Genomic DNA, 72,089 nt, shown 5'->3' with positions numbered 1-72,089 from the left:
TTTATGTGTCCTTTTAGGATTAATGCCCACTTGCCTGAGGACGTGACAGCTCCATGCTGTCGGTGCCCGCAGGTAGCCGACAGCATGGAGCTGTCATCCCAGGATGCGGGCAGTCACCCCCGGCATTGCGATCGCAATAAAGTAAATAAAACTGTCAAAAAAGTTAGTTATTCAGCTGCCCTGATGGATCGGATCCATCAGGGCAGCTGAAAATATTCACCCGGCTTGTCTGTGGTGTCCTCCGAAGATTGGGTCCTCCCGGCCTTCCGCCGCCGGCCTTCCGGCATGCGCAGAAGCCTGGGGGCCCCCGGTAAATTTGAAATCTCCTGGCTCCCGGCTCGTGAAGGTAGCCGGGAACCAGGAGGTGTTACCGGGGACCGCTGTGAGCGGTCCCCGATCACGAAAAACTTAAAAAAGTTTTAAAAAGTGGCAGTTTCACCTCCCCTCATGGATCGGATCCATGAGGGGAGGTGAAAATACTCACCTAAGTCCTCCCCGATGTCCCGGGACCCGAAGTCCCCGTCTGCGCATGCGAGCCAGATGTCAATCATCGGGCGCGTGCACAGAGGGGCTTGAGCCCCGGAAAATTTAAAATCCCTCTGCTCCTGGCTGCCATGTGTAGCCAGGAGCAGAGAGATTATACTGGGGCCATGATCACTGTTACCCAATGGATAGCAGTGATCATGTAAAGTAAAAAAAAGTGGAAAAAGTAAAAAAAAAAAAAGTGTAAAAGTAAAAAAAAAAGTTTAAAAGAGTCTAAAAAAAGTTAAAAAAGCTTGCGTTTCATCTCCCCCACGGATCATATCCGTGAGGGAGGATGAAATGACGTACTTAAGGCCCGCGGAATTATCCGCGGACCTTACTCCAGCTTCAGCGCACGCGCCCGTCGCCACAATGGCAGGCACATGCGCAAAAGCTGTGGATTGCCAGGATAATTTAAAATCTCCCTGCTCCTGGCTACAAAACTTAGCCGAGAGTTTGGAGATTTCACAAAGAGCCGCGGTGAGCGGTTCCTGATCACGTGTTCGCCGTTATACAATGGATAATGGAGGTCACGTAAAAGTACAAAAAAGGTGAAGGTTCATCTCCCCTCACCGATGCGATCGGTGAGAGGAGATAAAACTTTTTACCGGAGGCTCCATATTTGGGGTATCCATTTTGGGGTGAACGTCTTCATTCCTATGTACACTGTACAAAAAAAACAGTTTTTAAATTGACAAAATTGCCAAAAAAAATGAAAATCGTAATTTTTTCCTTCTGCTTTGCTTAGATTTATTCAAATACTGTGGGGTCAAAATACACAATACACCCCCAGATGAATTCATTAAGGGGTCTAGTTTTTAAAATGGGGTCATTTGTGGGGGTTCTCTATCGTTTTGGAAGCTCAATGGCTCTACAAGTGGGCAATGGGGCCTGGAATTTATTCCGTTGTACCCTGAAATCCAACGGGTGCTCCTTCCATTATAGGCCTAGCCATGTGTCCTTTAAGTAGATTAGGGCCACAAGGGGTATGGTTCTGAACACAGGACAAACAGGGGTATCCATTTTGGGGTGAAAGTCTTCATTCCTATGTGTGCTGTACAAAAAAAAACAGTTTTTAAATTGATACAACTGCCAAAAAAATGAAAATTGTAATTTTTTTTCTACTGCTTTGCTTAGATTTATTCAAAAATTGTAGGGTAAAAATACACAGTACACCCCTAGATGAATTCGTTAAGGGGTCTAGTTTTCAAAATGGGGTCATTTGTGGGGGTTCTCTGTCATTTTGGTCACTCAAGGGCTCTACAAGTGGGCAATGGGGCCTAAATCACCTTCATGCTAAATTTCTGTTCTGAAAGCCACCGACTACTCCTTTCATTTTGGGCCCCGTTGTGCATCCAGACAAAAGATTAGGGCCACAATGGGTATGTCTCTGAACACAGGACAAACAGGGATATCCATTTTGGGGTGCAAGTCTTCATTTATGTGTGTGCTGTACAAAAAAAGCAGTTTTTAAAACGACAGAATTGCCAAAAAAACGAAAATCACATTTTTTTCCTTTTGCTTTGCTTGAATTCATTCAAAAACTGTGGGCTCAAAATGGGCAGTACATCCCTAGATAAATTCGTTAAGGGGTCTAGTTTTCAAAATGGGGTCATTTGTGGGGGTTCTCTTTGGTTTTGGCCGCTCAAGAGCTCTACAAAGGTGCTATGGGGCCTAAAACGCCTTCAAGCTAAATTTATGTTCTGAAAGACACCGACTACTCCTTTCATTTTCGGTCCCGTTGTGCATCCAGACATAAGATTAGGGCCACAATAGGTATGTTTCTGAACACGGGAGAAACGGGGGTATCCATTTTGGGGTTTAAATCCTAATTTTCATGGGCACTATAGGAAAAAAATCTGTCTTTAAAATGACATATTTGCAAAAGTATGAAATTTTATTTTTTCTCCTCTAAATTGAATTAATTCCTGAAAAAAACTGGTGGGGTCAAAATACTCATGACACCCTTCAGTGAATACATTAAGGGGTGTAGTTTTTAAAATGGGTTCATTTGGGGGGGTATCTATTATTCTGACACTCATGAGCCTTTGCAAACTTGGCTTGGTGCAGGAAAACAAAGTGTTCCTCAAAATGCTGAAAAGTAATGTTAAATTTGTACGTCCTATAAATGGTTAAAAAATACACAAAAGTTTTTCAAGTGTGCATTCAGAATAAAGTAAACAGATGGAAATATATATCTTATCAAAAATTTGTACAGTATGTTTGGACATATTTGAGATATTACAGTTGAAAATGTGAAAAAATGACAGTTTAAAATTTTTTTTTCCAATATTGGTACTTTTAATAAATATACACAAATTATATCGGTCTCTTTTTACAACCAAAATGAAGTACAACATGTGGCGAAAAAACAATGTCAGAATCACTTGGATATATAAAGCCTTTACGGAGTTATGCTACGTTGAACGACGCATGTCAGATTTCCAAAATTTGGCTCCGCCACTAAGGCGCAAACAGGCTTCGTCGCTAAGGGGTTAATGGGAAATCCCAGCTTACAAGAAAGCAGTGAGTGCGATGCATTTCGGAGCTGATAATGGCTCCTTTTTTAAACACAAATTTGTTCACTCGGTTTTAATTGTATTTATACCCCCCAAAAAATTTTTTGAGGGAGTTTTCTCCTTTTTTTTGTATGTGCGGCTCTCCACTTGTGGATTGTATGGAAGGTTAAGAAGAACTCTCAAAGACGTGTCCCCCCAGGAACCATTTTTTTTTCACTTCCAGAGCACTGTCCGTTTCTTCCTTGAAATATTATGGGGTAGCTAGAATGTCTGATGCAGATAGCATCCCTTTGATTTTAAATGTGTCTCTTGGGTGCAAAAGACTTCTGTAGATAAACTTTTTACATTATCCCACATAAAAGAGTGTTTCTGAGGGCTATTAAGCCCTTTAACTTTTAATGATACAATACTAGTCACTATAACAAAAATTGGGTATAGGAGCATACATACGTAGGCTCTATAGTTCATAGTTATGTAGAGATATCCTTCCAAGAGCGTACTTTTTACATGTCGGTCAGACCATTGAACATACCTGGTATAAAATGAGAAGACGAAGAGAAAGAAAATAGAGAAACATAACAAAACTGTCCTTTGGAATCCCTCGGAAGACAGGTCTCACAGCAATAATGTCAAATTCTAAGTCTGCATCAGTAAGATTATGTGAGGACGCTTATCACGCATTAGTCTCACAAGCTATCATGTATGTGCTCAGGCAGATAGTGTCTCTTATGTATTAGACTATGCTAAGCCCAAATAAGGGGAAAAAGGGGTAGAGAGGGATAAGAATATACAGTCCTTCTTTCCCACTTTAGGGGCTGAATTATCTGGTCTCTTCAAGAAAATTGGTGCCATTTATCCATCTTTCTCTCGCTCTGTGAGCTTGTGGTTAGGAGGGTCAAGTTACCATACAAGACTCCGTACCAAATAGAACAAGTATCACCTGTTACCACACCTTCCTACTCCCAACTCTTGTATTTTACAAGCACACTTTATGGGATCAGTTGTATGCAACTCTGACCCATCTTGCCTTACCTTGCCTTATATTTGTCTTTCCTACTCCTATGTAAATTTCCTGATGAACCATTTATGTACGGGGAAACGCGTCGAAGAGTAAAAACACGACTAGACACTAGTAGGAAATATTAGCATTATAAATTTGGCCATCTTGAATAAGAGGTTTAAATTAAGACCTTGGAGACTTTTTAGCTAACTGCATAATTAGACATAATTACTATACCTGGGCACGATCAGACACTATTCGTACAAAGAACAGTGTATACTGCTGTATCCAATCTGCTGTACGTCCCTAGTTAATTTGTAACCAACATTCACCTGCATGGGGTTACCTGTAGAATCAATGCGGTTAGTCTAAGAGAGAACAACCCTGACCAACTCTACCTTACAAGGTTGAACATCTGCGGGTCTCTCTCAGAACATTAGCTATACGTCGAGTATCTGTTTTCTATGTGTTGTATGTTTAGGTGTGCCCTATGGTGGTTTTTGTTTTTTAATATTTTAAATAAAAGTTATATTTTATTTTTAGTCTATCCTGTGAAGGGCTTTCTGGAATAAATAGACTATTGCCCCTGTGAAATAAATGGGGTAGAGACATCTAGTAAGGCATTACTAGATTCTGACGCTTTATACCTGGTTCCCTAAGGGACTTAATTATAAATTGGGCTTTCTATACATTTCTTGAATAACTGCATTTTTAATCATATATTTGCATTAATTATATGTATATGTGTTCAGCAGGTTTTCATGTGACATGGGGTGGGTGTGGTTTCTGCTGTGTGCACCATTGCCAATATACACATAATTACATAAACAATTTTTACATCCAGTTTTCTGTCCATAAACATCAGACTCAAATCAGGGGCAAAATGAGTGAATGTACACCGAGGATCTGTGCGGGTCTAAAACTTATTGGTTTCTACACGTCGGTTGTAAGTGATTTTATTGGTGCAACTCCCGTGTGTTTCACCCTATTTTTCAATAAAGAAGACATTTTTATTTTTGTGCTGGAATGTCATTTTGTATGTTTTCCATAATACTACTGGGAGACATGGAGGAGGCCGGAAGGTGGTCTGCTCTTCCTGCTTGGGCCTATCCTTCCCGAGACACTCCCCTTACCAACTAGCTACCAAAGTGTGCATGAGCCCAGACCCAGGAATAACCGCGTGTGTCTGGAGAAATATAGAAACCACCAGAGAGCAAGAAAGCCAGTGAGTGACTGACAGGAGAGAGAGAGAGTTACCGGGAGAGTGAGTTCCTGCAGATAACCTTGACTGTAGATGTACAATTACCCCGTGAATCCTCCCTGGAATCCTCAAGGACTGCTTTACTGTTATTTGTTAACATCATTTAAGTAAACAGACAAAACCGAATGTTCCCAGTTCTTGTTCAGAAAAGACACTCTGTGTGCGTGGACTATTTTATTCCATCTGAAAGATTCACCGCAGAGGATAGTACATTGGCGTCACGAGTGACAAACAGGACTACAGGTAACCAAGGTTGCTAATATGTGATCTCCCCCTGTTGGTAACGAGATTGGGTCCCGAGCTACCCTTAGATAGGAGATGGTAGAGTACCGTGACAAGGCATTTCTCTACTCCACTGTCTCATCGGCTAAGGGCCTGCTCCTCGGACACTGTAAATGGAACAAAAATCTGCAATTGCACCATTGTGTTTTGGATTTTGTTTTTATGGCATCCACCATGCACTATAAATGACTTGTTAGCCTTATTCTGTGAATTCTTACAATCACAGTGATGCAGGCTTATATGCTTACATTGGCTTTTTATATTATGTCCTGCTTTAGCACTTTTTATTTTCCAAAAATTTTTTTAGTCACCATATTTTGGAAGTCATACACATTTTATTTTCCCATCAACAATTGTTTCCTACAGAGCGAGCTGCAGTTTTCAATAGTGCATACATTTTAATCTTTTCTATTCAGTTTTTTCAGGAGGTAGGAAGAACAAAAAAACAGCAATTTTGGCATTTTATATTGGGATTTCTTGACTGACGCCTACAGCTTCTGCTTTGAATGTTTGGATATTGATACCTGGCAAGCTAATTCAGATGTAATGGGGTTGAGTGAGATTCTTCACCCCCCCCCCCCTCATGGAGTAAGTGTGGCTTTTAATCACCTTATTCATTTCAGTTTTGTGTTTACTCTTCTTACATCTTTGAGCACTTGTAAATATATTTTTTTCTTTTTTATGCACATGTGTGCCTTGAGTATCCTTAGGACAGTTGGTTGGCTCACACGATGCTCCATGCCAGTCTGTCTATAGAATATTCATGAAAACGGCTAGCATGGCTATCAACACATGGAAATGGGGAAAAAAAAGGCTTGGACGACCAGTTCTTGGTCAGGGTGATCTCAATTTTGTCCTGATTGTTAATGGCCTCTCCTGATACCTGAAAAGACATATGATTAGTTTTTTTCATGCCACATAATTCAACATAACAATTTGAACAACTATTACTCATATAATAACATTTCAGTACCAAAGAGACAGAATTATAACGGACAGCCATAACTGAAGTGAGTGTGGCCTAAGACTATATATCTGTAGCAAAATGCCCTGATATGTTATAGCATAAATGCTGCGGATTGTTTTTCCACGACCTGTGAATAGGTTTTATGTAAATTATATTAGCTCTATCTTATCTATATTGGCTCTGTGGAATTCAACATTGCAAATTCCTGTTGGGGAATAGGTCCGTGTGTGAACATAGGGGTAGGGAGGCTGCCAGTTTATTTTCACTTAAGGCAGCAGAAAGGCTACAATACAGGCACACCTGGTTAAAGGTAAATCCTGCAATTGGAGCATTTAACTAAATGTGGAGCAATGCAAGTAATGCAAGTACACAGGGAACTTGTCCACGGACACCCGTCTGTGTACTGTCCAATATGCAAACAAATTTGCTGTACATTCACAGACATGTTATGAGGTTTTTCATGTGTACCATCGGTGCTGTCTGTGGAATTAGATGGACAAAACATGGCCAGAAAATACAGAAATATTTGCCGTATGCTTCCAATGTTTAGGGCAATAATCCGGCCGTGGGGAACGAAGTAAACACTTTCAATAGCATTGCTATAGAAAGTGCAACCCCCCTGTCCATGAGCGGAGAATCATAGCGATTCTCCGCTCGCGACCGGCAAATCGCAGCATGCTGCGAATTACTGTGGTTCTCCGCGGTAAGCCTATCTGTCAGATAGGCTCACCGCAGAGATCCGTCTACTGGCTCCTGCTCCCCGGCGGCGGCTCCCATGGCGGATCTCCGATATCACAACGCCCGTGGACAGGCAGCCTTACTCTGTGGAAAGTCTGTAACAAATCCCACCATACACATAAGCTTTCTTTGAAAAAAAAATGTATATGCAGCTGAATACATTGCATTAATTTACTGTATACCTGTTAGTGGGATACTGCTGTCTACTACTCTGTTCCATGCTGTTTACAAATAAAGGTATATAGACATATATCAGCCCCAACGGAGAACAAAAGGAGACTCTTTTGTCTTGTGTTGAGTGAGTGGAGTTCTATGGATATGCTTGGGCTCTGTTCCTACCTGCATCGTGGTTCCATCATACATTAAAACAACAATGCATTATCCGATAAGTTGCACATTTGACGGATCCCACAGGCATATGATGACCTGATAGGTTCTACTAAGGTGTCTGATTTTCCAAAGATAGAATAGTACTGTATGTTTGGATGTTCTTCCCATAAAATGTGATGGAATCTGTGGCTCCTGACTGTAATGTGAACAGAGTCCTATAATATATGCCACAAGATCATTAACATAGTGTGAAAAGAGCCTGAAAAGGCAATACATGGCAAATAGGGCGGAATCAATGAAGCTTGTGCCAGATTGCCATTTATTGCACCTTTAATGCCCTTTTCATTAGCACCACCTTGGTGCCCTTTTGCCAATTATTGCCTCTTTAGTACCCTTTTGTCACAAAAGGGCACTAAAGAGGCAATGAATAGTAATTAGGCAGAAAGGGGGCACTAAAGCAGTAATGAATGGCAAATGATCCCTAAGAAGGTACTGAATTCTGCGCCCATTTGCCATTTATTGCACTCTTTAGGTTTCTTTAGCACCTGGGTGCCCCTATTTAATTGATTAACCCCTCCTGCTGAAAGGGCTGTATCTGATTGGCTGAGCACTCAGCCAATCATAGGCAGCGCTAGGCCATTCATTGAATTCAATGAATGGACGATCGCTGCCTGTGCTTGGCTGACAAATCACAGGCAGCCCTCAGCTGTTATTCAAGGAATGGCTGAGCCCTGCCTGTGATTGGCTAAGCACTCAGCCAATCAGTCACAGCCCTTTCAGCAGGTGGGGATTTTAAATCCCCGCTGCTGAAAGAGCTTCAGAGAAGTGCAGGGAGACAAGCGGCTAGACACGCCTGAGCCCCGACAGAGGTGAGTATATTTTTTTTGTATTTTTTGCACATGCTAGGGCTTAAATTTAAAGCCCTTCCCCGAAAATCACTGCAGGGGTTGCCGGCAGCCCATTGCTTTCAATGGGGTCACCGGCAGTATCGGCGGCCCCATTGAAAGCAATGGGGACAGACCTTCATTCCTGCATGTTTTGGCACGTATGTGGACGCCCGGTTTTCTGCACACCTATGTACACACATAAGCACTCAGTGTGTTGTGGTCCTTTGTTACACATGAAGATAGTTACTTTTCTTTATTGTATCTTCTAGCTAGTAATTAACTATTTTAAATGTTCTATATATCTACAGTTGTCAGTATTGCCAAGAATTTCCATTTTTCTATTATTACAGAGTAAGCATTTTACTGGACATTTTACTGTAAGAATATATTTGCACAAGAAGGAAATCTATTTAAAACCAATTAAAAATAATTTCATATGAATACTTCTATATTGTTTATTACTAGAGATGAGCGAACGTACTCGGTAAGGCCGATTTCGCAATCGAGCACCGCGTTTTTCGAGTACTTCACTACTCGGGTGAAAAGTACTTGGGGGCGCTGTGGGGCGTGGCGTGGTGAAGCGGGGGGTAGCAGCGCGGAACAGGGGGGAGCTCTCTCTCTCTCCCTCTCCCCCCCACTCCCCTCTGCAACCCCCCGCTCACCCACAGCGACCCCGAGTACTTTTCACCCGAGTAGTGAAGTACTCGAAAATCGCGGTGCTCGATTGCGAAATCGGCCTTACCGAGTACGTTCGCTCATCTCTATTTATTACTTGTAATGGGTGAATTGGTGTTTCAATTAGGTCAGCAGTCAGTCCTTGACAAATACCAAATGTGCCAAATGGAGAGCGGTAACATTTATTTTGTAGAGTCACAAATAATGTGTTTAACTTTGAAATCTGATTTTAAGTGTCTGGCAAATATAAACCTGATTATATGGAAACATAAAGATAAAGTCTCTCCCTCCATATCCCCAGCCTTTGCATAATGCTTTGTTCTTGATAACATAAATATTTAGTTTTCCCTAATTAATGACTAAGATGTCAATAACTTAATCAATGACCAGTCTTTTTTTTGTAACAATAACTTTTATAAAATTTTAACATTTTGACAAGAAAGTATATATCAGGTAAAACATAGTGTGATAGCAATATAATCAAATAGTATACCAAATTGGGTAAATGACAATTCCATATGTGTTGTTCTGAATGATAAGAACTCTTAGTTTATGCATGCACTTCTACATCCAAGAATCTGAAAAAAAAAAAAAAAACAACTCCCAGGCCTCTATTAGAGGATGTGAGGTTAAGAAAGACACCTACCACCCATAGGCCTGAGAAAAATAATTTATTATAATATGCAAGCCTTGCACCAAAAACAATTTCCACCTATTTCTGTACCTACCTTTATGGAAAAATATGGTGTTTTTTTGACTAACGCCTACAGCTTCTGCTTTGAATGTTTGGATATTGATACCTGGCGAGCTAAATCAGATGTAATTGGGTTGAGTGAGATTCACTACCCCCCCCCCCCTCATGGAGTAAGTGTGGATTTTAATCACCTTATTCATTTCAGTTTTGTGTTTACTCTTCTTACATCTTTGAGCAATTGGAAATATATATTTTTTCTTTTTTATGCATGTGTGTCCTTTGAGTATCCCTAGGACAGTTGGTTGGCTCACACGATGCTCCATGCCAGTCTGTCTATAGAATATTCATGAAAACGGCTAGCATGGCTATCAACAGATGGGGATAGAAAAAAAGGCTTGGACGACCAGCTCTTGGTCAGGGTGATCTCAATTCTGTCCTGATTGTTAATGGCATCTTCTGATACCTGAAAAGACATATGATTAGTGTTTTCCATGCCACATAATTCAGCATAACAACTTGAACAACTATCACTCATATAATAACATTTCAGTACCAAAAATAGTTTTCATTTATACATTTTTTAGACATTTAAATATAGCAAAAGTGAGTACTTGCAATATTAAGTTTGTCAACTTTCCCAAATCTTCAACATGTCAGTATGAAATAATCATACTATTCTTACTGAGAATCTGATACACAAGCCTTCCAAACAAACTCTATGTAAAACAACATATCCAGTGAAAAATTTTGATACATGAGATGTGGGGAGATGGAGGGTGGGGGGAAGGAGGTAATACCACTGTTTTTTATATTACTATCTCTCAAAGTTTCTCTTGTTCCAATTCTCAATGTTTTAAAGGTTCTACTTCAGCTTATTTCCTGGGTTTGATGCTCCGTATGTGAGAGATGGTATTTGCCTACCCTACTAGTTACTTTGGTATATTGTGTAGTGAAAATTTCATATGACTTGAGCTGCGTATTGCTGCCAGGGTTGTGATTGGTTAGTCCAACTCATGATTTCTTCAAATCTATAGATTTGTTTAATCTTGTCTTTTCAAAGAGCTACCATTAGAGAGTCTGTGTTTCCCCAGAAGAGAGGGATCAAAGTTTATGCTGCTTCAATTAGATATGCAGCTAACTTATCTCTCAGGGGATTAAAGGAGGTGCTGGGTCTACTTAAGAAAATTACATCTGGTGATTGTATCACCTTTTTTTTAAAGATGAGTTTCATTTTCTTTTCAATATCTGACCAGAATGTTTTAATCTTAGGGCATGTGCACCATATATGTAGATATGAGGCCTTGTCTTCCTGGCATCTCCAACACCTGTCCAACTCAGGAACATGCGCAGAAATCCATGGAGGGATGTACCATCCTGGCCAATGTTGTGTCTAGCCTCAAATATATTATCAGTGAATGCTAGCTTTCCAGAATGTAAATAATTAAAAATATATGTAGATCCAGGATATAAAAAGCCCCAAACAAATCACTCTGCAGGGTATGTAGGTACAGTATCAATTCTTGACATATTGAAGGATACATACTGTCACAAAAACATTTAAAAAGTATACAAGTGAAAACTCCCAATCTCAGAGAGTACATTTAAATATACCCAACTGTAACCTGTGTAGACAATATTATCCATGGTACACACAAAATAAATTTTAAAGGTTGCCTGACACTAAACTTAGTTATTAAACTATGGGCATGATGTTATAGTGCTTCTAAATACCTTTCTGTACCATGTCAAAAAAGAAAGCAGCACACAGGAGTCTTCAGTAAAATCCTGGCATCCAGGATGCTTTCTTTATTAGAACTCCACACAATGATCAGCAGCGACATTTCGACCACGTCAGCTTGACAAAGACCACGGACGTGGTTGAAACGTTGCTGCTGATCATTGTGTGGAGTTCCAATAAAGAAAACATCCTGGATGCGAAGATTTTACTGAAGACTCCTGTGTGCTGCTCTCTCCTTGTACATTGCGGTATGGATTTTTGAAGTCCAGTGCCATTAATGAGCGTGTACTCCCAAGGCTCCCCTGCGTACAGGTTTGTTGCTGTGCTGCTGGCAATCTTTTCTTTTGGTCTAAATACCTTTCTGTCACAGTTGAAGTAATTTGTTTTACTATTGGAGAACAGTGACAGCCTGGGATTAAGAAGCAACTTTGACACACAAACCCCACCAGTCCACAAACAATATTGTTGTCCCAGCTACATTGCGTAAGTAGTGGCACACAATGCATGTTAAGACAAATTTTGTTTTCCTGTTGGAACTAGAGAATAATAGATGACTGAGAGTGGTACCTACTAGATATATTCAATAAATCAGGGCTTCTCAAATTTTTTTTAAACAGGCCTCACTAGCAAATTCATTGTGATGTCAGGGCCTCACCAGTTAAAACGTGCTACCGCACAGTGCCAAGTACTACCCTGCAATGGCCACACTACCCCCAGCAGCACTAGCCAGATACCACCACACATTGCACAGTTCCCCATACCAGTACAACATATCTCCCAGCAGCGGCCAGCACACAGTGCTGCACAAAATACCTTATCAGCAGTATAAGGTTCATCATAGGTGGATATGTCCATCATAGTTGATCAGTCATTGTGTTAGAGAAAATTCTAAGTACAGCACCAATCAGGCCCACCCCAATGTCCCGCTGTCGACGGTAAAGAAGAAAACACCACACACGGAAGTCTGGTATAGCTCCTCACACGGGAAAAAACAACTGCGCCCTTTATTACAGATTACATGGAATCTTATACCCTTTGGTATCATCACCAGGAATGGGTGATGGGCTCATTGGCTCAAATTCACAGCATAACCATATATGGGAAGTCCGGATTTCCGGCCTGAGACAGTGAAAGTTATATATGTAGCTGAACAGTCGTTATCTAGATATGGCGCTTCTGGGAAAACAGCCAAGTACGCGGCCTTGTGTCTGGTTCTTCTTTGCTGGGTTTGATACATTTTATTTTCGCCTTGCAAGGCCTTTGGAATATCTGATGTAAGGCGACATATAAGTTTTTCTCATTTTAGCATTGAATAGAACTTGCATACAGGTATAAAAGCATAAAGAACATATGGCAATATATACATATACCCTCACAAACCCCCCTAAAAACTTATATGGAGATCAAGCACCAGGCCTTGCACTCTTCCTCGGTCGCCTCTCCCTTGTGTCAGGTTTTTTCCCACTGCCCGTAAGTCCCTACTCCTAGGAGGGGGGATCCCTACCTCACCTCAGAAGGAGGCCATGGATTCCCTGGGCTTATTTCCGGGCATCCATACCCTCTATCTGTACAAGTTAACACCCCACAGGGTGTGCCCTCGCTCGAACCTAAGGTCTTCTGCACTATCCCTAGGCAAATGGGAATTCCACTGACAATTCATCTTAGGAGATCGGGGCAGGCGCAGTACTAGTACATTTCTCCATTCTTCTGGTAACGTACGTGGTTGGCATTATCGGAACTGGCTCTTCATCTTTTTCAAACAAGGGAAATGTTGGTGTCATATTATCCAGTCCCTTACTCATACTCTTTTTGATCAAAGGGATAATACACGTACAGGAAGTTACATACCCCACCTCTTTCTGCTAAAATCATATCCAGGGCCACTCTATTTTGGAACGCCATGGATGCAGTGGGCCCTAACTGGTCAGCTAACCCTTGCAAAATCATCCCTGGTGTAGTTTACAAACCTCTGCTGATTGTAATAGATATAATTCATCCAATCTACATTATTATTAACAGTGACAATAGCAAATAAGGACTCAAAACCTGCTTTAACCTGATCTCTAGAATTAAATTCATCTGGCACCCCCCTTGGCACTCCTATTGCATCTATGTGTACATGTGGATCAAAGTTACCACCTGGAGCGTCAACTTCTCTCTTAGCACGATGTGGTGTTGGATTCTCACCCTCAGTGTACTCTTCATATTGCACATTTAATTGTATTAATTTGTTCTGTAACAGGGGGCTAGTGTACAGTAGTCAAAGGTGTGTGTTAGAGGAATTGTACCACATTATAGCATGTAAAGGATATACAGGATCATGAGTTTTTGCAGTGCGAAGTGTGGATCCAAGTGGGCTTTCCTTCGAGCTTGACTGCAGTTGGGGTGGTAAGCAACATCTGGTAAGGACATTCAAACAGGGTTTCTCTCTCAAACTTTTTCACATAGACCCTGTCACCTGGTTTCAGATTGTGACACTCATCTGTAGGACCTGGGAGAAAAGCAGAGACTGCAGAATGCATTATTGACAATGCCTTGGAGAGGCCTATGACAAAATTAACAAGAAAATCATTCCCCAAACTCATCTACTGTGGCATGTATCCTCCGGAGAAAAAGAAAAACTAATGGAAGACACTCAATTCAAAATTTGCCCATTTCCTTCATTGCCTTTTGTATCTACTTTCCCACTACTCCGCGGATGGTAGGGTGTGTGAAAAGCCTGGGATATACCCAAAGCAGACATGATGTGTTGCATTATTTCACCTGTGAAGTGTGTACCTTTGTTTGACTCAATCACTTCCGGTGCCCCATATCTGCAGATTACCTCATTCATGAGCTTCTGAGCGGTTACCTGCTTATTTACTTTGGTAACAGAGTAGGTCTCCAACCTGAAAAACATCAACAACAACAAGCACATATTCATACTTCCCAACAAGTGGTAGCTGAATGTAGCCAATTTGCAATCCCTGAAATGGGTAGAGTGGTCTAGGCAAGTGTTATGTGGCAAATTTACTTCTGCCCTGTTGCTTTACGGAAAAGATCATGCAAAATTGGACAAATGATGCAGCAGCTACAGAAAACCCAGGAGCCACCCGTCCTTGTTCAAGCACCGACATCATTGCTGCTTTGAGAGGTGCGTCTTTCCGTGCGTCAGTTGGGCCATCATGGGGCACAGGGATCGTGGTGGGCAAGTGCTGTTGACTGTTCACCATACGCCGTCCCTTTTTAGTCCATTTTTCCTTTTCTTCCTTGCTGGCTTGTAACTGTAAAGTCCTTAGTATATCAAAGTCCAAAGTTTTTATCAAAGTCCAAAGTTTTGTCAAAGTCCACATTTTTATCAAAGTCCAAAGTTTTGTCAAAGTCCAAATTTGTATCGAAGTCCAAAGTTTTTATCAAATTCTTCTTTTCTTCTTTCTTCCAAAGTACAAATGGGTTAGCGCTCCTGAACAATAAACACCGTTGGTGCTAGTATCTACGTGTGTTAGAAGAAAAAAACACACTTACCCGGTGTATGGCAGAGACCTATGCACAGATCACTGCCACCACCCGATATCCAGGAAAGCCTGTAAATAGTTGCTGCTGGTAAATCCCTCAGAATCCCTCAGGGCTAGACTGCGGGAGAGCTCCTGCGGATCCTCCGTCCCCCTGGCCAGGGAGCCGCTAAAGTGTAGTCTTTGTATTTGAAAAATAGGATGCCGCGCTCCTAAGGATATACACGTCCCAGACAGCTGTACATTTACTTCACCTCGTTTATTGATACGTACTACGCGTTTCGTCCTGTAGACTTCCTCAGGTACATAATCTAACATATAAAACACTCCTATATATACACATATAATGGTTATTACCTTAGCTGATCAGCTGGGCTCGTGAATCTCGTTCCCCTCCGGCGTCCGGCGGCGTCCCGCCCTGCATCCTGCATCACTAGTGACGCAGGCACACATGACCTAGACGTCGCTGCCTTTGGGCGCCGCCCCTAATGCGGGGAGGAGTAGGATCGGGTCGTGCCACAGCTTCTGTGAGTGAACGTTACCATGGTTACCATTGTACACAGCTAAGATCGTACCGCAGCCTCTGTGGATAAGCATGGCCATGGTTACTATTATATATTGTGCACCACCGTGTCTCTAGCCTACACGGTGTGCTTTATATTATGCTGTTGCACAGCTCAGATCGTACCGCAGCCTCTGTGAATAAGCATGGCCATGGTTACTATTATGTATTGTGCACCACCGTGTCTCTAGCCTACACGGTGTGCTTTATATTATGCTGTTGCAGTGCATATGTCTGCCATAAAAACACATGCATCCTACTTTATAAAAACTTTGCACATATGCATATAAAATATCCTTATATAAAATTTACCCATATAAAATTATGTTCGTATACAATATGAAATATAAATATTATTAAAAATCGTATATACCACTAATAAAATGAAATATATATACTTATATACAACTAAACACATACATTTTCCCAAATATGCATATAAATTATGGATCATAATGCATGGATGAATTTTCTCTTTATACTTATGAAATCCACACAAACCTCTATATGTGTATGTATTATATATCACTCTATATATATTTTTACCTTATGTCTAATCATAATTTTTACTTTTTCCTCTACCTTTTTCTATATGTTTTTTTATATTTTTTTATAATTTTTTATGTGTGCTTTTTTTATTCATTTATTTATTTATTTATTTTTTATTATTATTATTGTTATTTTATTATAATTTTTCTAAAATCTCATTGAGTCCTTTGGGGATCAATGTTCCTATCCTGTATATCCAGAACATCTCCTTCTCTCTAAGTTTATGAGTGGAGATGTTCTGGATAGACTCAATGGGTGTAACCCGCAATCCTGTTGAGTCTTTAGCATGAATTATGGAGAAATGTCTGGAAATACTATGTTTTGTGTAGCCCTTGTGAATATTACTGCGATGTTGATTCAAACGCTCTCTCAGTGTGTTGATTGTTCTGCCGACATATCTGAGCTTACACGGACATTCTAGCATATAAATGACTCCCTTAACGTTGCATGACATTCTTTGTTTTATCCTAATTTTTTCGCCATTCGTCAATTCAATGATTTTAGCCCCATGATTTATATTGAGGCAACACTTACAACGTTTTTCCCTACATTTATATATCCCTCCTTTCTCCCCTTGATCTCTAATAGAATCCATTGTTTTGTATATTCTATTTTCCTTTTTTGGGCACGATGGTGCAATGAGATTTTTCAGAGTTTTATTTCGCCTGAATATACAAGGAGGTCTATCAGGAAGGTTACTCTCCAAGAAAGGATCTTCTTTCAAAATGGCCCAGTTTTTCTTGAGGATATTACTGATTCTACTCGCCTGTGTACTATATTTGGTCACAAAAGATGTGCGAAACTTATCCATTTTTATTTTCACCTCAATTTCTTTTTCCTTTACTTGACTCATATTGGATTGACTTGTATTGGACTTCTCTTTTTGACCCAAAGCTTGTTCATAAGCTGCCTCTATTAACTTCTTGGGATAACCCTTTTCCAGAAACCGTTTTTTAAGGATTTTTGACTGTGTTTCATAATCGATTATTCTCGTACAATTCCTTTTTACCCTCTGATATTGACCAAATGGTATATTGTTTTTCCAGTTTTTTTGATGGCAACTATAGTAATTTAAGTAACTGTTAGAATCTACTGTTTTAAAGTGTGTCTTAGATATAATTTTATTGATGTTACTATCGCCTTCCAGTTCTAGATCTAAATAAATAGCCTTTTTTACATCGATGTTATATGTAAATTTAAAGTGGAATTCGTTCGGGGTGAGATCTTCAATATAATTTCTCAAATCCTCTTCCTTACCGTTCCATATGATGATCAGATCATCGATAAATCGTTTGTTTCTTCTTTCTTCCAAGGCTTCAGGGCCGCTGCCTTTGCTGTGTGGTCTGTGATGGCGTTGCCTCTTGTTTCTCTGGTGTAGGAATTGGTGTGAGCTTTCCACTTTGTCAGGTAGAAGTAGGGTCTCCATGAGACTGCACCGCTGCACCATTCTTAATTGGCTGTCCTTGCTGAGGTAAAAAACTGTCTGGCCTTCCATGTTGGGCCGTAATCATGAGCTATGCCAAATGCATACCGGGAGTCAGTGTAAATGTTTGCCGTCTTACCTTCTACCACTCTACACGCCTCAGTGAGGGCCTTTTTAGTTCCGCTTCCTGTGCTGCGACATGCGGAGGCATTCTGCTTTTAGGACATCTTGTTGTGTGACCACTGCATATCCAGTGTGGAGTCGTCAATCACCCTGGTACCATCTATAAAAAACAACTCAAAATATGCATTGTTAACAAGGGCTTCAGTAACTTTTTTTTTAAAACTTAAATTTTCTTGTTGCATCACTGCTAGACAATCAGGCTGATATTCTATTTCAAATAGATCAGAATCTTGTTGCAAAAATTTTTTAAAAATGGCTGATTTGCAATACCTAGATCACCTATGCCTTCTCCTCCCCCCCTTTGAACCAGGGTACTCAATTGGAAGAATAGTAGCCGGGTTCAAGTTAGTATAACATTGTAAAAAGATTTGATGGATGAAGATAAGGCCTGTGAGATGTTAGCACCAATAACAGAGACATGAGTTACATCAGGGCAGAATAATCTACAAACACCTATTAATATTGGAAATGTGATATCCCTTTAAGCAAATTCATTATTAATCTGATCCTGCCTGCAATGTCTTATCAAATTTGAGAGAGAGAAAAAAACAAAAAAACTTTTACTAGCTGCTCAAGATCCTCACCCCCTCCCTTGTGGACAAGAGGGATGAAACATTACGTCCTTTACATCATCTAGCTCCACCCCCTCGATACTGGTCACTTGCGTCTTTTTTCACAGCTTCATTTCAGCTTTACAGTCTAAGCATCCACATCTCAAACAATTAAAGTCTTATGCATGGGGGGGGGGGGGAACTTTTATCCCCAGTCAATATCTGCATCACACATGTTACATTCACCACAGCCTGAATACGGGTCACTAACTCTCATCCATCCATGCGCTCAAGTTTGCCCCGTCACCCCCCATTGAAGGTGTACCAGTACATACAGATGCACAGACAAAAAAAGTTTGACAAACATACATCAGTTGAAAAACATTGAGGTGAGTGCTATAATGTTATAAAGTACATGATTCTATTGAGATGAGATTGTGAATGAGCGCTATCTTTTACAAATTATGTGAAAAAGTTTGCTGAGTGACTGAGACATTCTATCTTTCTTATGTACTGAAGCTATTATATGCTGTATTAAACGCTGAAGTATTTTAGAATGCGTGGGTATCTTTCAGCCCCCTTGTCTTTTTTTTTTTCTGTATTTGACCCTGAGCTGAGAGTCAAGTCTGAAAGCCCCCACCTTTGCAAAACCAACTGAACAGAGTTGGTTTAGTTTAACTATTCCCTGCATTTGAACTCATAAATAACACATATGCTGGGACCTTCTGACAGCGTACACCTGTATGAAAGAGACCAAGACGTCTCCATTTGTGACCTCAGAACCCAGTAAGAATATACCTTAGAAATTGCTATATTTCCTGCCTACTAAGACAGTATAATTAATTAAATTCATTTCAAGCCTCCATTCCATTTAAGCAAGCAGATATTTTTCAGGGTTATTATTGCATTCTCTCTCGCTTTGTTATCTCTTGACCTTGAAAGCTAGACAAAGACACTGCAGCTTTAAGTAAACAATCCTTCTCCTCTAAAAGCAAGCTCAGTTAACCATTTGCACATACAGTATATACATATACACACACATATACATCTATATCTATTATCTATCTAGTATTATACACCTTTCCCTCTCTCTTTGCCAACAAATCACATGCTTTGTAACCTTCTTCTCGACTTTGCTTGTTACTTCAGCACTTTCTAGCAACCCTTGGTCTTTCAAGGTGCCCTTCTTGGTCCTAAAGACCTCCTCCCAGTCACCATTTTTGTAATCTACCGTGCGGGTCCTTGTTACACATTTTCATAAGTTTTCTTACATTTTACAAATTGTAACCCTTGTCTCTCCTCCATCAATTGATCCGCACGGCGGCAGCCCTTGATGGGCTCTGTCTTCTTTAATAAGGTCTTACGCATATTAGAACAATAACAACAATAATAATAACACGCTCCATAGAGTGCATCCTTCTTAAACCAAATTGTCAGCCCCTTATATACTGGCAAAACAACCGAAGGCATCTCCTTCTATTGAACCAGTCTCATAGAGTGCATCTCCTCCTCAGCTAAACCATTAACAATTAACTAAACTAAAATCGAGGGTCCCTTCTTCTATGAGACCTGTCTCATAGAGTGCATCTCCTCCTCAGCTAAACCATTAACTAACTAAACTAAAATCGAGGGTCCCTTCTTCTATGAGACAAAATGAAAAGTAAGAGAAAAAAAAATTCTGCAGATACAACAAACGACCTTCACTATTGCTAAAACGCTACTGACTTCAAAGTACAAATAGACTACATACTAGTTCCTGGGTGAGCGATTGGTGCGCATATCACGGTCAGTGGTCCGTGACGGCAAACCCGAAGCCCACACGAGTTACCGTGTAGAACTCTTAACCCAACCCGTCCGGTCACAAAACACAGATAGTCCCTCCCGCTGCAAGACTCGCAGTGTAAAACACAACATAAATATATGCTGGTCTTACCTGGAGTTCTGTGAGTTGATCAGGCTCGGTTTGCAGCAGGACGGCTTCCCCGTGGCGTGGATCCGGGTGGACTGCGCTGTACGGCTCCGGTTTTACCGTCCCTGTTCAGGCGCCAATTGTCAGAGAAAATTCTAAGTACAGCACCAATCAGGCCCACCCCAATGTCCCGCTGTCGACGGTAAAGAAGAAAACACCACACACGGAAGTCTGGTATAGCTTCTCACACGGGAAAAAACAACTGCGCCCTTTATTACAGATTACATGGAATCTTATACCCTTTGGTCTCATCACCAGGAATGGGTGATGGGCTCATTGGCTCAAATTCACAGCATAACCATATATGGGAAGTCCGGATTTCCGGCCTGAGACAGTGAAAGTTATATACGTAGTTGAACAGTCGTTATCTAGATATGGCGCTTCTGGGAAAACAGCCAAGTACGCGGCCTTGTGTCTGGTTCTTCTTTGCTGGGTTTGATACATTTTGTCTTCGCCTTGCAAGGCCTTTGGAATATCTGATGTAAGGCGACATATAAGTTTTTCTCATTTTAGCATTGAATAGAACTTGCATACAGGTATAAAAGCATAAAGAACATATGGCAATATATACATATACCCTCACAATTGGAGGCTTCCAGTGGGAGGGACTCCTCAGCCATATCAAGCATGCTGATGCTCAGGCCAAGCTCCTTAAAGCATTCCATGGGCCCAGCAGGAACCAGTCAAGGCTGGAATCCATTGGAGAGATAGGTGTAGTGCAATAGGCCATCTAGCCTTGGGTACAACAGAGCCTCAAGTCCCGCAGCTCCCTAGTTATTGAGTGTGAGGACCACATAGTTGCTGAACAACGGTTTCTATTTACTTGGTATACGTAAGTCTCTTTCTCCAAGAGGGTGTGGCCTGGTGAAACACACAACTGGCTCGATACCAATGTCTCAGAATTTGTCTCCTCTCTTTGCACACGGTCACTTACTGTCTGTAGGAAAGATTTAGGTAGCAGAGTTCTCAGAACTCCATCTCTCCCTCAGGTGCTCCTCACCACACAGCTATCACCATCTTAAAATCTTAGATGCCACCCATAACATCTGAACTCTTCAGCTTGCGCTCAACATGCCAAGACTCTCTTGAAGGCACATGTGCTTAAGAAATAGAATGTTGCAAACATCTTTCACAATTCTTATAACATGGAGGAAAATAAAGGGAGTTCTACCTCCATACCCCTTACATTCCCACTCGTTTGTGTTGGGCAGTTCACAGTCAACACAATCCAAGTTACAATGTTAGGCTCAACTTATCAAGGTAACTGCAGCAACAATTCTTTCTTTCGATCGAAGCATCCTACGATTTGGGAATAACTGCAGGGGTCCCTCGCCCAAGTCCCTCTTTTCCTCCCCTCACCACCACAACAGGTCAGAATTGCACATTAACTGCCTGGCATTAGTGGGCCGGGGATGGAAGCTGGCTGACATGGGACCTCCACGTTTCGTCTATAAAGACCATCCTGACCTGGTCCCATCAAGAGTGTCCTACCACCACCCACCTTACAGCAGCACTAAACAAATATCACAATGCAGAACAAAGTACTTCCACAGAGGCACCAAACGAACACCACAGGGTAGTGGCATTGTCCACCTCCCCACCCCTCACCCACTGGTAGCAGTGTTGTTCACCTTCCCCATCCCTCCCCTCACTAGCAGCAGTATTATCCCCTTACCACTTCTTCCCCCATGAACACCAGTGTCACTTTTATCCAAGCTAGAGGTGGTAAAACAGGGTAATAGAGCCTTTGTGCCCATAGCACATCTTGTATCCAAGCTAGAGGTGGTATAACAAGGTACTAGAGCCTTCATGTCCATCTGTATCACATCTTGTATCCAAGCTAGAGGCAGCCCAAATGGGTACTAGAGCATCCTTGTCCATCTGTATCACATCTTGTATCCAAACTAGAGGCGGCCCAACAGGTTATTAGAGTTTCCATGTCCAGCCATATCACATCTTGTATTCGAGGTAGACGCGGTACAACAGGGTACTAGAGCCCCCATTCCCCCCGTATCACATCATGTATCAAAACTAGAGGTGGCTCAACAGGGTACTAGAGGCTTAAGGCCCATCCGTATCACATATCCAAGCTAAATGCAGTTCACCAGGGTACTATGGCTTCCATGCCCACCCATATCACATTTTGTATCGAAGCTAGAGGTGGTACAACAGGTTACCAGAGCCGCTATGCCCACCTGTATCACATATGGCATCCAAGCTAGAGGTGGCCCAACAGGGTACTACAGCCTCTATGCCCACCCCAATCATATCTTGCATCCAAGCTAGAGGCAGCCCAAAAGGGCACTACAGCATCCTTGTCCATCTGTATTCAAGCTAGAGGTTGTTCAACAGGGTACTAAAGCCTCCATCCCGCCTGTATCATATTTTCTATTCACACTAGAAGTGGTACAGCAGGGTACTAGAGCCTCCATGCCCTCTTGTAACACATCTTGTATCCAAGCTGAAGTGGTGCAAAAGGGTACTAGAACCTCCATGTCCACCCATATTGCATTTTGTATCCAAGCTAGAGGCGGTACTACAGAGTACTAGAGCCTCTATGCCTTTCCATATTACATTCTGTATCCAAGCTAAAGATGGTACAACAGGATACTAGAGCTTCCAAGCCCGTCCATTTTGTATCCAAGCTAGAGGCTACTCAACAGGGTACTAGAACCTACATGAGCACACCAATCACATCCTGCATCCAAGCTAGATGCACCATAAAAGGGTACTAGAGCCTCCATACCCACCTGTATCACATTTTCTGTCTGAGTTAAAAGTGGTACAACAGGGTGCTAGAGCCTCCATGCCTGCCCATATAACAAGCTGGAGGCGGTACAACAGGGTACTAGAGCCTCCATGTACCTCTTTATTACATTTTGTATCAAAGCTAGAGGCAGTAGAACAGGGTACTAGAGCCTTCATGCCTGCTGTTATCACATCTTGTATTCAAGCTAGAAGCAGCCCAACAGAGTACTAGAGCCTTCATGCCCACCCGTATCATATCTTGTCTCCAAGCTAGAGGTGGTACAACAGGGTACTAGAGCCTCCATGCCCCTAGCACATCTTGTATCAAATCTAGAGGCAGTATAACAGGGTACTAGAGCCTCCATGTCTATCTGTATCACATCTTTTATCCAAGCTAGAGGTGGTAAAACAGGGTAGTAAAGCCTCCGTGTCCATAGCACATCTCGTATCCAAGCTAGAGGTGGTACAACAAGGTACTAAAGCCTTCATGTCTGTCTGTCTTTCATCCAAGCTACAGTCAGTCCAAAGGGGTACTAGAGCATCCTTGTCCATCTGTATCACATCTTGTATCCAAGCTAGAGGCGGACCATCAGAGTATTAGAATTTCCATGCCCAGCCATATCACATCTTGTATTCGGGCTAGACGTGGTACAACAGGGTACTAGGGGATTCATTTATCAAAACTAGAGGTAGCCCAACAGGGTACTAGGGGATTCAGGCCCACCCATATCACATATCCAAGCTAAACACAGTACACCTGGTACTAGAGCCTCCATGTCTGCCCATATCACATCTTTTATCCAAGCTAGAGGGGGTGCAACAGGGTACTAGAACCTCTATGCCTGCACGTATCATATTTTGTATCCAAGCTAGAGGCAGTACAACAGCTTACTAGAACCTCCATGCCTGTCTGTATCACATCTTGTATCCAAGCTTGATGTGGTACAACAGGGTAATAGAGCCTCCCTACAAGGGGTCAGTTCTCCACAAGAAATGGTCCTTTTGCTCTGATATTGTAATCACTTACTTATATCAGCGTTAAAATCACACAGAGAAAGTTTCATTCCATTCAACAACTTCTAGGGGCTTGTTTTTTTTTACAAGAGTGTAATACTTGTAGATCTATGCAACTTGAACTGCTCAAAACAGAGATCTCTATCAGAGTTTTAAGCCTGTCTCCCTTACCTGGCATCTATGTGGCAACTGTACAAACTGGTGGGGAACAGGGCAGCAAATGCATAAGAGGTGAAAAAGGATTTTTTGGGAGTCTGTGTGTGTGTGTGTGTGGGGGGGGGGGGGGGTGGAAGTCACCATTCTGTACCATATGGGGACTTTGTGGCACAGAACAGTGGATTTCTGATAAGTCATCTACTTTCTCTAGAAGGCAATCATAAGTGTATGCCTGTACTGGATGGTGATGAGCTTTGGTAACTTTTTTTTAGGAAAGAAAAAAATCATCACTTAGTTTTTGAACCTGGCACCACATTTTGCACCGTTTTTGGCATTTTAATAACTAACACAAAATTATTTCACTTTTCTGTCATATTACTAAGTTCAACTCATCATCATGACAGCCTGGTCTGCAGAATTGCAGGGTTCAATTAAATGTAATCAATCATCAAACAGCGAATTTAAATATAAAGATTGTAAACTTGTAGATATTAAATCAGATACCACCAGTTAAAGGAGTAGTCCAACAATTAACATTTATTACCTATCTTGTGGATAGGCGATAAATATCTGATTGCTGGGACCCCTTCTGAACTAGAGAACGGGGTTAATGCATCTTCGTTCCTCTCTCACTGCACCCCACACAGAGAGGCGGAGCCTGAATGTAGCGGCAGTCATGCATGGGCACTGTTGCATATTCCTCACCAATTCAGCAACAAAGTATGCTGGCGCAAGTTATCCCTGAGTTCAAGCCCTCGACTGTCTCCAGCGGTCCCACTAAAGTTAATAGAGTAGCAGTACATGCAGTGGGACCACTGCTACCCATGTATCAGGACCTGCCAGGGAACACGTACCTAAGATATGTGGGGGCACTAGCAATCAGGCCCCAATGATCAGCAAGTTATCCTCTAACATGAGAATAGGGGATAACTTGCAATCATGGCAGAATCTCTTTAACAAAATTAGCCTATAACAGGAATTAGCATGTTTTTCCACCTTCAGAGAATAGCTTGAAGGTTAACCAAACTAGAAAGGATGGATGTTCTGGTTTTGTATAACTTACATTTTCTTATCCCAAGAAATCCAATATCTCTGCCAAATCTTAACTTGACGTGAATAATGCTTGATAGGAAAGCAAACATGATAAAAGATATTGAGTGACTCTGGGATGGTGTTACCTGATTATTAAGAGAGGTGCAGGGTATAAAAGATCTCAGCAAGTGGCACAAATCAGCCAGTTACTTTCTGGTAGAAGGTTGGAGGAAAACCGCAATCATGAAGGTTCTAATCTTTGCGCTTATTTGCTTGCACCTCTCAGAGGGGCTCGTGAGGTAAGTGATATTTGAAATTACATTAATGTATAAGTTGAACTAACAGTTTAGTTATATAAATATACACATATGTTTGAGGGGCAGGCATGCATAAAAAATAATTATTAAAGATCTGCATAATCTAATGATTAGAAGATGTTCAAATGTATATAGGAGACAGTAGTGGACAGCAATAAAAAGATCAAGCTACTTTTCGCAGCAGCTGTAGAAACAAAATGGTATGAAATTTTGAATCAAGAAAGATCTATTGAAAAGTTTTTAGGTATATTATCAAAATAAGAAATAAAAATTGATTACGAGGGTAGACAAAGGCTTTGAAGAGGTTTTCTAGGCTATTCCTATTGATATCTATTCTCAGTATAGGTTATCAATTGCTGATCAGCCACGGTCTGCCGCTCGGGACCCCAGCTGATCAACTTTTCAGGTACCCACTGTCAGCACCAGAACATAGTGTATGGAGCAGATAGCTCCGACCCCTATGTAGTGGCCGGCACTAGTAATTGTCAGCGCAGCTCCCATTACAATTAGTGAGAGCAGCACCTGCAATTACCAGTGTTGGCTACTACACAGGGATTGGAGCTATGTTTTGGAGCTGACAGCAGACATCTGAACAGCTGATCGGCTGGGATCTCAGGCAATGGACCCAGGGCCATAAACTATTGATGATAGGTCATTAATAAAAATAGACTAGAAACCCCCTTTAAATCAGGGATCACTGTGCAGTATATTGTTCAGTACTGGACAAAATGCAAAATAGAGCACAACATAGTTGGATTGGATATAGATACATCTTAGGGTGCATTCACACAAACATCACATGGAGCAGTGTATGAGCTGTATATTTGGTGTCAAAGATGGGATAATATTTTGTCATGAGAAATCCTACATTTCCTGCATTGATGGTGGAATCTGGTTCCTTGTTTGGTCCTAAATATACAAGTTCAGCACCGATTCATGTTGTGGTTGCGTGAATCCAGAACTAGGCCACTTTTATGCAAGTATATTCTGGTCAGTATTTTGCATTGTTTATTTTAAAGCCAAGTTCAGGAGTGGAACAAAGAAAAGTATAAAATTAAAATTTGTACCACCTCCGAGCTGTGGGCCAACCCAGATTTTAACCTACAAATACTAATATGAAAATACTGCTGTGTCAAAGTGCCCTTATAATGCGAGTAATTTGGTTGACCCTAAATTGTAGCTAGCTGGTGATGACAATGCCTATTACAATTTAAACTCAGCATGATACATTTTGTGCTGGGCAGTATTTATACATATTTACTGATATCTCCATAATAAGGATTTTATACACATCAGGTTTTATATATGGTATTTTTTTTGCACTATTTTATACTTATAGCTTCAAACAACCTATTATCCACTTCAGAGACCTGTGCCGGGATTCCTATACCATCACTCTAGTTCTGCTCCCTAATTTTTAAAAAAAGAGCTAAAAGACTAAAATATTGACATGAACATGATGGAATTCTGTTTCCGTGTAAAGGAGGACAGGATCAAGATGACCATGACAGGACTACAGAATCATCCAGTTGGCCAATGCTTTGAAATATGAATAAGACCACCTAAAATAGAGCAGTCCCACGTGTGGAAGACTTGCCACTGGGGTTCATCACTTTCTCTGTGTTACTTGACCATCAGTTTCAGCCCATGCACAAGCTGTGCATAGCTGTAAAATGGGTCACCCGAATCCTCTTTTCTCGTAGGCCCAGTTTTCTTCAGTTTAGCACTGTAGTAATGTACTATAACTGCTTGCATCAGATTGACTAGTTCTACCAAGGATATATTGGTGAACACAATCCTTGTCCATCAAACTTCTGCAAAGTATGCAGATTGTAGAGTATACTGACCAAAAGTCATAAAATGCCAAATTCTGTATAATACAATAAATATTTTGCACTTTATATTGTTATCTATGTCATAAAATGAACTTTAGGCTCAGTTCACATCTGTCTTAGGGCTTCAGTCATAATCTTTCTGTTCTGGTTTTGAGGCAGAGAAACAGAACTAAATCCAGAATAAACATTTCCATTTTCTTTTATTGATTTCAATGAGAGATTTAAAAAAAAAAAAACAAAAGTAAAGGGAAAGCTTTCAGTTTCCTGCAATTCCGTTATGTTTCCATTTTTTTAAACTGAATAAATAGCACTGCAGACTGCAATATCTGTAGCGTTAAAATACGGAAACCTCACGGGACAGAAGTTGATTGAAAGTTTACATTCGCTTTCTATTTTTTTTATACCCATTGAAATCAGTGGGTAAAAATGTAAACATTCATTTCCACTTTAATTCTCTTTCTCTGCTTGAAAAATGTAACAGAAAATAGAATTATGGCTAACAGTCCTAACGCAGATGTGAACTGAGCCTTACCTGGACATTTACCCCGAACTTATAAATACCCCTAAAATATACTAATGATCATACAGCTACACCACCAATGATATATACACTATTTATGTTCTATCACAGAGTTCCTTTGAACAAGGGAAAGTCCATCCGGCAGAACATGAAGGAAGCTGGAGTTCTAGATGGATACCTGAAGACTCACAAGATTGATCTTTCTGATAAATATAGAGGATTTGCTGTAGCTTCTGAGTCCATGTACTTTGATGTAGGTTAGACTTCCTTATACTGTACAGTGTTTACTACAACTTGTAATGACATTTGGATGTTTACTAATTTGTCATATAAGTAAAAGTAAGGGTGCGTTCCCACGAACGTATATCGGCTCGGTTTTCACGCCGATCCGATATACGTTGTCCTCATGTGCAGGGGGGGGAGGCTGGAAGAGCCCAGGAGCAGAAACTGAGCTCCCGCCCCCTCTCTGCCTCCTCTCCACCCCTCTGCACTATTTGCAATGGGGAGAGGCGGAACGGGGGCGGGGCTAATTCCCGTAACTTAGCCCCGCCCCCGTTCCGCCTCCTCTCATTGCAAATAGTGCAGAGGGGCGGAGAGGAGGCAGAGAGGGGGCGGGAGCTCAGTTCCTGCTCCTGGGCTCTTCCAGCCTCCCCCCCCTGCACATGAGGACAACGTATATCGGCTCGGCGTGAAAACCGAGCCGATATACGTTCGTGTGAATGCACCCTGAGGCAAAAGTTGGGGGAAACTGTGGCAAGCATCTTGTTGTAACTATATAAATAGTAAACTAATAAACGAGTTACTAAAGCAGACAGGGGTTGGGAAGGCAATGGTTTCGTATTAGGGAGAGCACCTGGGTGTGTGACTTATAAGACTTATAAGGCTTCTTTAGGAAATATACAAATGGGAAGATAGAACAATACCTCTACAGCGCATTCTGTTGGAAGAGAGCATTCCTGCAAGTCCATGTCAGACCTTTATTTGCTCCTTCATTTGGTAGTCAGCTACCTGCATGGTGAGAGGATGCATCTATATGCACTCCTCAGTCAGTAAGTAACAGCCATTTTCTGTGAATGTCAGACCTTTTAAGACAAACCTTATAACAATGACTGGGAATCAGGAGTCAAAGCCAGAGTCTGTCTTCCCAGGAAGAAAAATGTATGGCTGCTTCTAGTTTCTAGGGTAGGTCTGACTCTAAAACAACATTAGTAATATGGACTATGCCAATTTAATTGTGTTAAAGAAAGAAGAAAAAGAAAAACTGGAAAGGACATATTCAACCATTTATCAGTCCCCCAAAATGTATAATTGAAAATAAATATTTAGCTTGACTTCTATGACATCTGTTGGTGTAGAACAGAAATATGATATACTGTATAATAAATATTACATGAAACAAAATAAATATGGTTGTTTCACATCTGTTTTCGAGTCTCCAATCGGAGGTTCTTTTGCAGATGTAGTATTTGTCTGTGCTCCACATAGATATGTTTATGCTGCCTATGTTTTTATCATTTTATGTTTGCTCCTTAGACATATTACTATGGGCCAATCAGTATCGGAACACCTCCCCAGAACTTCCTGGTCTTGTTCGACACAGGTTCCTCCAACCTCTGGGTGCCATCTACCTACTGTACAAGCACCGCCTGCAGTGAGTATGAAAGTGCCCTGTACAGTGATTTCAGTTCCTTAATTCATATTACAAATATAGATTTGTGTTTTTTTTCACACAATTATTTATTCATACAGATTTGGATATTATTATATGCTACTGGTTAGCATAATTTTGTAACACAGAATCATCCCAGTATCCTAATACATAAAGTACTAGATTATACAGATTCGAGTCATCTTATTATGACCACCAGCTAATATCCAGAATAACCACCATATGCAGCACAGACAGCAGCTAGATGGGTTGTGAGTGACTCTCTTAGGTGCGGGTAGGTTGTCTCATGTATCTTGAGCCATCCTGACTGCAGTATATCCCACAGTTACTGGAGGGTGCGTGGAGGAGGATCCATAGAGCAAAGATGACGATAAAGGTGGTCCCAGAGATGCTCAATTGGGTTCACGTCTGAAGAATTAGAAGGTCAGGGAAGTACTTGGAAGTCTTGGTAGTGTTCTTCCAGACACTGTCGGATATTTCTAGCCGTGTGACGTGTCACATTGTTAGGGAATACAAACAGCATGTATGGGTGTACATCATCTACAGGGGTAGATTCATGACCAAATCAGTTCAGAGTACCTTCCACATGGATGAGCGGCCCAGAGAATGCCATGGCAATAATGTTGCCACCACCAGCTTGTGTTCTTTCACCAATGGTTGCAGGGTGTTTGTTCTCTGATGTTTCTAGTCTGACACACGAATGTCCAAGAAAAACGAGGAAGCAGGAAATGTGACTCATTGGAGAAGGGGGAAAAAAGGGGGGTTGGTACCATGTTAGCCAGTAGAGCAAAGTGTGATTGTTCTCAGTGAGAGAAACCAAGTTTAATTTTAGCCTGATGAAGGATTGATAGAAGACCCGAAAGTTCGCTGTAACATCATGTATTTTCGTTAGCCTTTAACAGGTATCATATCTACAAGATTACTTGGTTTCTCTCACTGAGAACAATCACACCTTCATTAGAGAAGGAAACTCTTTTCCAATTAGTGGTGGTCCAATTCCAATACTGCTGTGCATATTGAAGGCTTTTCTTACAAAGCACCCTTATTAGCATTGGTGTAGTGACAGTCTTCTTCAGAGCTCCATATGCAGTAGGGTTCGATGAACTGTTGTTTTAGACATGTTTGGTAGCCCATAGTTCATTTTCATGGTGAGCTGCTCCTGCACACCTTCATAGCTAACATTCACCACTCACATCAATGGCATGTGGTGCTCTGCAGTTTCCACAATGGGTATTACCAACAGTGCCATTTGTTCTCTCACAATACACTTTCACCACAGCAGCACACGAACAGTTCACAAACTGCGCCGTTTGAGAAATACTGCCATCCTTGACCCAAAAGCCAATAATCATCCCTTTTAAACTCTGATAAATCACCTCTTTTATCCATGACAACAATGATTGATATGAGAGCAGACAGCCTATGGCACAACGTATATAGCCACCAAGCCCACCACATGTCACTTCCTTCATGGGCTATGTGCTGTCAATACTGAAAGTAGGAGGTGGTCATAATAATGTGTATAAAGCAATGTCTCTTAAGTCTAATATTTGAGTACCCCAACAGGTCACACTTTTAGGATTTTCATGATGCAATTATTGACAGTTCATTGGGAATTGCAAAATAGTTCTCTGTATAGAAAATCTTCAAATCACGACCTGTTGGGGGAACTTGGAGACTAGAGTTGAAAAACACAAATATAACATTTTTCTGAATTTTGTACATCTTCATGGTTCGTCTAGTAAAGGTTTTATTGCAAAATTTACAACATAATTCATATACAGCTTGTCCAGAAAAGTAGATGAAAAAGTTGTGTTAATTATGGATGTTAGGTAATAGATAATTTACTGTTACACTAATTGCTAAGATATCCTAAAAATATTGGTAAAGGTTATTATATCACACAAATAACATGTAACTATAAATCTATATATATTTTTAGCAAACCATCATGTATTTAACCCAAGTCAGTCCTCCACTTACACTTCCAATGGACAGCGATTCAATATGGGATATGGAGGTGGAAATGTTGCCAGCAGTGTCACTGGATTGTTTGGATATGATACTGTCTATGTAAGTCATTATGTATAACTGATTAATCCTTTCTGTCTAACATCGCATTGACCAAAGTTGGTTTCACGAGGCTTGGATTTACCCCGCAGTCCAAGTGCTATGCAATAATATACAATGAAAGTTACAAAATTTGCAGAAATAAACAATTTACATGATCTTCAGAGAAGGCAATAACAGTTTAGATCTGACAGAATTATGGAGATGTCTGTTCATGAATGATAATGTTAGTTAATACTTCTCAAGGACCTGTAGCCTAGAATATTAGGCCATTTGTGTAATGGTGTGGCATATAGAGCCTCTATGAGCAATACACAGTGGCATGCTGCCAGTGTAGGCAGACCACGCGACTGCAATGTGGCCCGTGGGACACTGTCCCACTGCTAACTCACCTCTCCCTTACATTGAATGTCCAGCAGCACAAGATTCACTTACATTCTAGCTGCTCTCTCTGTCAGTGCAGGTGCTGCTTCCCCTTCTTCTTGCTCTCAGTGTAGCACTGCTGAGTGAGGATGAGGAGCAGCATACACTGACTGACAGAGCAGCGTCCCAAGCAGCTGGAATGTAAGTAAAAACTTGTGCTGCTGGATATTCTGAAGAAGGGCGAGACACAGAGGGGACTCTGTTATCTTGTGGGGCCACAAAGAAAAGACTACAGTGTTTTCTGGGGCCACAATGGGGACATCAGTACTATGGGAGGGCCACAGAGATGATACCAGTACTATAGGGGGGTCACTGAGAGGCTCATTAGGAGTAGTGGCAAGATGGTAAGAGTGGGCAGAAATGGGTCATTGCTGGAGGGAATCTTCATGGTCCTCTAAGCTCAGAAAAAAAAAACTAAAACAAAAACGGATGTCACCAATCAGAGAAGATGCCAGCTGTGATCACTAAAGGTAACTGTACTGTAATCACTATTACTGTGTAGAACTGGTATGTGACTATTATATGGTGAATGCATTATTTAGAGGTATCCTATTGCTGAGTTGCTGTACCTAAACCCTCCATGTTATAGATATGCTGCCTCTAAAATTATTTTTTTAAGGGGCAGGGGTCAATTCTAATTTTTGTTATGGGACCTCATGATTTCTATGTACCCTCCTGCTCTTTATTGAAAATTTTACTGTCTCTTTTGCTTACATTTTTTAGATTCAAGGTCTCACTATACCAAATCAAGAATTTGGTCTGACCATTACAGAGCCCTCTGGCAACTTCTATTACTCCCCCTTTGATGGTATCTTGGGATTAGCCTATCCCGGTCTCTCAGTTGGTGGTGCAACTACTGTGATGCAAGGAATATTGCAGGACAACCTCCTGAATCAGCCCATTTTCAGTGTGTACCTTGGCAGGTAAGATATGAGTAATGTTTTCATGGAATGTTTAGATGCATTAGAATGTACTGACACAAAAGAATAAAAAATGCTGTTTTATACGCTTTCCTATTATTTTAGATTTTTATGCAAAATTTATGTAATAGGATTCAAAGCCATAAGTACAACAGATTAGAAGTTAATGTTCCTTTTCAACATTTGGTGCTAAAAACTTGAGCAAGAATTCCCTTTACCAGAATTATATATTTCTCCAAGGTGTTAAATTTATAGTTTCTCCAAACTCTATTCATCAGTTCTAATTTTTGTCACTTTTGTTTCCAGTCAGTCAGGTGAGGTGATATTTGGAGGAGTGGATACTAACCTTTACACTGGACAAATAAACTGGGCTCCACTTTCAGATCAACTGTACTGGCAGGTTGCTCTCCAAGAGTAAGTTTCTTTTGCTTTTGTATTTATCTGTTCTGCCTGCAAGACCTATGTAAGTCAAGTCGGTCAAAAGCTGGAGAGAGCACAGCGCAAAACATAAAAGTGTTTAAATAATTATTTCTGGGTGCACTAGTTTCAGTGCTGTCTAGTAAAGGTTCCCCATTGGAACAGGCAGAATAGACTGCACTATAGAACTATAGGTTTTTTGGATACACATGAGAAGGGCTCTTTAGATATCTAGGCAGTGCTGGCTTTAGGTTAGATGGTACCTTTTTTGTCCACTCCCATGCTCCACTCTAACATAAGAAAAATGTGATATATATTGCACTGCTAGGCAAGCAGCAGGATAGCAGCATAACTGTACTAGAACAGCTTAGTGCATTAATGCTGTACCAGAACCAAGCTCATAACATAAATACAACACCAGAACCAAGCTCATAACATAAATACAACACCAGAACCAAGTTCAGAACATAAATACAGCACACATCAGCCTCAAACATGTGCAAAGAGGTTCTCAGTATCACAGAAGAGGTCTATAAAATATTGCTGTTTTATTCAAGTCATCCCAGATACAAAGCATCGGGCTTCAGAAGGGTAATCTTGCCAAAACGTCGCACTTTATGTATCTGGAATGGCTTGAATAAAACAGCAATATTTTTATGGACTTCTTATGTGATGCTGTGATCCTCTTGCACAAGTTTAAAATTTGGGACTTTGCATCCCATGATCACCTATATGGCTGGACTTTGTTCTTGTGCCGGTCTTCAGTGTTTCTGGACTGCACAAACCAACCTCAGTACATAGATACAATACCAGAACCAATTTCCTAACATAAATACAGTAGCAGAACTAAGTGATTGTGCTGTGGGGGTGTCGATAGGCGGACCATGGCACATGGGAACATCAGAGGGAAAGAGATAGAGGCAGAAAGAGGATAATTCATGTAGCTCCACAAGCTGCTGTAACATGGAGGAAGAAGACCTGTCCAGGCGGACCTAAGGGGGAAGATTGTCTCCAGCCTACATCCACTTGGTGTATCTCCTACAAGCTGGTGGGCAGTGCCCTTTGTGACTGCACAGGTTGCACGTTGCTAAGGCTGCCATGTATGTACGTTGTATAAATCCCATTTATCATTTTGTATTATAGTCTTGGCTAACATAACAATATAAGACTGATTTGATGTAGTTTTCCAACTAACTCCTATAATGAAAATTTGAGGATAATTTCAAAGCCCCAACTAATACCTTCATTATAAAATAAATCCTAATATAAAATTGAATTTGATAGGTTTGAGCCTCCATATGAGGGGCCATGAGATGCAAAGTTCAGTAGATCCGTGTGGATCTGTGTGCTACCATCCATAATATGGATAGTTAAATATGGGTGCAGTACAATATATCCATCTGATTGAGGCAAAAGATTTCAAGTATATTTATAGCAGGACTTTAATGTATTAACAAGGTTAATCCTCTCATTTACTGCATTTAATAATGCATACAATAAGAAAATGCTACAAGAACTTTACAGAAATAGGCAGACGGATATAACAAGACTGATAATGGTGAGACATCTCCTTGCTCCTGGACCAAATCACATGGAATTTCGCAAGTTTCAATTTTTAATGCAGAGCTATTGATTCACACATACAGCTGTTACCCTTCATTAGTACAATATGATTGTTCTCAGCAAGAGAACCACGTAATCTTGTAAATATGAGACCTTTTAGTGGCTAACAGGTCTCTTGTATCTTGGATCTATTTCATTAAGCCTGAAGAAAAACACTGAGTAGGTTGGAAAGCTCACTATAATATCATGTATTTTTGTTAGCCATTAAAAGGCATCATATCTACAAGATTACGTGGTTTCTCTTGCTGGGAACAATCACATTTTTCTATACTGGCGAACACGGTACCAAATGTTTCTTTTTACCTTCATTAGTACAGGCTACTGAAACACACACTTTTGTGATAAAAATTAGAATTATGAAATCACCCAACAGGTCTTAAACCATATCAGAAAATCTATCGTGTGATTTCAAGTGCAACTAAGTATTAAAAATGCTCATCACCCAATTTTTAGTCACACCCAGTTTGTGGGATTATTAGTATATTTATATGCAATTAGTCCCTATTAGAGATGAACAAGCATGCTCGGTTAGGGAAATTACTCGAGCGAGCATCGGCATTTTCAAGTAACTGCCTACTTGTCTGAAAAGATTCGGGGGGCGGCGGGGGAGAGCGGGGTGGAATGGGGGGGGGAGATCTCTCCCCACTTCTCCCTGCTCCCCCCACAATCCCCCGCCACCCCTGAATCTTTTTGGACGAGCAGGCCGTTACTCGAAAATGCCGATGCTTGCTCGAGTAATTTCCCTAACCGAGCATGCTCACTCATCTCTAGTCCCTATTTATTCGTTGACTTCCAACTCATACTAGTACGTATCTGCTACATATTCTGTGTATTTACTACTTATGTCTACCATTAGAGATGAGCGAGCATACCCGCTAAGGACAATTGCTCGATCGAGCATTGTCCTTAGCGAGTATCTCCCCGCTCGGGAGAAAAGGTTCGGCTGCCGGCACGGGTGACAGGTGAGTTGCGGCAGTCAGAGAGATCTCCCCTCCGTTCCTCCCTGCTCTCCCCCGCAGCTCCCCGCCGCCGGCAGCCGAATCTTTGCTCCCGAGCGGGCAGGTACTCGCTAAGGGCAATGCTCGATCGAGCAATTGCCGTTAGCGAGTATACTTGCTCATCTCTATCTACCATACATAGATATCTTTCACACCATAACAACCATAGAACTGTTGTTAGACTTATATGCAATGCGTGGTGTTTTTCTTTTTACTGAAAAGGTTTCTTTTTACAGATTTTCCATCAATGGACAAGCTACTGGCTGGTGTAGTGGTGGTTGTCAAGCCATCGTAGATACTGGAACCACTCAACTTAATATCCCCCAAACATATATGCAACAACTGCTGCCATACCTTGGCATCCAGTCACAGTCTGGAAACGTAAGAAAAGGACTTTTTAAAAACGTTTTTAAAATGTTACAAATATCTTTTTAAATGAAAATATGTCTATATCCCATCAACCAAATGGGCAAACAATATGGTTTCCTTCACAGACAGTTGTATTGCTCCAGGCCATGCAATAATGCTTTTGGTGAGGTGATTAAGGCTCGCATTCTGAAGTTCCCTAGTCGAGCTAAGAAAATCATTAAACAAAGCTTAAGACAGTATATTAAAAAAAAGTGGGATTATGTATAAACAAAATATGAACCATTTTTTCCAAAAAAAGGTGGTTTTATATAAAAAAATTAAGTGTAAAGCCCCATTTAGACACAAACGATTATTGCTCAAAATTCGCTTGAAAGCCATCTTTTGAGCGATAATCTTTGCGTCTAAATGTGCCCATCTTTCAGTTTTCTGCCAAACGACAGTTTTCAGTTCTGCTTGAAAACCATCCTTCAGCAGAACAGCTGATAAGCAGGACTGCATGCTGTCCAGGGTGCTGAATTCTCCAAGGGGAGCCCGCGGCTGTACAATACAGCTAATTACATAGTTTAGACCTCCTGCTGAGTTCCTTAGCAGCTCACAGAAGCTCATTTGCATGCAAATAAAGCTGATAGATGCTAATAGCAATTAGTGCCTATTAGTACTTTTATGCAAAACGATCAATGATCTTCCAATCTTTTGAAAGATATCTGTATGTGTAAATGGACCTTAAGAAAGACAAACACAAAACACATATTTTGCTATCTCTGAAATCTTAATGACATTTATCCCCTGTCTACCAGAGATCCTGAGATCTGTGCACTCCGGATCCTCCAGCATAATGTAACGGTGGTGTGCATGCATGATTACAGTTCCATTCACTGCTATGGGATGGAGGAAGATTTCTGAGCAAATCAAACTTCCTTTCTTTAACAGCATTAAGAAATGCAAAAAAAAAGAATTTCTGCCCCCCCCAAAAATAAATAAATAGTAACAATTTATACATACCCCAAAATTGTTCTTTTTAAAAAGCCCACATATGTAGACATTGACTAAAAAATAAAAAAGTTATGGTTTTCAGAGTTTGATGACATAAACACAAATTATTATTTTACCCATCTTTAGAACTTTCCTTTTTGCTTTTTTCCAACCCTACCTATAACTTTTTTTTCTTCTGTAGACATAGCTGTGTGAAGGCTTGTTTTTTGTGAGATGAGCTGTATTTTTTAAAAGTGCTATTTAATAGAGATGAGCAAGCACGCTCGGATAAGGCAGTTACTCGAGCGAGCATCGCTTTTCTTGAGTAACTGCATTCTTTTCCGAGCAGGCTCGGGGGGGAAGGGGCGTCAGGGGGTGGTGGGAGAGTCCATGAAATGTGTTCCTGTTCTATTGATATCTACATAATTCTTTTCTATCGATAGCTACATAAATATGGTATTCATTTTCTATACATTGCATTGCAGGTTTACATTGAGCTGCAATATTTAGTTATTAGTTGATAATTATAATTATCATAATTATAATTCTGCTGCTGTTCTGTCTGATCTACATTCAGTTTATATGTTTTCTCATTTTCAGTATTATGTTAACTGCAACAATCTTCAAAATATGCCAACTCTGAGCTTTACCATCAACGGAGTCTCCTTCCCCTTGCAAGCATCTGCATACATCATTCAGGTAGAAACTTAAAACATCCACTTCTAGAAATACAATACTGAGTTGTAAATAGGTTGTATTGACTGCAACATTCTAGTTGGAGAACATTTTCTAAAATGTTAAAAGATTTTTTTCTTCCTATTGAACCTCCCCAACCTTTTGTACATTGTGAGCCACATTATGTTTTGAGTGATGGTCACAAGCCCCATTCACTTAAAAAATGTTGGAAAAGACATATTAAGAATGAAAACCTAAAAAAATATAATGTTGCAAATACTTGCAGGTATTTTAATGTAAGATTTGACACATTGTTAGAATGCAATCCAAACTACAAATGTGCAGGGATTAGGATTAGTCTGCAATACTGTCAGTGTGGATAGTGCATCATAGCTAGTGCATATGTCCAACACTGAGGGCTCCTGTGGTGGAGGTGGGGACCACTGCTATCCATGGTAGTCAACTTGTTTTTTGTAGATATTAATTTTCAGTTTTTTTCATAAAGATTCATCACTTATATTGATTTGATTATATGCGCCAGAACTAGAGATGAGCGAGCATACTCGCTAAGGCAAACTACTCGAGTGAGTAGTGCCTTAGTCGAGTATCTGCCCGCTCGTCTCTAAAGATTCGGCTGCCGGTGGGGGGCGGGTAGCAGCGGGGGAGAGCGGGGAGGAACGGAGGGGAGATCTCTCTCTAACTCTCTCCCCCCCACTTCCCCCTGCTCACTCACGCAACTCACCGCTCACCCGCGCCGGCAGCCGAATCTTTAGAGACGAGCGGGCAGGTACTCGAATAAGGCACTACTCGCTCGAGTAGTTTGCCTTAGCGAGTATGCTCGCTCATCTCTAGCCAGAACCCACCACATTTATGTTTAGGCATCTTTATTATACAGATGATGGCATTACAATTCTGTTAATCTTCTAGGAGAATGGATACTGTTACGCCAACTTCCTAGACATCAGCCTTCCAGCTCAGAATGGAGATCCTCTCTGGATCCTGGGAGATGTTTTCCTCAGGCAATATTATTCAGTCTTCGACTTTGGAAACAGCCGAGTTGGCTTTGCTCCAGTGGCATAGGCTGCCTGGCAGTAACACAGTGCGGAAAACATGACAACGTCAAGATCACTGACAATATCTATCAACCAATTAAATTGCAGTGCACTTTGTGGCATATTCTTATTTCATATTCCTGTTTCTCATTTCTAACAATAAACTGGCTACACAAAAATGACATATTGTTTATCTTGTTTCCTGAACTCTTTGATGAGCAAAAATTAATTACAGGAAAATCACAAACTGTTTTTATTCCACTCCATCTGCCAACATCGTTCTGAATGATATTGTTTCCATGATATTTGACAACGCTCTTCCCAGCACTTTAAATAAAGAAAGTGCAATTGTTATTATGTTGTCACACTTCACATCTGTTCTTTCATATATAGATGGGAAAATAAATACCATGTTAACCCACTGATGACAGGGTTGCATTCAGTAGTACAAAGTTTAGAGATCTCTGGAATGTGGTAATTTATTGACTACAGTGGGGCTTTTTTTTTTATCTATAAGCTGACCCAAGTGTTTTAGGGTGAATGCAGACAGCCGTGTCGGAGCCCGCTGCAAGAATTCTCGCAGCGGGATGTGACCCATGCCCCTGCACTAACCCGCGACTCACCTCCTCCCAGCATCTTGTCTCTGCTCTGCAATGTGCGGCTGCTGCACAGCCGCACATGCGCAAAGCAGAGCCGGTGCAACACCAGTGACGTTTCTATGCGGACCTCTGCGAGGCTCACACAGAAATAGGACATGCCGCGATTTGTTTACCGCGTGAGTTTTCACGTGGTCAAATCACGTCTGTCTGCATAGGATTGCATAAACCAATGCAATCCTATGGCAGCGTGTACGGGCGGAAATTCTGCAGGAAATCTTGCCGCAGAATTTCCGCCCATCTGCATTCACCCTTACTTCTATTTAGTTGAAGCAAATAAATACAACTAAATTAGGCTTCATATTATATATTTATATAATACACAGTAATACTATTTATATTTGAAAATATATTAGCCCTGCATGTCACTTTATTACATAAGGCATCAATTCAGTCTCTTTTATGCAACAGAATGAAGAAAATTGCTACATTTTACATCAATGTCTCATTTCTCTAAGAATCTTTAGGGCAAGGCTGGCATATTTTCTCACCCCCAAATCCTTTAGGGCTCATATGATACAGTTTTATAAGGGGATTCTAAGTTCCCTTTTTTGGAAGGACATCTTCCCTACTGCTGGGATGTTAAACACTCTTGTATAAAGAAAAGACAAGTGTTATAGAGATGATACCTGTAATACCTTTGTCCTTTTTATAATAGTATTTAGCATTACATAGATTATTTTAGCTAACACCGTACCACACTATTTGTGCCCTACGGCTAGGATAAATAGAACTCTGACATTGCATAATAACATAGTTTTTAAGGCTGAAGTTCATAGCTTGTAAGGACGTAACAATTGTAAGGTTGTAACAATATGAACAACCCCTTTTAGAATGCAGGGCTCAGAAAGAGCAGCCGATCGCCCAGGTCTCGCTCTTGACACCCCCGAAAAGTAAAGAACTATGGGCAGTTGTGGCCAACCAAGCAAAAACCAGTTTTTCTCATGTTAGGGGAAAAAAGTCTCATGCTATGTAATCACGGAGGGCTGATGTGTTGCCATGGCCTGTGATTAGAGATGAGCGAACGTGCTCGGCCCCGCCCCTTTTTCGCCCGAGTACCGCGATTTTCAAGTACTTCCGTACTCGGGCGAAAAAATTCGGGGGGCGCCGTGGCGGCGGGGAGTGGGGGGGAGAGGGAGAGAGAGAGGGCTCCCCCCTGTTCCCCGCTGCTGCCCCCCGCACCACCGCGCCTCTCCCCGCCCCCCGGCGCCCCCCGAATCTTTACGCGCGAGTACTGAAGTACTCCAAAATGGCGGTACTCGGGTGCATAAGTACTCATTACGAGTACGTTCGCTCATCTCTACCTGTGATTGCTATTATGAGAGATATTGCATTATGATAATAATCATAGCTTTCCTGGTTCAAGTACCCTACGGGGACATAAAAAATGTAATCTATCTATCTATATATATATAAACATGTAAAAAACAAAACAAAATGCTACTAAATAAACTACAGTTCATCATGCAAAGAACAAGCCCTCACAGAGCTCTGTGCATGGAAAAATAAACATGCGATGTGGGGGAAAAATCGCTCATGTGTATAACCCTATTCGAAAGAATAGGGTTCATATTCGTGTGAGATTTGCGCTAAGGCTAAAACACAACAAACTTGCAAGGAAAAAGTGGAAACGTGAATAAGAATGGCACCCCACTCTTGTTTGTGATGCTCAGTGGAAGGATTCTTCTATATTCTCTGCCTACTGGCAATTTATTCTCTAAAAGTTAGATCGCTCCTGGGGTTATTACATCTATAGCTAGGGTCGGCTAGGAAAGGTCTAGATCGGAGTATCCAAATTACTGTTGGATCTCTCTGACATCGGACTATGATAGATGCCTTGTCTGGTATCACTCCTTGAACAAGACACTACAACATTCTAGACCCTGATACAAGAGACAATTGTTTTCTCTGATTCCACTTCGGGGGAAACTAAGAGCACGGGTATTAACCCATGATATGCCGACACCTAAGAAATTGCCAGTTACTATGATAGCGGCCATACTTGGCATACTACCGCAATATCTGTAAGGGCTGGCGCTTACTTATCTTATGTCAGCACTTTATAGCAGCACCAAGCTATGACTACTAAATAAACGACAAGAATAAAGAGTAACTGAAATAATTCTATTTTCAGTTACAAATGTATATTGTGACCAATATTGGAGACATATATGTTTGAAATACATGATACACATTATTTAATCTGAGATTAGCTTCTGATGAACTTTCCGTAATAGGGCAGGGAAACGCGTTGAGCTACCATTCGAGCTACTATTCAGTTCTCAAGAGCTATTATCCAGTTCTAAAATTAATAGAAGAGTAATATATAAGTTCAGAAAAATCTATGAACAAACAAATCGTACTCTAAAATATTGGCATGCTGATGCAAGTGTGCATAAGAATATTGTAGAGACCTCACTCAAATCATATCTCATTGTATATACTTGGGATATGAGCAAATAATGGTCCCTCTTACTTTATAGACCGTGAGACCAGCACTGTCTATTTATTTCTTCTTGTCGTCATTTATGTTTGTTGGTTTGTTAGTCCAGGATTTTATTATATAATTAATAAAGTATTTAGTTGTAGTCTATACCTGTGAAGGGCTAGTTTGTTAGTTGCATAGACTTGGCAACAGTCACTCTATACTAATAGCATAAGTGTTATGTCCCGCAAATGCGCAAGTTACGTAGTGTGCTTCATTTCTAAATCAGCGCTGCTACATCTGTATCATCATATGTACTATTGTCATGTATTCCAATCAAGTTCATGTTTGGACATCCAGACTTGTGCATATATACAACAATTCAGTCTGCCCAGATCTTTTCAAAGTCTCATCTGATCAAAGGAAGATGGAAGGAATAAAGGTCAGCATCTTCCACAGGAACCAGCGGGTCCTACAATCATTCAGTCGCAACTTGTAAAAGGTCTATGGCAGACCGAAACATTGTATATATTCACAATTCTGGACATATTAGGATAGTTATGTGCATCTTGGTTAGAGTTCCCATAATAAAGGCACAAATGTACCACACCACGCCTCTTCGCCTGCTGTACTAAAGGGTTTCTAGACTAAAACAATCTACATAGGTTCAAATACACTCTATTATTGCTTCGTTTTAAATGCTGATTGACTGAAAAAGAATCTACAATTATATCCAAATGCCGCAGTATTTCTCTTCTTCATTCACTAAGTCTCTGATCAATTTGGTTGCTCTGAATAAAGTCCTCCAGCCTATCTAGGGTCTCCAGTCTGCAAGCTCATCTTTAGTGTCAAAATATTTCATTAGAGTATTTCAAAAGGAGAATTCACATTTCACACACTGAGGTCCCTCATAGGGGGAAGAATATGAAGATACAAGTTCGAGTAACATAAATTCAAGTATAGTATTCAAGAAAAACAGAAAAGGCTCATGTGAACTACGGAAATTGCATTTTTATAAGCTTTCTAAAGATGCAGAAACTCCAAAACTAAGAGGAAACCAGTTAAACTGGGAAGGGAGTGGATACGTAATATGGGGAAATAATGGTTACTTTTATGAAAATTAGTTGCATTGTGGAGCAGACATAAATAAAAAGTGTCTCAACATAGGAGAAGACTTTATTGGAGCATAGTTTATAGCATAGTGGACCATCCATACTAAAATTGTAAACTCTGTCTGTCTGTTACCTTTTCACAGCTAAACTGCTGAAGCGATTTTCATGAAATTTGGCAGGGAGATAACTTGCATCTTGAGGAAGGACATCGGCTACGTTTTATCCCGAAACTTTATAGAGTTCTCTAGGGAGTGTGATAAGACAGATTTATTTGGTGATGTACAGGCGCACCTCCGCTCTGCCACCGGTGCCGTGACATGTGGCATGGAAGAGGGGTGCACATCATAAACTATGCCTACACAAACGGGCAGACACGTGAAGGCAGACGTCATTGTCACACATATGCGATTATTAAGTGCAGTGGAGCAGAGGGGAAGGTGTGCACATCATAAGCTAGGCCTCTCCAAATGATCAGACATGTGAGGCCAGATGTCATTGCCGCATGTATGCGATTACTAAGCTAGCAGGGATACCCAGTGTTTCCCAGGATTAAAACTTGAACGAAAGACACATTAACATGGATTGAGATTTTAAAGATAATCTGTGTTGCCCATAGCAACCAATCACAACACAGCTTTTATTTTACCTCAGCCGCAAAAAGGCCCATTTACGCCGAGCGATGATTGCTCAAAAATTACTAAAAAGTGATCGTTTGAGCGATAATCATTGCAACTAAACATGCAGCCATCGTGCACTTTTTGTGCACTGCTAGCTGATTATTAAATTCTGGTCAACCTAAAAATCGTTGTGCGGTCTTATCAGGACTGCACGCTGAGCTCTCCATGGGTAGTGCTGATAGCATTGTTTCCCATCGGAGAACAAAGGGGCTGAATGGAGATAAGAGCCCTCCATCTATTAACTGCATTCAGCTAAAGGCTTTATTTGCACACTAATCAGCGATTACATAGCTGAGTAGCTACTTAATAGTTTATGCAAAAGGATCGCTCAAAGCTGTCCCTCAAACTGTCGTTTGAGCGATCTTTGAGCAATCATCGTTCCGTGTAAATGGGCCTTAAGAAATGGTTTCCTTTTGATAACCATATTTCCTATCCATTTTTTGGTCTTCTTTTAATATGCCAGGCAAGTCAGATTTAATGCATAGCTCTAGCAGAGCTGCGAAAATTACTAGAACCCAAGAATCTGATGACCACACTGAGGCAAGAAGGCATCAACAAGCTGAAAGACAAGCTGTTCTTAGAGCAGTAGAGACCCCAGAGCAAAGATGAGAAGACCAAAAACGTAGTGTTCAGAACTGTGCTGAGATTGCATATTGCAGTTACATTCCTTTCCCTATTTAAAGTTTTTTCAATATACAGCAAAACACAGATTAGATTAAAAAAATACAAATTCCACACAGACGAACTCGGGTAACAAGCTAGTGTTATTATTTATGCCAAATGTAACAGAACTGTTGTAAAACAGACATCAAAGTAGTGTCCATTTCACTAATGCAAATTAAGGGTTCCATTCCTTTCTGCTGAGGCATTCCACCACAGTGCTGTTTTCAGCAGCTGTGATGAAACCTCGTCATGTAATCCCACAGCGCAAGAGGAGGAGATGTTGTGTTGTATGTCAGGAAAGCATTCATGCTTCAGAGCATGGTAGTTCTGTAGAAACTATTTGTTTAAGGATACAAGGAGAGAACAAAAGAAAGGACACCATTGTGGACATTCAATATAGGCCGCCTAGACAAGCAGAAGATATTGATGAACTTTTTCTACATCACACGGCCAAGTTCTCAAAAAAGCATGCCATAGTGATCATGGGAGATTTTAACTATCCAGACATTCGTTGGGAATCTCTCTCAGGTAAAAGTAATGGATCCAACCAATTCATATCCGCTCTTGCTGACATCTTTATCTTCCAAAAGGTAGAAGAGAAAACAAGGAGATCTGCTACCTTGAACCTTATTCTTACCAACAAGGAGGAAATGATTGAGGAAGTAAGGGTGGTTGGGACTTAAGGAGGCAGTTTCTCAAAAGGAAAGAAGGGGACTATCTAAAGAAGAATATGATGCAGTCATCAGAAACTGTAGGGCAGTGTCAGAAAACCTAAAGCTAATAATGAATTGAAGTTTGCAAGAGAGGCCAAAAGCAATAAAAAGGCATAGTTGCTATAGGATGTTTACAAGACAAAAATGGTGAATTGGTTAAAAGTGATGTTGAGAAGGACGAACTTTTAAATTCCTATTTTGTATCTGTTTTCTCTCAGAAAGTAGATGTAACATCGACTGATCTTCCCTGTGATAATGGGGGAATAAAAGACCGCAGGCTATCTATAAACAGAGAGATCATGAGGGAACACTTAGCTAACTTACATGAATTCAAATCTCCAGGTCCTGATGAATTACATCCTATGAGCTTTTAAAACAGATGTTGGGCAGACATCTGTCTGGGATTATTTAGTGATCCTGCATTGAACAGGGGGTTGGACCCGATGACCCTGGAGATTCTGCCAGATGTTGGTTTACAGTGATCAGCAATATGTTGCAGGGAGGGCAGTAGAAGAAGTAGTGAGCAATATTAATGCTAAAGCACAATAATCTTCCAAGGAGGATATGAAAGGGACAGGCATTTATAGGAAATCAAGAGGTGAAACTAATCAGGCAACCAAGGCAAAACAAAGCAAGAAAAAGCAAATGTCTAGGTAAATGGGTTAGAAAGGAGCTGTCCAGCCAAAACCAGTAGCGCAGGAGCATCCAGGGAACAGAACAAGAGTCTCCAGCTTTGAATCCTAACATTACGCATGGTATATATGAACTTCATCCATTTACATTTGTTATTTTAAAGTGCATTTTGCATGTGAGTCTGTTTGGATACAGGTTTTTGTCATTAAGAAGATTTTAGGTGTCTTTTCAAATATTCTTCTTTATCACAAAATACTGTACAAACATTTTACAATCTCTGGGTTATTTTTCCTCAGAAATGGTATAGTGATGGAGTTGTAGTAACTTAATCTTTTCTTGTCTGCCATATGAAAATTGTGTTGCATAAATGCATGAAGATGTGCGTTTGGTGGTGGTATCAAAATATGAAAAAAATTAACTTGCTACATATTCCACTTGCCAGATTTAATTTATTTGTTCTGTTATTATTTTGTTAATTAAACAGTTTGCGAGGATCAGTATGCCCTCTGGTGGTTATAATATCTACAGCCAGTGATTGAGGGCTCCATCCCTCACACGGGCACGATTTGCTCCGAGACTCAAACCTGATATGGTGTAACCCAACTCCACATACGAAGGCCTGCTGGCACGTCTCCCAGCCTATGTGGATCGGGAGAATTTAGTCACTTTGAGGGACATGGGCCTAGCTCTCCTTACTCCTGTTTTGACCTCTACCTCCAGAGATTGGGACTACACCAGCTCCGGACCCAGGCACATCCCTCATAATGTTACTACTCTGTGGAAAGTTGGCAAAGTCTATTTGCCCACATGCCACAGTCTTATAATCATGTAAAAACATTATGTATCAGGTGTCAACTTTCAGCAAATTTATGGGTATGTGGTTAACCTCTTGAGACTGTAGCCACTTTCAAAGAATCATAACTTTTTTTATTTTTTCTGTCGACATAGATGTCTGTTCTTTGCAGCACAAGTTGTATTTTTCAATGGTACCATTTACTTTAGCATATAATGCACTGAAAAACGTCTGAATGGGGTGAAATTGAAAAAAGCTCACAATGGCACCTTTTTGAGGGGTCTTAAGCAGCAAAAGTTACATATTAACTTTTATTCTGTGGGTCAGTATAAAAAATTTCTGTTGCCATTTTCTGACCATCATAACTTTTTTATTCTTCCGTTGATGCCGTATGAAAGTCGATGTTTGCAGGACGATCTGTGGTTTCCATATGTACCATTTTGGAGTATCTGTGGCTTTTTGATCATTTTTTAATTTAATTTTATCTTGGAGACTGGATGACCAAAAAAAGCGCAATTCTGCATTATTTTTTTCTTTTCTTTTATTGCCCCAGTGCAAATTAGGTTTGTTTGCCAAATTTACAAACTTTCAGCAGCTTGCTAAAAAAAAATCAAGTTAAGTAGCTCAACACAAATATAACAAGTGGTTTCTTCAAATTGAACACAAAATGCCACGTTTAATGATGCTTTTGCTGTTTTGACCTACTGCAAATGTGTTGCATGGCCTCCAGTTCATGAATATTCTTTTGTTTGCATGCTGCAACCACCTTCAAATTTGACCGAAGATTTGCAAAAGTTTTGTTTCAAACTATTACTTGTACAAGTCAGAATGGGAAACTTTCTCATGTGGCCAGAAGTGTAAAATAAGCAGCAACATTTGGCAGAGAAAGGGGTTAATTACTTGCTGTTTTTGTTTACCTTTTTTTTGCTTGATTAGTCTATCATTAGTCTACCTCACTGATTATGTGTATTTTTATGCAGTTGTTTGTAGCACCTTTTTTAAAAATAAGAAAAATGTCAACTTTTACTAAATGCCCTTTCATGCAAGAGTAACATTACTTTCAGTGCTTGCGCTGTTCTAGGAAAAACAAATATTCAGAAGTTTACTAAGTGTGATAAGGAGGGTTATAGTGGTTACCTTAACCATAAAGACTAATATGTTATCTAGACATCTTTACCTGAAATGTGTTAACTAAATTATTGTACTTTTGCTCTTTCTCTGCTAGACACCTGGATGCTCCTCTTGCTCCGTCCACAGACAAATGTTATTAATTTGCTAAGTATCAAAGATTATATATGAAAACACTTAACTATGAAGAGAAAGAACTAGAGAAGGCCTTTGATACCTACTGTCACCTCTGTTTGCAGTGGTGTCGTAAACAATGAAACTGGACTGCAATGGAGTGCAACCGGGTTGTCTTCAGTGACAGATTGCTCCCACTGCTCATGTGATGGTCTGGGGAGCCATCGCATATGACAGTCAGTCACAAGTAGTAGGGCTATAAGGGACAATGACAGCTCAGAGATATGTTCAAGACATCCCTCTGGGATGCCAACTTTGCAGCCTACGAGTTTGCATTATCTAGAGACTCAGTTACACCAAATGTGGAGCGATAAGCAGCAGGATACCATATGGAACCTGTATGTCTCCATGCCTGCCCGGATGGCATCAAGTATTCAAGCTAGAGGCAGTATAACAGGGTACCAGAGTCTCCATGCAGCCTGTATCACATCTTGTATCCAAGTTAGACGCGGCCCAACAGGGTACTTGAGCATCCATACCCACTTGTATCACATCTTGTATCCAAGCTGGAGGCAGCCCAACAGGGTACTAGAGCCTCCATGCCTGCCCATATTACATCTTGTATCCAAGCTAGAGGCAATGCAACAGGGTGCCTGAGCCTCCATGCCTGCCCATATGACCTCTTGTATCCAAGCTAGAGGCGGTACAACGGGGTACTAGAGCCTTCATGCCTGCCCGTATCACATCTTGTATCCAAGCTATAGGCTGTACAACAGGGTACTAGAGCCTCCATGCTCACCCATATCACATCTTGTGTCCAAGCTAGAAGCTGTAAAAGAAGGGTACTAGAACCTCGATGCCTACCCATATTAAATCTTGTATCCAGGTTAGTGTGGCCCAACAGAGTACGAGAGCCTCCATACCCACCTGTATCACATCTTTTATCTAAGCTAGAGGCAGCCCAACAGGGTACTAGAGCCTCCATGCCCGTCCGTATCACATTTTGTATCCAAGCTAGAGCAAAGTACTAGAGCCTCCATGCCTGCTCATACCACATCTTGTGTCAAAGCTACAGGTGGTACAACAGGGTACTAGAGCCTCCATGCTTGCCCATATCACATCTTGTGTCCAAGCTAGAAGCGTACAACAGGGTACTAGAGCCTCCATGCCCACCCACATCACATTTTGCATCCAAGTTAGATGTGGCCCAACAGGGTACTAGAGCCTCCATACCCACCTGTATCACATCTTGTATCCAAGCTAGTGGCAGTCCAACAGGGTACTAGAGCCTCCATGCCTGCCTGTATCACATTTTGTATCCAAGCTAGAGATGGTACAACAGGGTACTAGAGCCTCCATGCCCCCTGTATCACATCTTGTGTCCAACCCAGAGGTGCTACAACAGGTTACTAGAGCCTCCATTCTCCATCCGTATCAAATCTTGTATCCAAGTTAGAGGCAGCTAGAGATGAGCGAACGTACTCGTCCGAGCTTGATACTCGTTCGAGTATTAGTGTGCTCGAGATGCTCGTTATTCGAAACGAGCACCACGCGATGTTCGAGTTACTTTCACTTTCATCTCTGAGACGTTAGCGCGCTTTTCTGGCCAATAGAAAGACAGGGAAGGCATTACAACTTCCCCCTGCGACGATCAAGCCCTATACCACCCCCCTGCAGTGAGTGGCTGGCGAGATCAGGTGTCACCTGAGTATATAAATCGGCCCCTCCCGCGGCTCGCCACAGATATGTTCTGACAGAGATCAGGGAAAGTGCTGTCTTGCTGGAGTTGCTATAGGGAGAGTGTTAGGAGTATTTTAGGCTTCAAGAACCCCAACGGTCCTTCTTAGGGCCACATCTAACCGTGTGCAGTAGTGTGGAGGCTGCTTTTTGCAGTGTTACACATTTTTTTTTTTGGTATATCGGCCATGCAGAGCATTGCGCCCTGCAGTAATTATACATAGTCCAGGGCCAGTACTGGTGGTGAGGCAGGGACAGAAGACATATTTATTGAATATAGGCAGTGGGCCTTTCCAAAAACATTTGGGAAAAAAATCTATTTGGGCTGCCTGTGACCGTCCTCAGTGTACTGGGTCTGTGCTGGGGGTAGTTGTCCTAATTCATACGCAGCCAGCTAAGTGTTACAGCAGGCTTGCGCAAAATTATTTCCTGGCTCTGTGTTGGCTGTTACATCACCCCTGTATTCCAGTCCACAGTGCAACAGTCTGCAGTTATTTTACATACTCCAGGGCCAGTTGTGGTGACGCAGAGAGAGAAGACATATACAGTGTATATAGGCAGTGGGCCTTTCCAAAAACATTTGGGAAAAAAAATCTATTTGGGCTGCCTGTGACCGTCCTCAGTGTACTGGGTCTGTGCTGGGGGTAGTTGTCCTAATTCATACGCAGCCAGCTAAGTGTTACAGCAGGCTTGCGCAAAATTATTTCCTGGCTCTGTGTTGGCTGTTACATCACCACTGTATTCCAGTCCACAGTGCAACAGTCTGCAGTTATTTTACATACTCCAGGGCCAGTTGTGGTGACGCAGAGAGAGAAGACATATACAGTGTATATAGGCAGTGGGCCTTTCCAAAAACATTTGGGAAAAAAAATCTATTTGGGCTGCCTGTGACCGTCCTCAGTGTACTGGGTCTGTGCTGGGGGTAGTTGTCCTAATTCATACGCAGCCAGCTAAGTGTTACAGCAGGCTTGCGCAAAATTATTTCCTGGCTCTGCTGTGCGTTCCGTAAGCGAAGTCAGCCTCCAACCACAGGCCAATAAGCGGCACATTTAATTACAGCGTTCTGTTTCTGCACTACTGGTAATACACCATGCTGAGGGGTAGGGGTAGGCCTAGAGGACGTGGACGTGGACGCGGGCGAGGACGCGGAGGCCCAAGTCAGGGTGTGGGCACAGGCCGAGCTCCTGATCCAGGTGTATCGAAGCCGACTGCTGCGGGATTAGGAGAGAGGCACGTTTCTGGCGTCCCCACATTCATCTCACAATAAATGGGTCCACGCGATAGACCTTTATTAGAAAATGAGCAGTGTGAGCAGGTCCTGTCGTGGATGGCAGAAAGTGCATCCAGCAATCTATCGAACACCCAGAGTTCTGCGCCGTCCACTGCTGCAACTCTGAATCCTCTGGCTGCTGCTCCTCCTTCCTCCCAGCCTCCTCACTCCATTACAATGACACATTCTGAGGAGCAGGCAGACTCCCAGGAACTGTTCTCGGGCCCCTACCCAGAATGGGCAGCAAGGGTTCCGAATCCTCTCCCACTGGAGGAGTTTGTCGTGACCGATGCCCAACCTTTTGAAAGTTCCCGGTGCCCGGGGGATGAGGCTGGGGACTTCCGGCAACTGTCTCAAGACCTTTCAGTGGGTGAGGAGGACGATGACGATGAGACACAGTTGTCTATCACTCAGGTAGTAGTAATTGGAGTAAGTCCGAGGGAGGAGCGCACAGAGGATTCGGAGGAAGAGCAGCAGGACGATGAGGTGACTGACCCCACCTGGTTTGCTACGCCTACTGAGGACAGGTCTTCAGAGGGGGAGGCAAGGGCAGCAGCAGGGCAGGTTGCAAGAGGCAGTGCGGTGTCCAGGGGTAGAGGCAGGGCCAGACCGAATAATCCACCAACTGTTTCCCAAAGCGCACCCTCGCGCCATGCCACCCTGCAGAGGCCGAGGTGCTCAAAGGTCTGGCAGTTTTTCACTGAGAGTGCAGACGACCGACGAACAGTGGTGTGCAACCTGTGTCGTGCCAAGATCAGCCGGGGAGCCACCACCACCAGCCTCACCACCACCAGCATGCGCAGACATATGATGGCCAAGCACCCCACAAGGTGGGACGAAGGCCGTTCACCGCCTCCGGTTTGCACCGCTGCCTCTCCCCCTGTGCACCAACCTGCCACTGAGATCCAACCCCCCTCTCAGGACACAGGCACTACCGTCTCCTGGCCTGCACCCACACCCTTACCTCCGCTGTCCTCGGCCCCATCCACCAATGTCTGTCAGCGCACCGTCCAGCCGTCACTAGCGCAAGTGTTGGAGCGCAAGCGCAAGTACGCCGCCACGCACCGGCACGCTCAAGCGTTAAACGTGCACATAGCCAAATTTATCAGCCTGGAGATGCTGCCGTATAGGGTTGTGGAAACGGAGGCTTTCAAAAGTATGATGGCGGCCCCGCGCTACTCAGTTCCCAGTCGCCACTACTTTTCCTGAGGTGCCGTCCCAGCCCTGCACGACCACGTCTCCCGCAACATTGTACGCTCCCTCACCAACGCGGTTACTGCCAAGGTCCACTTAACAACAGACACGTGGACAAGCACAGGTGGGCAGGGCCACTATATCTCCCTGACGGCACATTGGGTGAATTTAGTGGAGGCTGGGACAGAGTCAGAGCCTGGGACCGCTCACGTCCTACCCACCCCCAGAATTGCGGGCCCCAGCTCGGTGGTGTTATCTGCGGCGGTGTATGCTTCCTCCACTAAACCACCCTCCTCCTCCGCAACCTCTGTCTCGCAATCAAGATGTGTCAGCAGCAGCACGTCGGCAGCAGTCGGTGTCACGCGGCGTGGCAGCACAGCGGTGGGCAAGCGTCAGCAGGCCGTGCTGAAACTACTCAGCTTAAGAGATAAGAGGCACACGGCCCACGAACTGCTGCAGGGTCTGACAGAGCAGACCGACCGCTGGCTTGCGCCGCTGAGCCTCCAACCGGGCATGGTCGTGTGTGACAACGGCCGTAACCTGGTGGCGGCTCTGCAGCTCGGCAGCCTCACGCACGTGCCATGCCTGGCCCACGTCTTTAATTTGGTGGTTCAACGCTTTCTGAAAAGCTACCCACGCTTGTCAGACCTGCTCGGAAAGGTGCGCCGGCTCTGCGCACATTTCCGCAAGTCCCACACGGATGCTGCCACACTGCGCACCCTGCAACATCGGTTTCATCTGCCAGTGCACCGACTGCTGTGCGACGTGCCCACACGGTGGAACTCTACGCTCCACATGTTGGCCAGGCTCTATGAGCAGCGTAGAGCTATAGTGGAATACCAACTCCAACATGGGCGGCGCAGTGGGAGTCAGACTCCTCAATTCTTTAGAGAAGGGTGGGCCTGGTTGGCAGACATCTGCCAGGTCCTTGGAAACTTTGAGGAGTCTACCCAGATGGTGTGTGATGATGCTGCAATCATTAGCGTCACCATTCCTCTGCTATGCCTCTTGAGAAGTTCCCTGCAAAGCATAAAGGCAGATGCTTTGCGCTCGGAAACAGAGCCGGGGGAAGACAGTATGTCGCTGGATAGTCAGAGCACCCTCATGTCTATATCTCAGCGCGTTGAGGAGGAGGAGGAGGAGCATGAGAGGGATGAGGAGGAGGGGGAAGAGACAGCTTGGCCCACTGCTGAGGGTACCCATGCTGCTTGCCTGTCATTCTTTCAGCGTGTATTGCCTGAGCAGGAGGAGGAGGAGGATCCTGAAAGTGATCTTCCTAGTGAGGACAGCCATGTGTTGCGTAAAGGTACTCTGTTACACATGGCGGACTTCATGTTAGGATGCCTTTCTCGTGACCCTCGCGTTACACGCATTCTGGCCACTACGGATTACTGGGTGTACACATTGCTCGAGCCACGGTATAAGGAGAACTTTTCCACTCTAATACCCGAAGAGGAAAGGGGTTCGAGAGTGATGCTATACCACAGGACCCTGGCGGACAAGTTGATGGTAAAATTCCCATCCGACAGCGCTAGTGGCAGAAGGCGCAGTTCCGAGGGCCAGGTAGCAGGGGAGGCGCGGAGATCAGGCAGCATGTACAGCACAGGCAGGGGAACACTCTCTAAGGCCTTTGACAGCTTTCTGGCTCCCCAGCAAGACTGTGTCACCGCTCCCCAGTCAAGGCTGAGTCGGCGGGAGCACTGTAAAAGGATGGTGAGGGAGTACGTAGCCGATCGCACGACCGTCCTCCGTGACGCCTCTGCCCCCTACAACTACTGGGTGTCGAAGCTGGACACGTGGCCTGAACTCGCGCTGTATGCCCTGGAGGTGCTTGCTTGTCCTGCGGCTAGCGTCTTGTCAGAGAGGATGTTTAGTGCGGCTGGGGGAATCATCACAGATAAGCGTACGCGCCTGTCAACCGACAGTGCCAACAGGCTTACACTCATCAAGATGAACAAAGCCTGGATTTCCCCAGACTTCTCTTCTCCACCAGCGGACAGCAGCGATACCTAAGCAATACGTAGGCTGCACCCGCGGATGGAAGCATCGTTCTCTATCACCATCAAAAACGGGGACATTTTTGCTTCATCAATCTGTGTATAATATTCCTCCTCCTCCTCCTGCTCCTCCTCCTGAAACCTGACGTAATCACGCCGAACGGGCAATTTTTCTTAGGCCCACAAGGCTCAGTCATATAATTTTTCTAAACAATTTTTATACGTTTCAATGCTCATTAAAGCGTTGAAACTTGCACCTGAACCAATTTTTATTTTAACTGGGCTGCTTCCAGGCCTAGTTACCAATTAAGCCACATTAACCTAAGCGATTAATGGGTTTCACCTGCCCTCTTGGTTGGGCATGGGCAATTTTTCTGAGGTACATTAGTACTGTTGGTACACCAATTTTTTGGGGCCCTCGCCTACAGTGTAATCCAATTAATTTTTTGCCCACCTGCATTACAGCTGACGTTACATCAGCTGTGCTGGGCACTGCAATGGGATATATTTATGTACCGCCGGTGGGTTCCAGGGAGCCACCCATGCTGTCGGTCCACACGGAGTTGTAACTACATGTGTCCACTTCTAAAGAACCCCAGTCTGACTGGGGCATGCAGTGTGGGCCGAAGCCCACCTGCATTAAACATGACATTACCTCAGCTGTGATGGGCAATGCTATGGGATATATTTATGTGCCGCCGGTGGCTTCCTGGCACCCACCCATGCTGTCGGTCCACAGGGACTTCACAATAGGGAGTTGTACCTGCCCGTGTCTATAAATTAAAAAGCCCGGTCAGGTTGGGGCATGCAGTGTGGGCCGAAGCCCACCTGCATTTAATCTGACGTTAGCTCTGCTGTCCAGGGCACTGCAATGGGATACATTTATGTACAGCCGGTGGGTTCCAGGGAGCCACCCATGCTGTGGGTGCACACGGAATTCCCATTGCGGAGTTGTACCTGCCTGTGACTATTTATAAAAAACCGCGGTCTGACTGGGGCATGCAGACACCTTGACAGAATGAATAGTGTGTGGCACATAGGTTCCCCATTGCTATGCCCACGTGTGCAGCTCCTGATGGCGGTGGCACAGGATTATATTTCTCATTGCTTCTGTACAGCATTGTGGGCTATCGCCCTGCCCCTTTTAAAGAGGGTCGCTGCCTAGCCGTGCCAACCCTCTGCAGTGTGTGCCTGCGGTTTCTCCTCATGGCAGAGGCACTTATAAATAGACATGAGGGTGGTGTGGCATGAGGCCAGCGTGTGGCATGAGGGCAGCTGAAGGCTGCGCAGGGACAATTTGGTGCGCGCTGTGGACACTGGGTCGTGCGGGGGGGGGGGGGGGGTTGGGCAGCATGTAACCCAGGAGAAGTGGCAGCGGAGTGTCATGCAGGCAGTGATTGTGCTTTGTTGGAGGTAGTGTGGTGCTTAGCTAAGGTATGCATTGCTAATGAGGGCTTTTCAGAAGTAAAAATTGTTGGGAGGGGGGGGCCCACTCTTGCCGCTATTGTGGCTTAATAGTGGGACCTGGGAACTTGAGATGCAGCCCAACATGTAGCCCCTCGCCTGCCCTATCCGTTGCTGTGTCGTTCCCATCACTTTCTTGAATTGCCCAGATTTTCACAAATGGAAACCTTAGCGAGCATCGGCGATATACAAAAATGCTCGGGTCGCCCATTGACTTCAATGGGGTTCGTTACTCGAAACGAACCCTCGAGCATCGCAGAAAGTTCTACTCGAGTAACGAGCACCCGAGCATTTTGGTGCTTGCTCACCTCTAGAGGCAGCCCAACAGAGTACTAGAGCCTTCATGCCACAGAAAAGTAGCCCGCCTCCGATAATACTGCAACAAGAAGAACACGCAAGTAGATTGTTTTTAAACAGCATTACTGATTTACCTACCTTACAACAGATGTTGGAAGTCGTCTCTGCTCACTTCTGTGCACCTCTGGGCACATTGCAATGTGTTTGCTGATACTGCCTGCAGCTTTTCAAAAATCATGCTGTGGAAAGTGTTTGTAATGGGTTCCTTGCGATCATCCAGGGTATGTGGATTACTGGTGTACAAGTTTTGTTTTACATTTCAATACAGATATAGAAATCATATGTGACAAAATCCAGAGAATATGGTGGTCATAACCCCCTTACTCATAAGGCTTGAAAAGATATTAAAGTAGTTAATGAATTAAAAAAAAACAGATTTTCACCAACACTGCTAGTGCCAAAATCTCGTGACTCCTATACAGTATTTGTGCAACTGGCATACAAGTAATCCGTTTCCTAAACACTAAACCAGGTTGGAATGTACCAACTTTCAATGGAAATAAATAAAGTCGTGTAGGGGCAAAAATTACAACAAAATCCCCTAAAGCTCTAGTAATGGCATTATAGTAATATTGTTGGAGAGGTCCAACTCGGATTAATAATGGGATTTTAGCTGTACATGCTTGTGTTCTTGTTTGTCAAAGATTGGAGGAAATATTCTCTGCTAGCAAAATGATTATCTGAGTCGATCACAAGATTATTGACAGAACTCTTAGGAACAAGTTGATAGAAAATGTTTCATGGCTCCAAAGTAAATACAATAATCAAGAACATTTGTGGAAGGTTATATGGAAATCTTCGCATGTGATGACGTAAGTCTAGGAGAGTTTTAAGGTATAAGAGGCCAAGTCGATCGTCTCACAAGTTCACCTGAATACTGGTGTGTCACTAAGTCCGTAACCATGAAGTGGGTGATCCTTGCGCTGGTTTGTCTCCAGCTGTCAGAGGGCTTGGTCAGGTCTGTACATACAAATATTTGTACCCCCATTTTTTAATATTTAATTATACATAAAATATTTTAAAATGTGTGATGTTCCTTCTCCGTTTATATCTAGATGTTGCATACATACCATCTGACTGTTGATTTTGGATATTTGTAGTATAAGCACTGGATCCTTCACATAGTCTTTACATACCATCTATAGTTATCTTCCACTAGATGATGACTAGAATGATTTGTCTGATACTCTGCTGGATAGTTATATCTGGAAAAACTTTTCATAAAGTGAATTTCCAGCATTAAATACCATCCACCACTTTGGGGAATTTGCAGGCAGCCTTAATGTTATAATTTAAAAGGTTGTTCTACGCTTGCTTAGATGCTTCTGTAACTCCCATAAATGGTAAAGGGAGGGAGCGGTACAATGCTGAACCACCTTCTCTTCCACCTGGGTGTGATGGCTGCCTCACCAGGTGTGATGCGTTGGGAGAACCCCATTCTGCACATAGGTGCCAGAGATGAGACCAAAGTCTATCAAACATATAGGACATATAATGTCTCTGACATGGGAATACCTCTTTACCTCCATGTCTATGCAGGGGATTTGGAGCTTACATCAGAAAAACAGAGCATCAACCACAAAAAAGAAGACTTTAAGATATTAGCCAGAGATTCGCTGACTATAGGGGTTGGAAATCAATTGGCATTATTTGTCACATTCTTTCCAAAGCTCCTTGCGACAAATGTAGTAAAACAAAAAGTTTACCAATAACTATTCATAAGGAAATGTTCTATTTTCTGACTACTTACTAGAAAGTGAATGCAGTACAATTATATTTAGCTCATTTTGAAGCTTGATACAAAACATATCACTAAAGCAAAAAAAAATATAGCTTGGAATTTGCAATTATCTTACCCACTTAGGGATAGTACTAACTCATTTGGTACCCAAGTTAGGAGAGTTTGAAAATGTACCCTCTCCTCTCACCCAAACCAAGTCCCAAAAGTATGAGATGATAGCTTTCAGATGATTGTCTAGTGGCCCCGCTGATCAGCTATTGGTGACCTATCCTGAAGAAAAGTCACCCACAGAATAATTTACCTTTGGTTTGATACTTAATAAATACTTTGAAATGTATGTAATCATGAATGTTACCTGATGTACATATAATTAACCAATATGCTTATCGCTTCACTGTCATCGTTCAGAGTTCCTCTGCAAAGATACAAATCTATAAGAGAGACAATGAAGGAGAAAGGCGTTCTGGAGCAGTTTATGAAAACACACAAGAGGGATCCAGCCATGAAATACAGCTTTAACCACAAGAATAACTTTGCGATAGCCTATGAGCCAATGAACATGGATGTAAGTATTATAACAGATTAGCTAAAAGCTTAAGGAATGACTGTTGTGTAAATCTGTAACTTTGTGAGAATTATAAATTATATATATCACCTGCATATTCCTACTGGACACAGAATGGATTCACTCATACTTGTTTCTGTTTTATGTGTGCCTTAAAATAAAATATACAGTATATTTGCAATAAAAGTCTGATATAAAGAATACGCCTTTTTCTGATGATACTTAACCTTTAGGCAATGTTCACATCACCATATAGTTTTCCATTATTCAGTTACATCATAAGAGCAGAAAAACAGAAAGTCAGATCCATACTGTGGTAGAACTGAATGGCGACAGACCTCATTGACTATGATGGGGTCTGTTCTGCTCCCATCATGGCCTCTGGCATTTTCCTCGACAGATCTACACTGAAGCCTCCGAAAGGAACCTCTGGCACAGATGTGAACATTGCTTTAATATAATATTATAGACCCCGGTGGGGTTGGTGGGAGTCTACCCCCAGTGTCCAGATCTGTGTTAGAGGTGACTCCAGAGCAGGGGGACTTTCATTCATTTATGGTGGTCCTGTCTACTTATCTGCCCCCTCTGGCAGAAGGTTGGTGCCCTTTATGCTTCAGTGTGTAGGAGGCTATCTGAAATAGCCTTGCTGTTGATGATTCCAGGCTCGCTGGCCAGTACTAAGGGATCCTTGCTGAGATTCTTCCTACTGGCCGTGAGGCAGATTATCCCCAGGAGGTGGAAATCCACTATTTCCCTTTCGGGCTGATGTGGCTGGAATCATTGGATAGCTTGAAATACATGGAGAAGCTGTGCGCTAAAGATTTAGCTGAGGTTCACTAAATTTTACTCAACATGGGTGGTGTGGATTCAATTTCACACCTCTCCAGGTCTAGATGCTTGGCTTGCCAATGGCACTACCCCACCGTGACTAGGCCACATGTATATGTCAATCATGAGGGAATGTCGAGTTAATAGCTGATTCCTATGCTTACTGGACAAACTTCTTTTGCTACCCTTGTTGCCCAATCCCTGTTAGTTTTTTCCATCCCTTTTTAGCCTGTCTTTATCTTTTCTTCCATTTATCTCCACTGTTTCTAGCCTATTGGCCCGTGACCTAAGACTTATGCTGGAGATATTGATAAAAATCGCTGCATAGTTAATGAACATTTAAAAAAAAAAAAAAAAAAAAGCAAGACAGAACGGTTTTGTATTACTGATGTCCTTTATTGCTATCTCATGATAATTCTGTACACAGTTTTGAATGTTGCAGCTCAAAGAAAACATTTTTTAACCATAATATAATATATGAACCTTGTTAAATAGAAATATATTGTGTTTTTTTCCAGGCTTGTTATTTTGGACAAATTAGTGTTGGAACACCACCACAAAACTTCATGGTACTTTTTGACACGGGGTCATCCAATCTTTGGGTTGCTTCTACTTATTGCCAGAGCGAAGCTTGCCGTGAGTATTTGTGAGGATCATGTGAAGTATTATTATTTTCAGAAAGGGCAGAAAATCAATTTTTATATGAATGAGAGTAAAACAAATATAAGGACTGATGGTCCTACAGTTTTGCATCTATTATTCTTTACAAACATTTTACATTTTCTGAGATCAGAGAAAAAGGTTACATATTTTTACACAGAAACAGCAATGCTTCCATTCATAAGATGCTTGCAGCTGCAGCTCCTCTTCACTTGAAGTTTTAATTATTTCTTTAACTGTCATCTGTATTTGTTGGTTAGATGTTTTCCTTCATGTGTACAGTATATGTATATAATCCAAATGTTCTGTTGTTAAACATAAGCATATTTATTAGTGCACAAAGATATACTGCATGCACCGCTGCTGATAGCACATAAGTAAATCTCCAGAACTACAACACATGAAATGGTACACTTTGCCCTGATCAGTATATCTGTCTGTATCACTCCTCAGTTCAAAATGGGGGGATTTGAATTATTCCTCAAATTATATTATCTTAACTTCAAAGTAAAAATGTTCTTTTAGGCAATTTGTTCAATCAATGAAAAACAAACAAATACCAGTATACCTCGTATATCCCATATGTTAACTACAATTCTCTGTTTTCATTTCTAATAGGCAAATGACTTTTATTTCCCATAGTAAAGTATGGAACAATACTTAATATAAGAGCAGATAAAATCTGACAAAGTGTTTACAAGACTATTGAGAGTTTTTTTTCCCATGACGTATATGTTAAACACTGGTCTATAGGGGATGTAGTTGCATCCGAGCCCAGGAGCCTTAATGGGCTCATAAGGCCTCTCTTCTCCATATAGGAAGCCCAGTACTATGAATAAAGCATTATAGGTGGGGGCCCCATTACAGGTTTTGCATTGGGGTCCAGGAGCTTCAAGTTATGCGTCTGCATTAAGGGGTTAAGAGAAGTTGGGGAGCGCCAAGATAAACTATAAACCTGGACTCATGAGCCTTTAGCTACACCCCTGTATTGTAATACTTACCACTGAGGCATGACTGCTATGGGGAGAGAAAGAACGGCTCGTGACTGTTTCTCCTGCTTCCCAACATATACTGATAGCACTAGCTGTTGTTACTGTTCCTATTGAACACAGCAGTAACTGTATCATACAATCATTGGCAATGCTCTCCCCCTGGTAGTCAGAGTTTTATAATTTAATACGATGACTCTACAAGGGGGAAGCAGGGGAGCTCTGTGTGGTAACAGTGTAGCTCTGATCCCCATTAAACATATTTTATGAAAAAAATTGTGTAATTAATGAAAATGTAGTAAATTAGTTGGAGCTTTCAGCAGGGCTGGGACCAATTCTAAGTTTTGCTATGAGGCCTTATGATTTATGTGTATGCCCCAGGTGAGATGCCTGTATATGTCTTGTCTTCATCGGTTATTGACAATGCAACTTGCTATTTAATTTGTGGAAATGCTTGTTAACGTCTTGGCAAATATATTTTAAGAAATAATTCTCCCTTTTTCGGTTAGAGGCGTTATTTCTCTAAATGTAGATAATTTTACTAATTAAAGTATCTTCCTTCTTTAGAGAACCATCCCCTTTTCAACCCAAGCCAGTCTTCCACATACACCTCCAATAATCAGCAGTTTTCCATGCAGTATGGTAGCGGCAGTCTTACTGGTGTCTTTGGATATGACACTGTAGCTGTAAGTAATAGATCAGATGACATTGTATGGTTGATTTGTATCCTTAATGCAAATGTTGGAGTATTGAAAAGTAAACAGATTAGAAAACTTTTCCTGCAGGGTTACTGGCCCTAAAATTTGCCAGGCCTGGTTTCTGGTTTAATAAGATGAAAAATAGTATTAATAGGAGTATTGTGGAAAATCACATAAAAGTTGTAGGGAAAGGGATGGTGGAGGGCGGGGATTGGTTCTCATCCAGCCAAATAGTAACCTGCTCCGTTCTAATGAAGTGAAGAAACAGCTGTCTAAAAGACCTTGTAATGATGACTACTGCATTTCTCCCAAAATAACACCCTGTCTTATATTACATTGTGCCCCAAACGGGGCACTAGGTCTTATTTTTGGGGAATGTCTAATTTTACTTACCTAGCAGCCGCAGTCTTGGTCCCTCCCACTGCTCTCCGAAGTTCATAGCTCCGCCGCGTGTCCTGTACTCCTCGGCTGCCAACAGAACATCACTTCCTGGTCACAGGATTCATAATTTCCGCCTCCAGGAAGCGATGGCTCTGATTGGTTCAGCGAGTGCTGCTCTCAGCCAATCAATGCAGTGCTTCCTGAACCAATGCAACCGACAAATGATCTTCTGTTGGCGGCCGAGGAGTGCAGGACTCGCAGCGGAGCTACGGAATTTTGGACAGCAGCGGTAGGGACCCGGACTACGCCTGCTAGGTAATGTTTCCATTTTTTTTAAATGTAGTCTAGCTAAGGCTTACTTTCGGGTAGGTCTTATATTTCAAGCCTCCCCGAAAACAGCCAAAAATAAGGGAAGGGCTTATTTTCGAGGACACACGGTATGTTTTCAGCTAATAACAGTGACTATGCAACATTCTTGGCAAACAAGTTATCATAGATAATCTGTTGGTGACTAATACTTTTACATCATCTTTTCTTACATAGGTACAAGGCCTAACTATTACAAACCAAGAGATTGGGCTAAGTGTGAATGAACCAGGTACCAACTTTGTTTATGCTGGCTTTGAAGGAATCTTTGGAATGGCATATCCTTCTCTTTCTGCTGGAGGAGCCACCACTGCTATGCAGGGCATGTTGCAACAAAACCTCCTCACTTACCCAATTTTCAGTGTCTACATGAGTAGGTGAGTTTGGTTCAATTTTTTTTTCATTTTTAGTTATTTATGGTATTCATTTTTAACTGAGAAATAAAAATATTAATATGGCTTTATAATCTCTTTGCAGTCAATCAGGGATGGTCGTATTTGGTGGTGTAGACAACAACCTGTACTCTGGTCAAATATACTGGGCACCCGTCACTCAGGAGCTGTACTGGCAGATTGGAATTGATGCGTGAGTAATTGCTGGTATAAATGTAAACTTGCCATTGGAAATCACTGTACTCTTATGGTAATGATCCACAATTCTAATGTATTTCAGGTTTTCCATCAATGGACAAGCAACAGGTTGGTGTAGCCAGGGTTGCCAAGCTATGGTGGATACTGGAACCTCTCTCCTTACTATACCACAACAGTATTTGGGAACCTTCCTTCAGTCTGTGGGAGCTCAAGAAAGTCAGAATGGAGGGGTGAGTAGGGTGACATAAGAACTATGGAAGTATACACTAGTTTAATAGAAGTTTAAATATGTGAACTGAGATAGTCATATAGTTACTTCTTGCATATCAGTGAGAAAAGCTAACATTTGCCATTATAAAAAGCTTTTTAAAATTGAAGGTTATTTCAAGGTCATTGGTGGCAGTAGGGAATGAAGCTTACAGAAAAAAAACACAGTATTCACCTCCCGCTGCCATGATGCTACTCCACGCGCTTGGATGGTAAACAATCCAAGTGACTACTGCAGCCAAAAGAATGCCCAACAGGGACATCACAGATGACATCCCGTAAACTTGCCAGAAACTTTTTACTTTAGAAGTTCATATGATGGGTTTACGGCACGCCACCGGGCCCACTGGCTGAGTGATGTTACCTGTCGAATGCTGCGGCACCGGACCACTGAGGACCGAAAACTATGTCACATAAATAACTCAGAAAACCCCTTTAACGTCTGCATTGTAACATGGTCCTAAAAACGATTAGAGTGTTTTCAAAATCTGTTGGTAAGATATCTCAAGAATGACATCAATATGCTTATTGATCCACAGTACCTGGTGGACTGTAACTCCGTACAGAACCTGCCGACCATCAGCTTCACAATCAATGGTGTCCAGTTTCCAATTCCTCCTTCCGCCTATATTCTCCAGGTATTTTGTCTTTCTAACTTCATCACATTCCTATGAAAAGACAATAGCAGGTTATACATAGTCGAAATTTATATTTACAGGATTTAAACTACCAGATTTTATTTATTTAGAAAAAGAAAAGTACCTAGTTTCCCTCTCTTTGGAGCATATATCCTACACTCTAAAGTCCCTATCACACTTATATCCACAATGTAGCCAGTCAACTTGCTGGGCATGCGGTTACTGCACCCACCGACTACTGGCACCAGGAGTTGTGTATCAACTTTACTGCCCTCTCCTTGAAATGACTGACATCCAAGTTTCGACTAGTGCACACAGAAAAGTCATGTGCACAGAGTCTGCACAGAAGTACACAGGATCCATAATAAGGACCCAGAAGTGTTTCATCTGCCAATGTATGGTGCTGGGCTTCCAGTAAAGAGTAAAACATAATACAGCATGCATGGAAACATGTCACGTTTTAACAACAGGTGCAACATTAGCCAATAGAAATCCATGTATGAGCCCTTATTTAGTTTTAATATCTGTAGTTTATCCCATGGTTTATACTGACAATGTCCCACACACACTGACTGTTGCCCATACCCCTTTTTCGGGATGCTACTTTTTTTCTCTCCACATCGGTTAAACCGTACATATATGGCGTGTGTGCATAGGATTTGTATTGAGTGGGCTCAGGAGCTGAGCTTGCAGTGCATTGTGATGGGGACCAGCTGTAAAAAAACATTTTCCAATTTTTAATGTAAACAGATCAAAGCAGAGGAAAATATATATCATTGCATATGTAGAAGATAGAGTCATTGGAATAATGTATGAATTATCCCTTATGGTCAACATCATCAGAAAAAAAAATACACAAAACCAGAATTGTGCTTTTTTTGATTACCGAAGCACTACAAAAAAGTCATATGTATCCCAAAATGGTACCAATAGATACTACAACTCACCCCACAAAACACAAACCCCACACAGCCCTATTGGCAGAAAAATAAAAAAAGTTATGGGTCTAAGAATATTGCAACATAATTTTATTTTTTCTGTGAAAAGATATATATTTTTTTAAATAATACAACAAAAAAATCATATAAATTTGGCATTTTTTTAATTATACCAACACACAGAATAAAGTTAGCATGTCACTTTTGCTGCATTATTTATACCCAAAAAACAAACCGCACCTCAGAATAGTGCAAATGTGTTTTTCCTTATTTCACCCAATTTAGAATTTCTTCAAAAGTTTTTCAATAGATTATATCATACATTAAATTGTACAATTGAAAAATTACATTTGTCCCCCCCCCCCAAAAAGCAAGCTGTCATACAGCTATATTGATGGAAAATTTCAAAAGTTATGATTTTTCGAAAGCAGGAAGGGAACAAAACAAAAATGCCTGGTTATAAGGGGGGATAATTAGTGAGGATGACATTTTGTTGTGGTAATGTATTATTCACCTTCTTAATATATTACTCTTTCAATTTGCAGAATAATGGCTACTGTACTGTTGGAGTCGAGGTGACCTACCTGCCATCTCAAAATGGTCAGCCCTTCTGGATTTTGGGTGACGTCTTCCTTCGTCAGTACTACTCTGTTTATGATATGGGCAACAACAGAATGGGATTTGCACAATCAGCATAAAAATCTGCAGCTCTGAGTATTGTCAGTATTTACCTTTTTCCATCTACAAATTGTCCAAGCTGTAATGAGTATTAAGTACTGGTTGTATACTGCTGCCTGTGAACCGAAGGGAAGCAATCCAAAAGAAATCAACTCTCTAATAAAGCAATGCCACTGACTTCGTTTGTTCAAAGGCTTTGCACGCCGTTGGATCGTTTTTTGTATTATTGAATTGTATTATGCGACAAACATGTTTTTGTAATACGTTTAAAAAATAGCAATTCCCCAAACTTTCAATAGAAAATGATCCAACGATGTCTGCAGCCTTACAACATACATTTCCCAATATAGCCCATTTGTTTTATTACTGTAATATGTGAAACATGTTGCTGCACAAGTATACATCACATAATGACATGAAACAACATTGAGTGGAACCTCAATTCTACTAAATCAATGTATGCAAATAAAATATTTCAAAAATATTTCTTTGTGTAAATATCTATTTTTCTACTAATGTCCTAAAGTAATGAATTAGGGTGATCTTTTCCTGTCTTCTGAGAGGCTCACTGTCATGTAGCGAGGCGGGGGGAAGGCTTAGATTGTGGAGTGACTGGTACCCAACTTTCTGGAACTCTGCCATCACTCAGACAAGCGACTGTCACCTTCTGCCCCAACTCTACAGCAATCTGCCTAGCCCTGCACTTCAAACCAATTTCTCCTGTACTGGACAGGAGGAGAGAGGAGAAGGGACAATGGATCCTGCCTCTGTCCTCAATCACTCTGTAGTATTGCAAGCTTGCAGTTGTTAGAATATAGGCTGATTTGTTCCCAGCTTTCCTGGGCTTCGGCATGCATGCAAAGCAAAAGCTCAAATCATCCTCCTGATCTATTCTAATGCACTCCAGAACTCTACAATATGCATACAAAAACACTGCCATTACTAATGTTCACGTGCATTGGACCCGATTTATGAATTATGAATACAATCTTCAGAGAATACGGTTTGGTGTTAACACAGATGAGGTCCACTAATTAATTTAAAGTTTAATTCTCAAAAAAAAAGAGCAGTGCTTATTTACAGAAAAATACAAAAATGATGTTACAAGATAATCGGCAAGAGACTTACATATGATATTACAGACAGTAAAATAACAGGGATTAAAGTAAGAGTGTTACCATTCTTTGGCGTGGAGTCTCGCCCAGGAAATCGGACAGTCCTTACGTAAGTGACCTCAAAGGGGCTGAAGATTTGTGGTTCGTGGGCTCCCACTTTTAAAGCATCCCTCAGTACATACTTTCTCCCTGACCCCTCTAAGGTCACACAGAGAAAGGAGGGTTGGGTTTGTAGGAACTTCGGAAAATCATAATTCCCGACTTTCAGTCATATCTTCACACGTGAATATAGGGCCGGCATATTTTTAGTCATGCTTTTACCTGTGTCTTAAGTCCACACATGAGTAGCTTCGGGTATATCCTGTGCCAGGTATGTGATTCTCGGTTTCTGGGCATTCCACAAAGATGGCAGTCCCAGCATCTTATTCACTGTGATGCAACATTTCGCAAAATACCGTTGTCAGTGGACTGCGACGTACAGATCTTTCATAATTTCTAAATCACATTTTTGTCTCAAGTGGATGTCCTTTGTTGCCCTTTGGCTCCAAGAAGTTATCAGGTCTGGCTATGGCCTTCAAGAAATGGCGTGGAGAAGCTCATTGGGGCATGAAGCCTATTCCTGACCTTATATACTAATATAAACATTTTCTAGCTCTGGCTTCAGCAGCCTGTTGGACATTAGAGACCCCCTGGGGGAGTGTAACAGCCTTTGCTGAAGTCTACTTCAAAGGTATCTCCATACTCCGCTTTCCTGGATGCTGAAAAGCATTTAACTCTTCCACCTACAAGTTATACAGAATGACTGACAGGCTACAGCCTCCACATCACAATATATATCTATCAATCTCATTTATATATCTATCTCTCTTGTATCTAATGTGCCTCATGTGGCGCAAAGTGTTGAGGCAGCAGTATGCAGTCCTAAACTCTCGTTCACGACCTGAAGTGAGCTTAATCCCCGCATGGTAGCCGGCTCAAGGATGACTCAGCCTCCCATCCTTCAAAGGCCAGTAAAATGAGTACCAAGCTTGCTGGGGGGTAATAAATAGATAAGTTGGAATAAGCTGGCACTATACAAATAACAAGTCGCTTCCCCCTATCTATCTACCTGTCTAATATCTATCATCTCATCTAGTAAGGGCAAATTCAAGAGGAAGGATATCACTAGTGTCCTGAACGCCAGCTGATTGATACTCGACAGTTGGGGGGACACTTTATTCATCTCTTTATATTAAGAAGGGGCCATGCATGCATGGTTAGTTAGTGCCATCACTAAAAACTAAAACCATGGTTGATGTTCACATTGTGTTTATCTTGCGAAAGTATTTATCTTGACCACAGTGCTAAACAGGTGACCATTACACTGTATGATCGTATTGTACTGTATGTTCTTACTGTAGTTTATTAACCCCACTGACAAGAGTTATGTCTTCCACTTTCTTGAATTCCCCAATAGAATGTCTGCCCAGTTACAAAGTTACTTACTATATATATATATATACTGTGGAAGTCATATGTTTACAGCTAGGTTAAAACTTTTATCTCCTTCACAAATTCCATGTCAACAATCTATAGTTTTAGTGCATTATTTCAGATATCTATTTTGTATAAGATCGCAGGGAGCTGTGTGGGTGTCATGGCAGCGAAGGGCCTTCTGAAAGGCCCCAGAGCTGTCATAGCAGAATGCCTATCAGGCATTCTGCTATGACAGCATAATGCCCCCATGCCCTTGGGGTGGCTTGATAGAATGTCTGTCCAGTCGCAGTATGATGTAATGCTGTGGCATTAAATTATACTGCAGAAGCCGTTATTAACAATGCTCAGAGAAAGGGACATACCATATCGCTGGGGATACCCATTTTCCCTGATTGCCAGAAAGGACGGCAAGTCGGCCACACTCCGTACACTAGGGGAGTTGCCTAAGTTCCTAGGGACTCTTCAGCTCCCAATGATTGCACTCCCCGACTGGCCAAACGCCCCTACTTTGATGGCACCAACAGCCCAGGCGCAGTGGCAGACCGTGCCACCCCGACAACGCCGCGAGTGTCGCAGAGGACCAAAGCCAGGCACCTGATGCCTCCCACCCCACAGCAAAGCCCTCCTGAGAGAGTCTAACAAGAGACTCTGCCGAAGGGAAACAAAGAGACGTGGGAACCAAGCCCCCTTCTGCCCTTCTACTTCACGCACGACCTGATCTTTAGGCATAGGGAGAACACAAAAACTGGCTTGGCTGCTCGGGTGGCAACACCCTCTTCCGCCGTTGGGACACTCTTTGCTTATAGCACCTCTAAATTACTGTTATATATTGACTTATCTGTTTTGATTCGCCATCACTTTGGGGTTATTTGCAGGGTCCATTATGGGTACCCAAAAAGTAACAATAGTTATTTCAGGGGGGGGGGGGGGAGGTGAAAGCGGGGGCCAGTCCCATTTTATCTGGTACCCTAGCACTCCCCACCGAAGGTGAAATGTCACACAAGGCTGTGACCGCAACACGTCTCACCATGATAGCATGTGCGGCTGCTATATGCCGCAGGAGGTTTCCTTATGTAAACCTCTCTCTCCCCCCCTCTTTCTCTATCTCTCTGCTACCCTACCCCCCATCACCCTGGCTCCTAAGCAATTCTCCCAACTGAGTTTGGAATATGGCTAACATCACGTTTAGCACCTACAACGTACGAGGGTTGAACAAATCTGCCAAAAGGGGGCAAATACTAGACCACTTGCATAGACACAAAATTATGATTGCGCTTCTGCAAGAAACCCACTTTCAAGCAAACAAAATCCCTAAATGCAGAAGCCGCAATTATACAACATGGTACCACAGCCCGCACCCCAGCAAAAACGCAGGAGGAACCTCCATAGCTATACACAAACAGCTTCCCCACAAAAAAATTTCTTCACTGATCGACGAAGACGGAAGATATATCTTTTTGAAAGTCCAAATCTGTAACGAAATCGTCACTATTGCTAATATATACTTTCCAAATCAAGCACAGGTACGCTTTGGTATCCGGATACTGGGGGCCCTGAGGACCTTCGCTGATGGCTCCAATATACTATTAGGCGGGGACCTCAACCTCTGCATGGAACCCTTACTCGACTACTCTGGGGGTAAGTCAGCAATTGCACACACAGCACTGCATAGACTACATAGAGAGTTGGCCAGTCTCAGGCTCATAGATCTATGGAGGACTCTACACCCTAAAGAGAGGGATTACAGTTTTTTCTCCCCATCACATAACCACATAACTCATACCAACGCCTGGATTACCTATTCATTTCATATAAACTTCTAGACCGCGACCCCTCAAGTTCCATAGGCCCCTTCATTTGGTCAGACCACGCTTCGGTTTGGGGGTCGATCAGATGTGCCACGCTAAATACCACTAATATTAGCTGGCGCCTAAATGACAGCCTACTGATGGACACAGTTTGTATACGAGAGATACAACGGGCTATTGAAAACTTCAACACAGACCACTTAGCTGACAACACCCCAGACCCTATAAAGTGGGAAGCTCTCAAATGCGTGCTCAGAGGAATTCTTATCTCCCACGGGACACGCCTGAAAAAGGAAAGAGCTACCACCTTGGAGGGTCTCCTATCCCAATTACACCATCTCGAAAATACAAACAAATCCGATCCATCGAACGCTAGGGCGTCTGAAATTTCGGAAATACGTGGCCAGTTTCTGCAACTACTGGACCAGGCCTCACTATGTCAGAGGGACAGAGCTAGAGGATACTTTTACGAATTCGGAAACAAATGTGGTAGGGGATTAGCCAAGGCACTAAACCCACTATCTCCGCAGACGTATATTTTTGCAATTAACACACCAGAGGAGCGCCTAGTCAACACTAATACCAAAATAGTAAACGGCTTCCACAAATATTATCATGACCTGTATAACCTGCCAGATAGACAGGGGGATCAGGACACAGACCTACTGCAGGATAGGGATAATTATTTACTCAATTTTACTCCCAAATGCATCTCAGAAACAGACAGGGGAGCGCTTGAGGGAGACATTGCGATTGAGGAACTAAAAGAAGCTATTCAGTCACTGAAAATTGGGAAAAGCCCAGGACCAGACGGCTTCACGCCTCGCTTTTATAAGCTCCTCATAGAGAGTCTGGCCCCCTTGATGCTCAATACATTCAATTCTATATCCAGTTCCTGCCCCTTTCCGATCCAAGCTTTACAAGCAACAATAATGGTAATTCCCAAGACAGGGAAAGACCCTGCTTCCTGTGGTAGATATAGACAAATATCTCTCCTAAATGTCGATACCAAAATTTTCTCAAAAATCTTGGCTACCCACCTCCAATCCTATATCCCCTCATTAATTCATAAGGACCAGGTAGGCTTTGTCCCGGGGAGGGAGGTGGAGGACCACACAATCAGAACACTTGCCCTCGTGTCTCGGGCACGCGCCTCCGGAGACCCCCTGTGCCTTCTCTCTGTAGATGCAGAGAAGGCGTTTGATAGGGTGACCTGGGGGTTTCTGGAGGCGGTGCTACGACGGGTGGGCATGGGCCTCAGACTAAAGAGCTAGATAATGGCGCTATACAAACGTCCTTCTGCTCGGGTTCGGGTCAATGGTCAGCTCTCGCCACCTATACAAATAAGTAATGGCACGAGACAAGGCTGTTCCCTGTCTCCCTCCCTGTACATACTGGTGATGGAGACCCTGGCGAATGCACTCCGAGCAAATACTAACATTAACGGCGTCAGAATAGGAAACACAGAAAATAAAGCAGCTTTATACGCGGACGACCTGCTGGTATACGTCACAAACCCCAGAATCGTCCTCCCTAGTGTCTTAGCAGAATTTAAACGGTTCGGGAAACTCCCAAATTTTAAAGTAAACCTCAGCAAGTCCCCATGTCCTGGTTTGGTATAATAAGTGCAATAAAAATGAATGTCCTGCCAAGATTCCTTTATCTGTTTCAAACGGTGCCTATCCATTCACCAGGCACATTCCTATCACAGATTAGGAGAGCTATCATGACCTTCATCTGGGGGGGCAGTAGACCTAGGCGCAACTGGAGGGCCCTCACAGGTCCCAAAGACCAGGGAGGCATGGGTATCCCTAATATTGCCTTATACCACAAAGCGACGCTAACTAAACGGATCCTGGACTTATTCCATAGCGGATCCCAGAAATTATGGGTGGAAATGGAGCAGGACTCAGCCCCCTTTGGTGGCAGAGGCCTCATCTGGATTCCAGGTAATGGGAAACACAAAGGCCTGGGCTGGTCGCCATTTTGGGAAGACCTGGTCTCGACCTGGCTGAGATCAGCAACCAAGACGGGTATGATCCAGAGGCCAGGCCCACTCACTGCCCTGGTTGGCAATATAGATATTCCCAACTTCTTAAAGGGTACTTCCCTGACGAATGCTATCACAGGCGCGATCTTAAGGGTCAGGGACATAACCCTAGGTGACGGATTCAAAACATTACAGGAACTGTTGGAGGGACAGAGACCCCCATCCGGAGCGTGGTTCCAATACTTACAACTGCGCCACTACACAGGGGCCCTAGGGG

The 72,089-nt window shown here is 42.2% G+C and overlaps 2 protein-coding genes across 2 annotated transcripts; both read left to right on the top strand.

The window, feature by feature from the left end:
- The first annotated feature begins 25,534 nt into the window (after positions 1–25,534).
- On the top strand, positions 25,535–39,217 carry LOC136624769 (gastricsin-like). The gene is made up of 9 exons (XM_066598700.1): positions 25,535–25,590; positions 28,075–28,216; positions 29,497–29,614; positions 31,575–31,705; positions 32,849–33,048; positions 33,352–33,459; positions 36,320–36,464; positions 38,025–38,123; positions 39,027–39,217. The coding sequence occupies exons 1-9, from the start codon at positions 25,535–25,537 to the stop codon at positions 39,177–39,179; spliced, it is 1,152 nt and encodes a 383-aa protein (XP_066454797.1). The 3' UTR covers positions 39,180–39,217.
- Positions 39,218–56,986: 17,769 nt separating this feature from the next.
- LOC136624767 (gastricsin-like) lies at positions 56,987–65,443 on the top strand. Its single transcript, XM_066598698.1, has 9 exons — positions 56,987–57,042; positions 58,234–58,390; positions 59,737–59,854; positions 61,435–61,553; positions 62,490–62,689; positions 62,790–62,897; positions 62,985–63,132; positions 63,709–63,807; positions 65,291–65,443. Exons 1-9 carry the CDS (start codon positions 56,987–56,989, stop codon positions 65,441–65,443), a joined length of 1,158 nt encoding a protein of 385 aa, XP_066454795.1.
- The last annotated feature ends 6,646 nt before the right edge of the window (positions 65,444–72,089 follow it).

Source organism: Eleutherodactylus coqui, chromosome 4 (genome assembly GCF_035609145.1).
Source record: "Eleutherodactylus coqui strain aEleCoq1 chromosome 4, aEleCoq1.hap1, whole genome shotgun sequence".
NCBI classification, from domain to species: Eukaryota; Metazoa; Chordata; class Amphibia; order Anura; family Eleutherodactylidae; genus Eleutherodactylus; species Eleutherodactylus coqui.
The sequence above is the reverse complement of the archived record's forward strand: the minus strand, read 5'-3'. Positions and strand labels throughout refer to the sequence as shown.

Bases quoted from the DNA above. Each gene is read 5' to 3' on its own strand.
- LOC136624769 (XM_066598700.1), top strand. From the start codon at position 25,535: ATGAAGGTTCTAATCTTTGCGCTTATTTGCTTGCACCTCTCAGAGGGG. The intron at 28,217-29,496 runs GTAGGTTAGACT...TTTGCTCCTTAG, and splicing joins CTGAGTCCATGTACTTTGAT to ACATATTACTATGGGCCAAT. The intron at 33,460-36,319 runs GTAAGTTTCTTT...TTCTTTTTACAG, and splicing joins TGGCAGGTTGCTCTCCAAGA to ATTTTCCATCAATGGACAAG.
- LOC136624767 (XM_066598698.1), top strand. From the start codon at position 56,987: ATGAAGTGGGTGATCCTTGCGCTGGTTTGTCTCCAGCTGTCAGAGGGC. The intron at 59,855-61,434 runs GTGAGTATTTGT...TTCCTTCTTTAG, and splicing joins TTGCCAGAGCGAAGCTTGCC to AGAACCATCCCCTTTTCAAC. The intron at 62,898-62,984 runs GTGAGTAATTGC...AATGTATTTCAG, and splicing joins TGGCAGATTGGAATTGATGC to GTTTTCCATCAATGGACAAG.